This window comes from Barbatula barbatula (genome assembly GCF_947034865.1).
Source record: "Barbatula barbatula genome assembly, chromosome: 7".
Lineage (NCBI taxonomy): Eukaryota > Metazoa > Chordata > Actinopteri > Cypriniformes > Nemacheilidae > Barbatula > Barbatula barbatula.
In genome coordinates this window covers 7392148-7464236 of record NC_136770.1, presented here as the reverse complement: position 1 = coordinate 7464236, position 72089 = coordinate 7392148, and the positions used below count along the sequence as shown (strand labels likewise).

Below are 72089 nucleotides of genomic sequence, written 5' to 3'. Positions count from 1 at the left end.
TAACGTAAATAGTTGAGTTAAAATGGCTAGGTGCAAAATGTACTACAATAATAAAATGAATTACCTGAACATGTAAACTGTCTGATATAATTACCAGGAGGTGGCGTGCTCCTCAAGACTACGATATTGGAAGTCATTGAAGTTTCTGCTTTGTACAGGTCTTTCTGTAGCCTCTATAGTATAGAGTCTATACATATGTGCAGTTCTTCAAAGTATCTTGTAACACTATTAAAGATAATAATAATAAAAAAAAGATTATGCTGATAATCAGCATAATCTATTCTGATTTCATTTGTCTTCTATAGGGAAAAACTGATAGACTTCAACAGAGAACCAATGTAAATGTTTTTAAGGAATGAGGGGTTTCTTTATTGTACATTTGAGTGTACGGTTTAAATTGTTTGGCGCAGCACTGGTGGTGGCGCCAGGAAACAAGTCTGTGTGCGCTGACGACACGGCTGCGCAGCTTGGTCCATTGAATCGCGCAGATGTCAGCGAGCTCTGTAATACCCCGCTGTCTCGTCCCACTTTTGTATTGTTTGGCTTCCCATAGTTCTTTTTGTCTAAAAGAAAAAAATATGCTGAAAATCAAGTTTAATGAAGTTAAAAATGTATTTTAAAATAAGGAACAATTTTACTTTTACTTGGGAATATTTAGTCTTTTATTTAGGAACACACTCAAAACCGTAACAACAAAGAATATTGACATATACTGTATAAATTTTAAATATTGAATAAGAAGTGAAAAATAGCATTAAGTACTGCTGGTGCCACTTATTTTAGCAGTAATAATGCTCACAGGTTTAATCCAAACTGTAATAAATTGAAGTTTCACAATTGATCACTTTATAATGTTATACAAACCTGTGGCAACATTCAATTCATTGATAAATACAATTGCCTAATGGGTGCAGTATAATTAAAGGATGACTTACTAGATGCATAGGGCGTATGTCTCAATTTACACTTCGTCATTTTCCTGACGATGTCCTGTGCTTGTTCCTCCATGCCCTTTGCATTGTACTTTGAGCCTTGTTATTTGTGCTACCTTTCAGTCCACCATCAGTTTGATTGTGAGCCAGATCCAGCATTCATTACCTAGGAAAATTTAGAAAGACCGGCATACTGAGAGTAAAATATAGAGTGTTACGACCAGCTCATTTTAAATCGTAAAATGAAAGAGAGATCAACCAGAGTGTTCAATCAATATAATTTATTGATTTAACATTTGCCACAAATAATAATAATAATAACAACAACAAAAAAACGTAACAAACAGAAGTCTAGGGACATGGGAAAACAAAGAAACACAACAAGCAACTATAACAAAATTGACGCTACATGTGTAAGAAAAACATAGGTAAGAGACACACCAGAAGAGTACTTCTCCAAAGAGTGCCTCCTTTCAATAACGCACCACACTCTCATATACTCTAACCAATTTGTCAATTAGCATAAGGAAACCAATCAGGGACTCCCACAATCAGCACCAATTGAATCAGGAAGAGGAGACTCTGGGTCGTCACAAGAGCAATTTAAATATAGCACATTTAGTTAACAGAGCTTTTTAAAACTTTCAGATGAATATGATGCTGACCCGAATGTTTTAAGGGCTGAGCTGTCCTGAGGACACGTTACAGATCCAGAGACACTGACTAACTGTTGCAAAGCTCAACTGGACCGTGTGAGTTAATCTTAATTTAATTTGGTGATTTCTACATTAAAATCCATCTAATACCATAAGAGTGCAAGAGAATCTGGTTTCTAATTTCAGGGAAAGACTGAATTCAAATGTCCTCTGTGCAAGAAAAAATGGCCATATAATGAAGTGCGAAAATTGGCGAAACTTACAATTGATGAGCAATCCAGTTTTGAGGAAAAGCTTGGGACAAACACTGTTAAGAAGTTATTGGACTTTAGGGATGTAAGTACATTTCAGCATTTTGCTTTAATCCTGTTATTACAATACTTAAAAAATAATGATAGGAAGAGATATGGAAGAGATCATACAGATTTTTATTCAGAAAGAGATTCAGTATTAATATGGGAATATATCAGTGACTCAGTGAACATATTGATGTGGGTGGTGATGTGCAGTGTTGTAGAAGAACACAGAATTCTTCATAAGATAATTAATGTTTAAGATTGGTCAGGTATGAGAATCTGATTTTCTGACAGTGCATCTGTATTTTCAATGTGCGTATTCAGTGTCCTGGCTGCAGCACTTTAATCGAAAGGTCGGATGATTCCAATCTCTGCGTGATGTGCTCCATTTGCACAGCTACTAACAAAAAAACATATGAATTCTGTTGGAGGTGTATGAGAGAATGGAGAGGACCTCAAACAACTCAGGCTGAAGATTGTGGAAATGTAGGATGTTCCATAGACGAGAAACTGCTGAGAGAGTGTTCAATGATTACTTTACAATATTTTGAATCTTTTGATGTGCAGTGTCCAAAACTCCGCAAATGCCCATATTGTGAAACAATGATTGAACATACCACTGAAGGATGTAATAACATGCCATGCCCCGATTGTAACAAAGAGTTTTGCTTTGTTTGTTTAAAACCGGCACATGACTATAACTATAAATGTCCATGTACACTCGCACCAAGGCAAATTAACACTGTGTTGTAGCAGTGGCAACTATTTTAAGACTACATTGAAAGCCTGTCTTCTATTATTTTTAAGATTTTAAATGAAAAATACTTTATTTCTTTTATTTAAAATTATTTTATACTTCTGTGTATTAAAAAGATTTTGGAAAATTGAAATGTAAATATCATACAGCATTGTTAGACCGGTCCTATAAAGTTGATGATTTCTTACTTCATGATCATAATCACATTTTCGGGTGCTTGAACTGCATAACTGAACTACAAAATAAAGAAATTATGTTTCATTTTATTCGTTTTGAATCTGATTACATTTTGTTATGGACTTTTAGTGTATCTTTACCTATAACCCCCAGTGTTTTGCAATTGCAAGTGCAAACAAGGCACATGTGGATGCACATGACAGTAATAAGGGGCAAAAAGGTGACCACAGTGACCCCTATAGGGGGAACAAAAACAACAGCCCCAAATGCTGACAACATGATTCTCTATTCTTGCCATAAAAAATTATCTATTTGTTGAGACCTGTTAGAATTAAGAACAAGTGTCTGCAGGTTCCTGGGCCCTCAGGCTTAGAGTAAAATACACTTTCAACAACAGACTTAAAATAAATAATTTTTTATTCTTTGCATACTACTGACAATACATAGAATAATGGTTATCACCTTCAGCAGTGTATTCTGAAATTTTGAGGGGTTTCCTGGAATATGACACATTTTTATATACATTTCTGTTGTTGTGATACAGGTGGGGAAGAATCAAAGTGCAGGCAGCAAGGATGAAGGGGTTTTAAACATGAAGACTTTAATAATGATAAAACACAAAACAAACACCCACAATGGGGGAAAACACTAACAAAATTAAAATCCAAAACTAAAAACAAACACTTCCCACAAAGGGGGCAAAAATTACAAAACTACAGACACGACACAACGTCATACAAATGGGATTGGATTGGTAATGGGCAGGGCAAGACAAAGCAAGGAACCAAACGAGGTCACGGATGCCGTCAAGCTGAAGTACGCCTTCCCCCAGTGAGCCTCCCACACAGGTACTCCCGCAGTCGTGAGCACTGTGTAAAGGCCTCGTTGAGCCCTTCGGATGACCCCACCTTCCTCTTCACGATGAAGACGGTTCTCCTGATGGCGCACGACCCCAGGGAGGGTGGGGAATCTTAACGCACCGTCTGTGTTTATTGTTATCTAGTTTATTGTTATCCTGTCTCTTTTGTTTTATGCCCCCCTCGCCGGGAAGTCTTTGTTTTTACTGCCTTAGTTAAGTTTTCCCCACCGTGCGTGTTTTTGTTATGAATTAAAAGTCAATGTCTGCAAACGCTGCCTGCAAATGGGTTCTCTTGTATTTCCTGATAGGTTTGAACATGACAAAATGTTATAAAATAGTTTACATTCCCCTGCTGTTGGATACAATACAACTGGCACTGTTTCATCTTTCAACAAGCACTTCTTTGTGAACCCTGCATTAATTTTGCTTACTGCTCACAACTGCAGGATGGGCTATGGATGTAACAAGGTGAAGTAGATAATGTGGTGTTGACATGCAAATGTCAGTTCTTGAACGAAATGCAATGTAAACATTTTTATCTGAACAATTGGCATGAGATTCTTCGCTCTCTCGCTCAAAATGGTGTAAGGACACCTTTAATGTATATAGAACTTTGGGTGTGGTTCATAGATATCCATGATAAATGGACTGACTGGTCGGTGTAGATGCCAATGTCTCTGGCTCTCTTTTTTGTCGAGGAACAATGTAGTAGCTCAACTAACAATGACACTATACAAACATTCTTTATGTCTTATCAAGAAACTATTCATTGAAAAACACCAACGCTAAATCTTCAAAGAAGTTCACTGATACAATTAACAAAAGATGACAATGTTTTATTTGAAAAGTTTAATTGAGAAGTATATGCACCTCAAGTCTGCTCTGTGCTCAGTGTCATAAAGAGGCTTGCTATCACATGAATTTAAAGAGCAAATTGTATCCTGTATTCAGACAGGGGTTTTGTAGAGTCCACTATATACCAGCTGCTGTTTTACTGCGGTAATTGGTTTATGGGCACCATTTATTCATATCACACATTTAAGTTATATTTTATAAGCTCGCAATGTACACTTCTGTCTCTCAGCTCACGGAGACTCAGAAACCAATATTTTAAAAATTCTTTAAAAATTAAGATTGTGGCTTTTTGGTAGTTTACTATTTTCTGCATTTACTATTTATAATTATGCATCTAAGTTAAATTATGATTTAGATTTATTCTGTAAACTAGTGACAATATTTCTCTCAAATTAAAAATAAAATGTTTTTATTTGCAGAAAATTTACAAACTGGACAAAAAAAAATGCAATGTCTTGAATACTGCAAAGAAAACAACTGCATATTCATGTAAACAACACAATACCTATGTTTTATATGTATTGTAGAACCAGTTTAAATATTTTTTTCATAACTTTAATGTGACTTGGTCTTTGACAATGCAGTTGTCATATTTTCGGCTAAAGTTTCTCCACGCTCCCTCACCTGTTCCTTGTTTATTTTACTTGCACCTGTTTGTTATCATTATCATCACATGGACATTATTGATACCCTGCCTTTTTTCCTTTGTTCTTGGATCGTTTCTCACATGTTGGTTAAAACAGTTGTTTGTAACTGCTCTTTCGTTTGTTTGACTATTACCTGTTTTGTATATCTGTATAATTGATACCTCATCTCTTACATTGTCCACAACCTTAACAGCAGTTGGGTGACTTTACAAAATGTCGTTCCTAAGGTTTTTTTTTTTTGTTGAAATTCAAAAGACGTCCTGTTCAAGTTGTGCTTCACTGGTTCTACCTAAAGCTGCTCCAAGGGGGACAGTAAGTTGCCAGGACATACAAAATATACACTTGAATTACACTTTAATGACATTAACTTTACATTTAGAGGATGCAGCTTCATGCTGAAATATAATCATGTACACTGTTAATAACATTTCATGCTGAAATAAACATTTCCAATATCAATTTTTCATAATTTTTTGCAGTGTTTATTGACATTTTTATATAACTGTAGGTCATTATCTTTAAAGAAATTGTGATATAATCTCATAATCTTCAGTTAAAATCTCAAAATGCAATAGGTTGTTTGCACATGAGGGAAGTGCCGATGGAGGGCAGGAACTATTAAGGTTTGACCGAAATGTGGGCTTACCTGGTTGTTAAACATGTGTACTTTGAGTTTGCGATAGTGAATTCCTATGGGGGAAAATCACTTGTGCCCCCCCTCACGCATCATTTAAAAATCCATGTGACTGTGCACAACAAATTCCAGTAATCGCTGTCCATTTTATGCCTGTGGCATATGGCCCTCCTTTTGTGTCTTTCCTTTCCTGAACAAGCTAACAGACGTATCGACCTGCATGTAAACATGCGTGTCCTATCATAAAAGTCAATACTGGAAGTAATAAGTGTTTAAACCTTACTATATATTTCCAATCAATATTTTTGATTTCTGGAAAAAAATCTGTCATCCTTGATTTGGGAATATTTTCTAATCCCTGTTTAAATGTTACATAGCCTATCTGTGAAATGTTTAGGTTATACGCTATCCTGTGCATGAACATCTTTCTATGAATAGATGGTTCTGTGTGAAAACTGCCTTGTATAAAATACAATGCTCTTATGTGCATGATGATCTTCCTCCGATAACTTGCACATATCTCCCTCTGCTTCAGCCATCATCTTCCAACTAAATGCGCGGTTAACGTAAGCGGGCCAAGCGGGAGATGTGTAGGAGCCAAAATGTAGCGAGGTAAAAGTAAAGTCTTTTCACTAAAAATGTACTTGAGTAATTGTAAGAGTACACATATTTAAATATACTCTAAAAGTTCCCCCAAAAAATTACTCAAGTAAATGTAACCCACCTCTTGTAAGGGGTAGTTAAAAACACAGGCTGTCCGGTTTATTGTCCCAATAAGTTAACATAGTTTACACATACTGTAAATAAAATACAGCAATTTTTTTTTTGTGTAAATATCATCTATTGCTATCTTCAATGTAAATAGTTTTTTTATTAATTAACCCACCAATACTACACTATGATACTTAAAAATGAAATGGTAGATTACATGGACATTTTGATTACCCATTTTTTCCGTTCGGACATCCACAGTATGCCGTAAACTGTGCTTCAGTGAAACAAAGATGCCGTAAAAAGCAGTGTTCCCTTCAGTCGGTTGGGGTTGTCCACCAAGTGGAATGTCCAGTTGCAGGACACCTGTGCCCGCAGACAGCTGCCACTTGGAGGGGTCGACCTAGACTTCCGTCCAGGGCATGTAAGCTCTCTTCGACACTAGTGTCGGGGCATTCTCAACACCTCGGTACGAGTCCCCTGTGCTTCGGTAGGAGGCGGCCTCCCTTCTAGCGTAGGGTGCGGTCAAACCCGTCCCTATAACCGAGATGTCGTCCGGGTTTTACAGCCTGTACTTCATCGTGCCCAAAAAAGGGGGGGGGGCCTGTGCCCCATTTTGGATCTGCGTCTCCTGAACAAGCACCAGCACAAGGTGTGCGAGTACTCAACTATCTCGACGACTGGCTTATCTCGGCGATGTGTTGTGTACGCACAGGGACCTTGTGCTCCGGCACCTAGACCATTTGGGTCTTCGGGTCAATTGGGAAAAGAGCAAGCTCTCCCAAGCGCTCCTCTTATCTCGGTATGGAACTAGACTCTGTCCGTATGTCAGCACGTCTCACCAACGAGCATGAACAGTCAGTGCTGAACTGTCTGAGGTTGATCAGACGGAATGCCACTCCTGGGGCACATGGCGTCCTCGACAGGGGTAATCCCTCTCGAGTTGATGCACATGTGGCCGCTTCAGCACTGGCTGCAGATTCGGGTTCCCTGGACAGCAGGACTGCTGTGTACTTCAATCACCAGGGCAGAATACGCTCACGGCAGTTGTCGCAACTTGTCCAAGGCCTCCTCCTTTGGAGTCAACAGGTGACCAAATCCCTGCGAGCCACGTTTATCCCGGGAAACCTGAACCAGACAGCCTATGCGCTCTCTCGTCAGGGAAAACCCAGAGGAGAGTGGTGACTCCATCCCCGCGCAGTCCGGCCCATATGGGAGTGGTTCGGCCAGGCGAACCGGTGGACCTGTTTGCCTCCCCGGACACCACCCATTGCCCGCTCTGGTACTCCCTGACCGAGGGCCCCCTCGGCACAGATGCCCTAGCACACCGCTGGCCGCGGGAGAAGCGGAAGCACGCCTTCCCCACACAGGTCCTGTGCAAGGTCAGGGAAGAGGGGCATCAAGTACTGGTAGTGGCACCCTATTGGCCCAACCAGACTTGGCTCTCGGATCTGATAGATCTGACGATGGCTCCTCCCTTGCCAATTCCCCTGGTGAAGGACCTTCTGTCGCAGGGGAAGGGCAAAGTTTGGCACCCCAACCTGGGTCTCTGGAGACCTTTAGTGGCTTCCCGCTGGTTGTCTGTGAGACTGTCTACTAGGCGGTTATACGCTTATAAGTGGCACCTCTTCTCGTCCTAGTGTTCTCCCCGGGAGGAGAATCCACGGAGCTGCCCGATCGGGTCAGTGTTGACCTTTCTACAGCAGAGACTAGAGAGTAATCTCTCCCCATCCACGTTGAGAGTGTATGTAGCCACTATTGCCATGCATCACGATCTCGTGGTGGGTAAGTCTCTCGGTCAGCACGGCCTGGTCACCAGGTTCCTCAGGGCCGCGAGAAGGGTGAATCCACGTCGACCGCGCTCCGTACCCTCTTGGGACCATAATGTGGTATGGCCCCCTTTGAGCCCCTCAGAGATGCCAGTCTTTCTCATCTGTCGATGTAGACTGCTTTCTTGACGGCGCTCGTCTCTATCAAGAGGGTGGGGGACCTACAGGCATTCTCAGTGGGGGACCTACAGGCATTCATCCAAGGGTGCCTAGAGTTCAGACCCGGTGATTCTCACGTTGTCCTGAGACCCCATCCCGGTTACGTCCCCAAGGTTCCCTCCACTCCCTTCCGGAACCAGGTGGTGAATCTGCAGGCGCTCCCCTCTGGAGAGGAAGACGCAACCTCCAATGTATTGTGTCCAGTTCGCGCGCTGCGCCTCTATCTGGACCGCACATGGAGCCTTAGAAGCTCCAAGCAGCTCTTTGTCTGTTATGGGGGACAGCACATGGGGAGGGCTGTCTCCAAACAGAGATTGTCGCACTGGATTGTGCATGCCATTATGGTGGCATACCAGTCCCAAGATCGCCCGTGCCCGCTGGCAGTGAGAGTACACTCCACACGCAGTATTGCCTACTCGTGGGAGCCTCTCTAGAAGACATTTGTAACACTGCGGGTTGGGCTACACCCAGCCCCTTTGTGAGGTTTTACAACCTCCACGTGGAACCAGTGTTAGCCCATGTCCTGAGTGCCACCGGCGTATAAGATGGGCACCTGGTATGGACGTACGCCTGCGATAGCGTGCTATCTTCCTACTTTCCCCCTCTCAGGGCGAAGTACAGGCATTCCATCAATCACCAAGCATTGACATTTGGTAACGGACTCGGCGGAGCAGTCTGTTGGAACCAAGTCCAGTACTGGTAGAGTCATCCCTACTCAGGTGGACCCCTATACTAGGACTAGTGCCCCATACGTAGTGACTCCCCCCTGGGTCGTCCCGTATGTTGAATTCCTCACTACTGATTTCCCTATTGGTGAATCTATGACCTCTCCGGTGGGTGTCCCACCTGGATTGGTCCCCTACTCAGGCTGACACCTTTTCTCGCATGATTGTTCTCCCCACCGGTGAGACCGTGTAAGTGTCTCCACATGTAACCTCCCCTCTGGGTAGCATGTGGCCTCCGTAACACACTCTTTGACGAGGAGAGCAGTGTTTTCCTAGTATTCGGCTCCGGACAGCACCTCGCTACTAGAGGTGTACGCCACTATCCGTGAGGACCGTCAGTACAGGCTTCTCAGTATGACCACTACTATGTTACTGGAAGATTACATCTCACGGTAGCACTCTTGTGACTCGCTAGCCTAGTCAGTGTCGCTCTGCTGGAGGTCGAACCCCAGTCTCTCAACACAACGTTTCATATAATATTAAAATCAGCCCGCCTTTTCGATATAGTCCAGCCCCTCCAATGAACAGAAAGACCTGTGTAGTGGAATGTCGATCTTAATAACATTTCTGGTTTTTAACTTTATTGCGAATAATGCTTAGACTTTCATTATGTAATATTTTTCTATTGGGCACGTTTATCCTTCTTTTTGTGTATCATATGTGCACGTACGGAATATTCAGAGTGTGTTCATTTATGTTTTTAAAATGTATTGAATTTCATTACAGAAGTGTCAGCCTCTGTCGCATTTTATTTAAAACGCCGTTATTAGCGCAGTTTCTACAGTGAAAACGCAATAATTTACGCGAACGCGATACAAAACACCATCCTTTGCGGCGTCTGTATGACTTCATATGCAGAGGTACTTCCTGAAACTGCAGCGTGTATATGGCCGTCGGTTTGACCAGTATAAAAAACAAGTTATATCACATTCTGAATGGATTAGGCCTATATAAAGCACAGAAACCGCACAACGAGCACTCATTTTCAACAAGATCTCTGTAACACCCCAGAACCAGGCCTAATAATAATTTACAGAAGGAATACAAAAGCCCCGATATGGAGTTGATCAATATAGTGGAAAGATAGAGAGAGAGAGAAGTTTCCTATTCCCGATTGCGAGTGGAGGTTTATTATTCTACATTTTTTCGCGGAAGTTAGCTTCACCGGAGCGACGTCACTCAAGCAGTCATGTCAACGATGTCCTGCCCTTAGCGGTCTATAGACGCGGGGCGTTTCAAATTTAAAAACACATGACTAGCCCATAAAAAACAATATAGCCTATAAATTATTGTAAATAATAAATTTTCGAAAATACCATATCCATCGTATGAATTTAATAACATTTGTCATTATAATTTGTACTCAAATAAAGATATCTGAGGTTTTTTACTTCTTATGGGGGATCCCGGACCCCCACAATCCCCCTTCAATTCGATCACTTCTATACCTGCCATAATTCAAAATAAATGTAGATAAAACGTCTCTTTCATGCTGCTCAATCTCTTACCCTTCTGTCGATTGTCCCCGTCGGCTGTAATATCCAACATCTAGCTGTTTTGTTGAGAAGCGCCTGTTATTTAAAAAACTTTTAATGTATGGTTCACATGTTATTGTATGTCATTGCATGTTTCATTTAATTTTCATTCCAGTGGAGCACTACTGCACTTAATTTGAGGGTTGATGGATCTAAGCAGCCAGTGGGCGGGCATCATTAAAATGCGTGACAGAGCTCAGGCATTTCTGGAAAGGGATTTCTGATAAAGGGATAATAGGGAACTTTTTTTGACTTTGCAGATAGTTTTTAGGCCCAAACAGCAATGTTACACACTAAAATGAGTTAAAAAGGCAAAATAGCAAAACGTCTCTTACGTCAAAGACGCGCATAGACTGCGGTAGACGATGCGAATGACGCGCGTCAATCTTCTGCACAAACTGAAAATATTTGTCAGCTTGGGTAACTCACGCGAAAATACCGAATTTAGATCGAAGGCGATGTCATGGCTTGATATGAACCACTGTACATTACAATGCGAATACATATGCAATCCGAGTCAGTGTCTTTAAATAATGAAAATAACTTGAATGGCTGCTAAAATGCTGCCATCTCTTAAGTTTTCTCTGATTTTTTTCACCAAAGTGTGTGTGTGTTTAAATTCTACGCAGAACATCAGTTATGCTGTTTCTTTCTGTCGTTCTTGACCCACATAAATTGTTTATTTTGTTTTAGTCAAAGAGAGATTTATAATGTCCTTGTGTAGATTTTTCTCATCCTTGATCTTTAGATAAAAGCTTTTCATTTGTGTCTATAGTCATGAGATGGGTGTTGTTCAAAAGACAAACTTTATGTTCAGTTTAGCATGCATTAGCAGCACAAAGGTCATGGCTTTAATCCCCAGGGACCACACAAATGTATAGGCAGAATGCACTGTACATGTGTAAAACAATCTGCCAGATATAAAATGAATTGAGAAACCATAAATGTTTCCCGTGATGTGACAGCTAGAACTAACAATTAAGATAAACAACTCTCTCTTGTGCCATTTTATATTATATGTATTAATATAAAATAACGTATTATTATACTTTTTCTAAAAAGCTTGCCATCACACCATAGGACACACATAGCCTACAGTATATTTGTCAACTACCCAAATAAACCTGTAAATAGCCTAATTTATATGACATTGTCCTGAAGAAATGCGTCACCCTAAAACATTCAACATTATTTCATTTTCAGTTTTCCTGAAAAAGTTGTTTAACATTTTATAACATGACGTTGATGATTATAATATTTGTTTTCATTAGACAAACAGTAGCCTAAACAGGAAGAGTGGGAAAATGTGATCCAGCCTCGGGCGGGGCATGATCGAGCCCTGAAGACAAGTCCCTTGCGTGGTAAAACCGAGCGAAACAGAGTGCCTCAGACACAGGTCTATACTTGCCCCTCTGTCGTGGACTGTATTCGTATGTCTCGAATAGATTTCAAGTTTTTTTCCTGCAGAACAAAAATATGTTGAATGCGTTGACAAACTGCCAAAAAGAAAAGGTAGACTATATCGGAGAAAGACCCCGGTCTAGTTTAGCGACAAAACATCGAAATAGATTATTGTTTTAGTAATTATTCACACTAGGGCATTGTAAACACTTAAATAGAAGCGCGTGCTGAACAGAGTGGTGTGGTGTGGTGCGTGTGAATGCGGGTTCTTCACGCGAACCGTCTGCTGCGATCAGTTGCGGTAAGTGCACAGATTATCCACATTTCCGCCGACAGATAGATTTGTACATGATTATTCGTGCTATTTTGACATATGTAACTGTTTTATAAGATGTTTAGGGCACACTTTACAGTTCTAGTGCTTGGTTTAGCTACAGCAACCATAGGTTAACCATGATGTTAAAGTTTAGTTTTGGCAAATTTGTTTGCGTGTTAAAATGAACAAAGGATTTAATTGATGTACATTGCCGTAAATAACACGTGTCATGGATATACTGCAAGTTACATTACATGTAGCCTAGGCAATTGACTTCAAGGCGTATACTTATCAAGAATGAACCACAACATGAGTCCCACAAATTCATGTGTGAATAATGGCTACCTTAATAACATGTTAGTACATGTTTGTTAATTAATGTATATGCTAAGTTAAATGAGAAAGAAAATGAATTAAAAGGTGCCCTGTTTAAAAATAACAGACAGCTTTGGATGGCGCAAACTATTTTTTTTGTGCCTTTAACATCTTTAAATATGTAAATTCAACAACGCACAACCTTGTACCTTGTCTCTTGTTATTTTTCCCATTTTCTGTACATTATTCTAATTTTATACATGCAAGGGGTGTAAATCTTTTTAAACTGTAAATCTTTATTATAATTTGTCTTGTCATTTTCAATGTAGCTCTTTTTTGAAGATCAGTGCAGTTCACCAAGTGTTTGCAAAAAGGTTGTTAAGGAAAGTGCAAGCTGTTTTGTTTATTCTCATTTATCTGCCTAATCTGGGATCATCTAGGTGATTTGGTCTATTAGTGTTTAGTCTTGTCAGCGTCCCTGGTCAATCTTCCCCTTAGTATTTCATTTCCCTCACCTGCCCCATGCAATCCTCTTGTTAGCTTTCCCTTAGTGTTTCATCCCAGTCACCTTCTATCACTCTCCCTGTGTAATTAGTCCTCATTAGTGTCTCCAATTTATATAGCTCCAGTTGCCCTCTGTCCTTGGTTGGTGCATTGTCTTGTATTTGCTGTTATAAACTTACTGTTTGTATGTACTCACGTAATGGAATGCCATGGTTCCTGGTTTCAAGTTTGTGGATTATTTAATTGTTCTTGACCTTGTTTAGTTTTGTCTCCCTTGTGGGAAGTGTTTGTTTGCAAGTTTTGTTTATTTGTGTATTGTTTTGTCTGTGTTCTCTGTTGTGTATGTCAGTCGTGTCCCCTTAGTGGTACAAAAGGAGCACCATATGTATTGCAGATGTAAATGCAGATGTAAAATAGACGGAAGCCAGATGGATTGTGCTATATGTATATGCTATCAATATTTCAACTATAGCCATTTCAAGAGGGAATATCGAATTCATATGCAGAGGTACTTCCTGAAACTGCAGCGTGTATATGGCCTTCGGTTTGACCAGTATAAAAAACAAGTTATATCACATTCTGAATGGATTATATAAAGCACAGAAACCGCACAACGAGCACTCATTTTCAACAAGATCTCTGTAACACCCCAGAACCAGGCCTAATAATAATTTACAGAAGGAATACAAAAGCCCCGATATGGAGTTGATCAATATAGTGGAAAGATAGAGAGAGAGAGAAGTTTCCTATTCCCGATTGCGAGTGGAGGTTTATTATTCTACATTTTTTCGCGGAAGTTAGCTTCACCGGAGCGACGTCACTCAAGCAGTCATGTCAACGATGTCCTGCCCTTAGCGGTCTATAGACGCGGGGCGTTTCAAATTAAAAAAACACATGACTAGCCCATAAAAAACATAATAGCCTATAAATTATTGTAAAAAATAAATTTTCGAAAATACCATATCCATTGTATGAATTTAATAACATTTGTCATTATAATTTTTACTCAAATAAAGATATCTGAGGTTTTTTACTTCTTATGGGGGATCCCGGACCCCCACAATCCCCCTTCAATTCGATCACTTCTATACCGGCCATAATTCAAAATAAATGTAGATAAAACGTCTCTTTCATGCTGCTCAATCTCTTACCCTTCTGTCGATTGTCCCCGTCGGCTGTATCCAACATCTAGCTGTTTTGTTGAGAAACGCCTGTTATTTAAAAAACTTTTAATGTATGGTTCACATGTTATTGTATGTCATTGCATGTTTCATTTAATTGGATTCCAGTGGACCACTACTGCACTTAATTTGAGGGTTGATGGATCTAAGCAGCCAGTGGGCGGGCATCATTAAAATGCGTGACATTTTTTTTTAGATTAGATTAGATTCAACTTTATTGTCATTACACATATACAAGTACAGTGTAACGAAATGTAGTTTAGGTCTAACCAGAAGTGCAGTAAGCAAGTGCAGGATATACAGTTAGAATAAATACAGAATACAATATGAGAGAATATAATACAGGGGGCATGGATTATAAAAATATTTGCAGTAGGAATGTTCTTTGAAAATATGACAGAAGGTATATACTATGAACAATATATACAGATGGCTATAAACTATGAACATTAATGTACAGGTGGATATGAACAGATAATAATTTAGACTAAAATAGTGCAAGTGACTTAGGTATGCATAAATTATTGACATTGACTGTTAAAGAGCTCAGACATGCCTAGAGCTCAGGCATTTCTGGAAAGGGATTTCTGATAAAGGGATAATAGGGAAGTTTTTTTGACTTTGCAGATAGTTTTTAGGCCCAAACAGCAATGTTACACACTAAAATGAGTTAAAAAGGCAAAATAGCAAAACGTCTCTTACGTCAAAGACGCGCATAGACGATGCGAATGACGCGCGTCAAAAGTTTTTGATCACGTTTTCCCATCGTGGTTGTTTTCATTTAATTATTTTTTTATTGTACCCTTCGTTCTGCCTGTATCTGGGTACTGTCGTCACCATTTTGTGACACTTAGGTGGTAGTAGACAACGTTCCTATCCATATTCATAAGTAAGTGTAAATATTGCTTTTATAACACAGATGTTTGATTACAATATAGTAAGCACAAGTTTTCGCAATTAGAGTTTTAAAGAGCAATCACAAAACTGTTTAACACTACACGTTGTATTTCACCCTTGAGGTCAGTGGAGCAGTACCTTGGGACCCAGTCTAGCGGTGTTTATTATTAAAAAACGGCTAAAACAGGTGTTTATTATTGTCAGAAGCGCTTTATTGCCAGGTGCTTGCCAGGCGATTTTTCTTTGGTGTTGAAATCTTCTAGTACATGCATTCAACACAATGACTAGACAAATTATAATAAAGATTTACAGTTTAAAAAGAGTGAAAGCAATTGCATATATAAGAATAATGTACAGAAAATGGGAATAATAACAAGATAAACTGTACAGGGTTCTGTGTTGTTGAATTTACATATTTACAGATGGTAAAGGCATCAAATAGATGTTTGCGCCATCCGAAGGTGTTTATGTATTTTAAACAGGGCACTTTTAAATCATATTCTTTCTCATTTACTGAGCCCAGTGTTAATCAATACATGAATTAACAAACATGTAATTAAGGTAGCCATTATTCACACATGAATTTGTGGGACTCATGTTGTTGTTAAGGTTCAATCTTGATTAGTACATGCCTTAAATCATCATTAGTTCATAAGAAAGTAACACTTAGTTTGAACAATATACATAATTGATTTACTGTTATTGTAAAGTGTTACCGAAGTATGTGTTCCCTGGAAGCATATTGACAACATGCAAACTATACTTGCATTTATCAACCAGTTTGTGCTTTGACTTCCATTTCTGATGCGTTGCTAATAATAAAAATTACAAGGCTTTACATCTGGCTAGGCTTAACTATAAACTGTAGAGAAAGTAAAGATAAAATGTTTTAACTAGGAAAGGCCACACCCTGTTCATGAGCAGCTAACTGATGCAAAGAGACATGCATTTATTGACCAGTAGAAAATAGGATATTGACCATACTGGCATATGACTGCAGAAGGCTTTTAAAAAAATACAGGAAACACATTTTTTTATTTGGGTGCATAAAGAAGCAGACAGGGGGTTTGTTCCTCATTTGATACGCATTTGTTTAGTGTTTTTGTATTTTGCCCTGATCCGGCCCGCAGCACCACACGTTTCAGGACATACGGTGTGGTCAGGGCCGCTGCTAGCCATTTTGGTGCCCTAAGCATAATTCCATTATGATGCCCCCCCCCCTCTTAAAGGTGCAAACTCAGTAAACAGAATAGCAAAACAAAAAACTATCAATGTTTAACAGTAAAATCTCAATTCAGATTGCAAGCTGCACCGAAATTAAAGTTACTCGCCCCACTCGGCACGGGCTTCGAACCGACGTCGGTCCGCATGGGAGATGAGCGCTCTAACGAGGAGGCCAAAGCATCTCTGTTGGGTGGGTAGTCAGGTTTACACACTCCATAGCTCTTCACTAGCTGGCCTCCGTTACACAAGTTCGACGTGCATTACGATCAGTAGCAGCACATCATGCACATTTCCCGAATTTAATTTGATTAAACATGGACTTACCTGCAAGTGATGCACGGGCATCATCTCGCAGTTTCTTCTTCTTTTTTTTCTCTGATCCTGACTCCTGCTGTTCGGGGCCATTTCCAAATAAGTTAATATCTGTTCATTTGGAATATAACACTTAGGCACAAACACCTTCAATGTCAAATATAATTTTAAGTAATACATCATCTGCAAATTTAATCATTGTATAACATAATCGGTCTTTCACTGGAGCTTTAACATACCCCATAACTCATCCAGTTCTCTTCCATTTATTCTTCCACCACTGCATCATTTTGATCTGTATTTATACTACCCTGTTGTGGAATTTTCTTATTCCTTAAACCCATTTTTACACCTGCTGCTTTACTATCTGCTATTTGATTTCTTAGTACTTCCTCTGATATTGACTATGGAACCCCATATTTTTTCATAAATCAGGTTTTAGTCATGATTTCAACTTATTTTATTAACCAATCCTTCCCTTATCGACCACCTTTATGTCATGGTCATCATGACCTCTTTCCCCTTCTTCACCTCCTTCTCTCGTCATTAACTGTGGCCTTGCTCTATGTAGATTTTAGTCATAGTTACGGGCGAAATAAACCCAGATTTGGTCATACTGTAGGGTTGGGGCCAGAAAAAGTGCCCAGATTTCATTAACACTACCAGACATAAAAAAATTAAAAACACAGGTGTACAGGGTGCTTTTCTGAATCTCATTCAAACGTGAAAAACATAAAGACATGAAATTCCTCTATAAGGACATTTAAGGTTTATTGGGGATTAAACATTTGTGTGGGTTATCTCTAGCAACAAAGGATACACCTCATGTGTCCTCCGAATTCTTGTGAAAGTAGTTGTAGAAAGTGCTCAATAGACTCCTCTACTCCTCAATACTTACACAAACCAGTTGGATGCTTACAGCTTTAATGTTCAAGTCAACATGGGATGCCCCAAGCGTATTCTTGTTAAAATATTTTCCTCTTTGGTGCTTCATATAATTTTTCTCTGTATTTCCTGTATCCTATTTAAAACTGCCACTCCTGATTGATAAATGCTTTTATTATCGACTTTGCTTCACCTTTACTAAATGAAATATCCGTGCCTTCTATATCTTCCAAGGCTTGTTTTACTAATCTATACACTTCTTCATTACCTTTTATACTTTTTTGTGCAGGTATCCTCATCAATGTAACCATGATATTCAAATGATCGAGTCTATAAAGATTTGCAAATATCTCATTAACTATATCCTGCCAACTTGATGTGAACGATTTCAGTTAATTCAAAGCTGAACATGAATCTGTACAAATAACCACTTTTAACTTGTGTTTCCTCAATTCACTGTAATGGATGCAATTGCCAACAACTCTATTGTGTACTTTGACCTAGCTTCACCTGTGTTCAATCATCATCTCATTGTTTGCATGTGTATTTAAGACTTGTGTTCTCTGCTGTTCCGCATTTGGTTATGTGAGTGTGTTGCATACCGTATCAGTTTCATTCACATGTGCTTACTTGTCTGTTTACCCGTCTGTCTGTCCCATCAATAAATACTGTATCATCAATAAATATCATGTTTGATAGATTTCAGTGAGTTGTTTTAAAATAAAGTGTCAGAATTAGCATACATAGCATCAGAGAAAGACAGTATTTACTTCATGCCATCATTTCAGACACACAGAAATATATTATAAAATATAACACAACACGCCAAAATTAAACCTAAAACAACTTTTAAAATGACTTGTTTTATGAATTAAACGTACCTTACATACCTTTGACTTGTCTGGGCTCCTTTCCTCAAGATGCTTGCTACTTCTAAACACAACAAAACACAAAACATTCAATACAAAATTAGGACATCTCATTAAATTTATAAAATGTATAAAATAATGGTTATATTAAATTGTTGTTGTGGGAACCACTTCTCTTTCGCTTCTGTAATGCCGTCTTATCAAATATTGACATATGAGACAATATATAAGGTAGGCCCCGGGCCAGTTCTACCTTACATGGACAGTTCTAACTTTGTTGGCTGTCGATACATATATAGGCTTGTTTGTCTTAGTAATTTTGTGTTTAGCAAATGTAAATATACTCACTTTTTGTGTTTGCATTTTCAATGTTTCCCAATGCATTTACTTGGGCCGTCCACCCAGGTATATTTAGGGGCCCCCAAGTATATTTGGCGTAAAACATTTTTATCTATCCGTGCTAATGACAGTATCTGGGATCAAATAACTAGTGGTAGCCTTTCATGATCTTCTTTTGTTTCATATCTCCCGGGTGCACTAATGGTCCAAACGTCAGTGTGTCGCACTTTTCTGACTCAAAACGATGTTGTTTCGTATCCACGCTTTTTTAAGTGGGTATAAGGAAATTCTTGATCCTTTTTAGTGGGTATTGCCTAGGCATTAGCTAAAGCAATTTATTGGCGAGTTTTTGCATCACTTCAGGCCGCAGCTGTATCCCTTTCAGCCACAACCTATCCAGACAAATGGGCGATTTGGCCAGGATGCCAGGGTTACACCCCTACTCTTATTCGAAGGACATCTTGGATTTTTAATGACCACGGAGAGTCATGACCCTGGTTTAACGTCTCATCCCAAAGAAGGTGCTTTTTTACAGTATAGTGTCCCCATCACTATACTGGGGCATTAGGACCCAAATAGACCACAGGGTGAGCACCCCCTGCTAGCCTCACTAACACCTTTTTCAACAGCAACCTATTTTTTCCTGAGAGGTCTCCAATCCAGCTACTGACCAGGCTCAACCCTGCTTAGTTTTAGTGGGCATCCAGTCTTGGGGCTACAGGGTGGTATGGCTGCTGGCAATTTAAACTGAAGGACCTATAAAAACATAAAACTGACAGCAAGAATAATCAAGTATAAAATTTAATTCACATTTTGATTCAAATGTAGATAATCCTTTACATACAGTAACACGTGGCTCTGGAACCATCTAGCTGTATTTTTTTTTAAATGCAAATGAGTTGTGTTTTTACTAACCAAATGAGTGAATAACAAAAATAAGGCATGATCAATATAGTTCATTTTCTGTCGGTCGTGTTGAGACTGACAGAATGGGGTTTGAATTGAGAAGTTATCGTCTCCGATTCTACTTTGAAAAGGCCAATGAACACGCCAGTGCCCATTCATTCACCTTTTTGTTCTTCGGAACCTATCAGGGCGTCAAGGTCCCGTTTGGCATCTGCATCCCAGCAGCCCCGCCCCTCCGTACCTCTGCCCCAGGCTCCGGTGCCCCCTCTTCAGGTGGCCCCCTGCGGACATTTACATTTACGTTTAGTCATTTAGCAGACGCGGGGAGCAATAAGCGATATGTCTTACAAAGAGCAATAGTACAATAGGTGCTAATACAAAGTTACTAGTTTCAACAAAAGCTAGACCACTACCTGTTGAGAGAAGAGGGTTAGTGTTTGTTTTGTTTTTCTTTTTTCCCCTTTCATTTGTCTTTCAAGTATTAGCTGTAGAGGTGTGTTTTAAGTAGTTTTTTGACGGTTGTGAGAGATGTGGTTGACCGGACCATATTGGGAAGAATGTTCCACCAGGAACGAGTTGTGAAGGAGAATAAGCGGGAAAGGGATTTAGTGCCCTTATGAGAAAGCATTACAAGGCACTGCTCGTTTGCTGAACGCAGGGTTCTTGATGGGGTGTAGGAGTGGAGGAGGGTGTGAAAGTATGCCGGCACAGATCCAGTGATAGTCCTGTATGCAAATATCAGTGACTTGAATCTGATCCGGGCTTCAACCAGTAGCCAGTGGAGAGAGACGAAAAGGGGTGTCAAATGAGCCCTTTTAGGCTTTTGGAAGATGAGGTGTGCTGAAGCGTTTTGAACCAGCTGAAGTGGTTTGATAGCCTTTGCAGGAAGACCAGCAAGGAGAGCATTGCAGAAGTCCAAACTTGAGATGACCAGGGCCAGGACAAGGAGTTGTGTTGAAGGCACCCCTAGAATTGGCACATACCAACACAATACGACAATACAGGGGTGGCTCAGGTGAATATGCTATAAATGCTTAAACAGCCAAAACGTTACCTCTATAAACCTAGAAAATTACAAAATATTATTTCTATGGGTTTAGCTTACTTTGTCAAAGAGCATATAGTTAAATTAACCGCTGAAATTTTTTAACTCAAACTCCGAACCACTTCCTATTGACCCGGAAGTCATGGCGTCATAAAAGCCCCACAATTGAGGCAAAAAATCCTTTACTCCAACAAACAGGAGACGGCTGTAAGACACAAAGATGGTATGTCAGAGCTAAGTTAATTTCAAACTAAATAAAAAGATACATGATTAACGAAAAACCTGTGTTGCGTGGTTATTGTAACTGGTAAAGATTGTGAAGTAAATTACCTGATTTTAAACAGCTCACTATGTATTGATAATAGTAGCTATAGCATTTAAATCACCGTAGTATTAGATGTTAAAGTGTGCACACGAAAGCTACGGGACTACTGTAGAGTTTTGATAAAAGACTGGTTTAACCGCTAATTTACAAGAATATGAGGAATAGAAGAACACATTGACCCGCTAGACAAACAAATACCAGGAACATTTGCACTCAGTCTTTGTGAACTGGAATAGGTAGTGCATCGCTGCCGTGACGGTAGCTATGTGCCCCGTCACACGCATGCTCAGTGAGGTAGGGTCTTACCTTGCGAATGTTAAATAAGGCATATCGGCATGATCGCGTTGTCTTTGCAATGTGATAATTGAAGGACAGCTGTTCATCAAATATGACTCTGAGGTTCCTGGCTGATTTAGAGGGAGTGACAGTGGAATTGCCAAGCTGGATGGTGAGATTGTGTTGGACCGTGGGGTGTGCCGGAAACATAAGTAGTTCTGTCTTGGCCGGGTTTAGCTGCAGGTGATGCTCTTTCATCCAAGCTGAGATGTCATCTAGGCAGGCTGTTATGCGAGCTGCTACAGTGGTATCGTCTTGGTGAAAAGAGATGTAGATCTGGGTGTCATCAGCATAACAGTAATACGAGAAGCCATGTGCCCGTATGATGGGTCCTAAGGATGTCATGTAGATGGAAAAAGCAGCGGTCCAAGCACCGATCCCAGAGGGACCCCAGTGATCATATGGGGAGCAGTGGACAACCCCTCCATGACACCTTGAATGATCTGCCTGAGAGGTAGGATTGGAACCAGCAGAGAGGGGAGCCTGAGATTCCTAAGGATGACAGGGTTGCTAGCAGTATCTGGTGATTGATCGTGTCAAACACTGCAGATAGGTCCAGTGATTCTGTGACAGATAGAACTGCAGTCTCAGTGGAGTGGTTTGTTTTGAAGCCAGACTGCTTGTCATCCAGTAGATTGTTCTGGGATAAGTATGAGGAAACTTGGTTGAAAACTGTAGGTAATAGTAGGTGTCCAATGTGGGTTTCTTGAGTAGGGGCGTGACCTGGGCCTGTTTGAATGTGGATGGAAAAGTGCCGGTGAGCAGGGAGGTGTTTATGATGAAATTGAGTGCAGGTGTGAGTGTGGTGGATGTGAAGGAGGGGCAAAGAAGAGAGTTAAAGATCTTAAAAAGCTGCAGAGTGTTAGGTGCATTGCTCACCTTGGTGGTATAAAAAGATGTTTTCACCATGGTAACACTAGCAGAGAAAGAGGAGAGTAGTGATTGGTAGTCCCCTAGATCAGCAAGACTATCCCACGATCCTCCACACTCCTGTCATCAGCCTCATCATCTGGACACTATTTATACTCAGCCTGTTCCTTTGTTCTTTGTCTACTGCTGTGTTTGATGAATCTCTTGTATCTGTATCAAAAACACACCTTTGTTGGATTATGCTTATCGTATGTGATAATGGTCCCTGTGACACAAACGAAAACACATTCTCTAAATGTGATGAAACCAAAATTGTATATTATCATGGACAATCGATATGCAGTGAATTGCAGTGGTGGAAACTCACTTTAACAGTGTTCAGTTGGTGTTGGGACTAAGTCATTCCCTGTAAATGCTATTGTGCTTTAAATAATTATATATTTGTGTATGAACCAATATACAGTAGTGAAATAGCAATATTTATATATATTTTGACAGTTTATTTTAATAAATAAAAAAAATCTAAAGGTGTGCATTATAGCTGACACCGATACTATATGGCTGGTTTTGTGACTGTAAGTCTAACTTTGGAGACGGTCCCTTAATTTCACTATTATCGAACTTCCAATGTCAAAACAACTGGATACCAATGGATAAATGCTAAATTTGTAAATCTTTTTTTGCATAATTTGACAAAACTAAATAAGACTTTAAAATATTACAAAAACACATACCTTCATGTTCAGCTGCTTCTCGTTGTTGCCGTGTTTTCCACTCCAGATGGTAAGCTTTCCTTGAAAGACGCATTATCACATTACACGCATGTCATCACCTGCAGCGCACTGCATAGATAAAGTATTAAAAAGGAAATTTTCTAATGATTTTATGTTTTAAGTTGAAACCGTCTTGTTAACATTCGCTGATTTTTGATTCTGCACTCAAGGGGTTGCATAGTTTGCGTATAGGAAGGATCGGCCCTGCTTGGATGAATTACTTTTATAAAAATGACCAGATTACTCTAAAGAGATTTGAAGATGCCCTTTTTTACCCTTTTAAGTGAATTTTAACATCACCCTGATTTTTTAAAGTTTTGCATCAGAAACGAATAATTGAAACGCCACTTCCTGTCGCCAGCTGTCACTGTCACTCATGTTGCTGGATGTAGTCAGGCTTCGGTTGAAATAAAGAAGATATTTTGTAAAATGTTGGTAACCAATACTGTCCCCATTGAGACCATTGGTATCTTGTTACCAACATTTTACAAAATATCTTATTTCACCAGAAGAAAGATTTCAATTCAGATTTCAGTTCAGCAGAAGAAAGAAATCCATGCAGGTTTGAAATGACAAGAGGGCATATAAAAATGACAGAATCTTAATTTTGAAGGCAAGCAATTCTTTTATCTGTGACTTTCTTGATTCAAACATTATAGAAAACATTTGGGATATTGCAAGTACACACTTAACAAAATATATAATATTGTACTAGTAGTATTTTTATATTTTTATTTAAAAATCTTACATTTTGTGCCTTTAACTTACTTCTATATGTTCATTAAGCTATCCAGATGATCAGATCTGCTCGTTTTTTCTTAATCTTGAATTCTTTTTTTTGGAAAGTCAAAAATGGTTGCATTCTTTTATTGAAAAAAGAATCCAGTGATATTTGGAATAGCATCAAACATCCATAACCAATTTGTCTGAAAATAGATAAGCTGACTTCTTTAATAAACAGCATACTGTAAAGCAACTGATAAGCAAACTGAATGTTAACAGCTATATGTAATGAAACACTTTGAAATTGAAACGTTGTATGCAGGTGTCCCCTCCATGTTTTCTAGTTTCTGAAAAACAGTTCACAAAACTAATACTAACCAGCATGGGAGTTCTTGCTGGTGTGAGCTGGTCTTCTTAGCAGATGTACAGTACCATACCAAAATGACTTCTAAATCTTTCTTCAGGGTGAGTGATGTGGAACAGGGTGGTGATAGTCCTGGACTCTCTCCTACGGTGTGTCAAGAAGTCGTCGGCTCAAGTTCTACTGTTTTTCCTGGTGGTCTGGATGCTGCTCTTCGTCGTTGTCTTCGCCTACTGTTCTGACACTCAGGTGCACCTGATCCAAAAGGCAATTTCCATCTCATACCCTTATACTCAACATGTTGCCCGGGCCAGCAGAGAAGTTCCCTTGAGTCGGTTTGCAGAGAGGAGGGGTCCTTTCCAGAGCAGACGAGAGCTTAAACTTTCTGATTCAAGATATAAGCATCTTGCTTTAAGGAATATATCCAAAATAAGATTGGAGAGGATTAAGAACAAGATGAAGACTATCGACAACACTTGGTTGCTGATGGAAGGTCTTTGGAAGGGAAATGTGTCCTCCAACATGTTAAATCTACGACTGCAACGAGTCATAAAAGATTATGTCCGCGTCAATAAGCTTAAAGTTCTCTACAAAGGGAAGAGAAATGCAGGTAGGAGCAGGCAGGAGTTACTCTGTCAGATGAAACAGCAATCTTGGCTCAAGAGTCTGGATAGTTCAGAGCAGCCATTTGCTAGCCTAGGCTTTCAACGGTGGTTTCCATCCCAACCTCTGCAAAAGGTGTACAAGACATGTGCTGTGGTATCATCTGCAGGCTCCATCCTTAACTCATTAATGGGACGAGAAATTGGTGAGTTGGACGGAAACATTTATTATTTTGAAGACAGAAATATTAATGTGAAATGTGTATATAGATATGAACATATAGAGCCACAGAGAAAATTAAGAGACCATTCAAAATTTTCATGTAATCAGCATTTCTACATGTATTCCAATCCAGTGTCTGTTGAATTTCAACAGTGATAAATTAATCCAACAGCAATGTTGACTGACAGCATGACAAGACACATGAAAACGTCTCGGTCGCGTATGTAACCACAGTTCCCTGATGGAGGGAACGAGACATTGTGTTGACAGAATGGGGTTTGACTTGAGAACGCCTCGGTTACGTATGTAACCTCCATTCCCTTTCTGTCTGACTCTCGACGTTTGTCCAGACTGACAGAATGGGGTTTGACATGAGAACCTATCATCTCCGATAAAACTTTTGAAGTATGCCGGCGCAGATCCAGTGATAGTCCTGTATACAAACATAAGTGACTTGAATCTGATCCGGGCTTCAACCGGTAGCCAGTGGAGAGAGATGAAAAGGGGTGTCACATGAGCCCTTTTGAGCTGTTGGAAGATGTCGGGTATCTACGAATGCCGCTTCGGCGTGCCAGAGACCCAGACACTTGAGGCAGATGTTGTGTCCGTCCCCCCGCTGAAGAAATATGCTCTTTTAGACACCTTTGTGGCCTACTGCCGAGATGCCCAGGTGAAGTAACTGATGAGCAGGGAAAATCTGCTGCGCCACGTTGGAAAGATCCAACAATATACAAAGAAGTCAGCATCGGATGCGATGGATCAGAAGAAAAAAGGGGAATAAATGCAGCACTCCGGCTTCGTTTTATACCCGGATATCCGGGGCGGAGACCGGCATGCAAATTAAAGAAATTAGAGATGATTGGTTCTCAGTTCAAACCCCATTCTGTCGACACAACGTCGGGAACTGTGCAGTATTTAATTAAAAATTATTTAATTAAGATTATTTTGACCTGTTTATCCAGTTTTCATTGTCTGCAATTAAGTGCAAATAGAAACTTTAAATATTGTTAGTAGTTGACATAATGAAACAAAAATATTAACTTTACCCAAACATATACTTGTATCTAAAAAATTTTAATTTCAGAAAAAATGGAAATCATTTTGAAATAGTCTATTTTCCATGACTGTAGATATAGATAAACAGTATAATAATCCTTGAACCTATAAAGTACAAGAAAATGTGAGAATCTCATAGTCCTTATTTGGAAATCATTGCTACTGAAAAATTACTTTCAGTATCTCTCTCTCTCTCTCTTTCGTGCTTATTCTCTCATTCTCTTTTTCCCACTCAATTCATCGACCCTCTTGTAAGTCCTTGATTTCCTGCGCTTTTGTGTAAATACATTAATGTAAAAGGCCTAATTGTTTAATTTGTTGGAGTATGAATGCAGCTGACAGCTAATGACAGATGGGCATTAAAGCAGTCGACCCTGTCCTCTAGATGCTTTTGAATCGGTGACTTCCTCATTGTCAGACAGAAAGATCATTGATTGTTTTTCTGGCTCTCATTCTTGTAAATCTAATAGGAATCTTGTTTGAACATCAAAACATACTTTTATATTATTTCCATGTCTAAAAGAGTGAAGTCTGGCCTATTCAGTGAATAGTTACTTCAATCCCGGAAATTATAATTGTGTTGTATAATGATATTCTTAGAAAAAGAGCGATTGTATCTCAAGATATCAGTGAAGTACAGAATTAGTATTGTGTTTTTGCTCCCCTCCTGTGATCACTAAATGTAAAGTGAAGGGATTGATTGATGGAATAATCAAAATACACTTTTTATAAATTATAAATAATATTTTTTTTACTAAGAAGCAGACTAATGATTATATGGGTGAATAAATAATAAGTTACTCTAAATAACTGTACCAATACAAAATGCAAAGTCTAATGTATGTTAGGCTTTGAGTTAACATTTAGCCTAAACATTAGAGGGAGCAATACCAAACCACTTTGTGGGCTTTCTGTCAGTCAATGAAGTGAAGTTTTTGTTACCCACCTGTTATAACTATGGATAGTCCATTTAATTGTTATATTTACTTATATATTATTTTTCTTTCTTTTTCAATCTTTAACATTTTAGATTCCCATGAGGCTGTGTTGCGTTTTAATTCTGCCCCTTCTTCTGGTTATGAAAGAGATGTGGGCAGCAAGACCACCATCCGCATAATGAACTCTCAGGTGAAGGGCATTTGAATGACACGCCCGCACAAACATTTTATGTGATTTACTCTTTTTTAAGTATTAATTATTGATGGAAAGTTTGCTTACTATTTTTATCAGATTCTTGCAAACCCCAAGTACAAATTCAACAGCAGTTCTATTTATAAGAACATTACTATGCTAGCCTGGGATCCTGCTCCTTATAATTTTGACTTGGAAAAGGTAAGGTAAATTACAGTGTGTTCATGGCATTCAGCCCTAATAAAATTATCATCAGTATTTTAATGTTTTAATTAAACATATGTAAGGTGTGGCCTTTTCATGGTCGTCCATCTATTCTAAAAATTACTCTGTTACTTTAAATATGTTGGGAAATCACAACAGAAGTTTTAAACATTTAAATTTGTATGACTCTTCTTCATTCTGTGATATTTTATTAAGTCCCTTTCATTACACTTACATTGTCATCATGACTATTAATAGAACATAGACTGACTTTGGTTTATTTTCCCTACAGAAAATATATTTGATTTGTTTTTGCATGTTGTCTTTTAAAGATAAATTATGTTTTATTAACAAAGTTCGGGAGGAACTGGAGCATTAAATCAAGCCCAGCTGATCAGCATCCGCAATCACAGCTGAACAGCATCAGCGATCGCAGCCGATCCACATTAACTATCATGGCCTCTTCCCTATCAGACCCAGTGAACTATCCAATAAATAAGGTAGCCGTCTTACCTGCACTTTTCCTCGGCATCTTACGCTTCGGCCCCATCCACCGTACCACCCATAGGTAAGTGGACCATCGCAACCTTAAGTCAAGCTCTCTCCAACCGAGACATCCACGTCAACAGGAAGTTGAACAAAGTGGAGCTTCATGGCCTTCTCATCTCTCTGCAGTCAGAAGCTCCTCCAGCGAGGTTTTTGTCAGAGACCCAAGCCACTGACCAAGCAAGACCAGCACCCAGAACTCTTTCCACATGGACCAAGACATCCTTCACCAACTATTTTCATGTTTGCAGCCACTGTAGCGGTGCCCACACCCGCCTGGTATATCCTGTGAATGTTTTGCACTTGGCTTTTGAATTATCCAACCACCCTGACACTCACCTAAGAAACTACCTTCTAACCGGCCTTGCGAAAGGCAATAATCCCGGCATCGTGAGTCCTCTCTCCCACACCCTCATTTGCCTCCAAAATGCGCTCGCTGAGCCCAAGACGGTCAATCACCTCATCAAAAAAGAGATTGATGACATTTTCATGATCAGCCCGTCCACCCCCCCATTTACCGTCTTCAGCCCCATCGGTGTTGCCACATGGAAATTTCTCCAGGAAAAAGCGACTCATTTTTTATCTCTCGTTCCCCCACGGCTCTCCTTTCCCAAGCATAAACAGTCTAATTCCGCTTGAATTTTTCGACATGTTGTCTGAGACAATCTGCTGGATTCTCTCAAACAACTACACAATTCCTTACATGATCTATCTACTAGACGATTTTTTATACATCTTGCCTCCCAACTCCATCCCAGCCGCACATCTTTCGAAAGTCTTTAGAGTTTGCAAAACTCGGCGTTCCTCTCCCTCGAGAGAAAACTTTAGGACCCAGCACTTCCGTTGAGGTTTTAGGAATAATTTTGATTCACTACACTTACAAGCTTCCTTGCCCAAATGTACAATCGACAGGGCGATATTGATCGCATCCTCCCTGATAGACAACCTTGCTGTTCCAAACGTGAATTGTTGTCCTTTCTAGGCCACCTCATTTTCGCTATGCGCATCATTCCGCAAGGCTGCCCTTTCGTGTCGCACCTCCTCTCCCTAGCATCTTCAGTTCACACTCTAGAGGACAAAATACACCTAACTAGCTTGTGCTGCGACAAGCTGAGCCTATGGATCCAATTCCTAAAGCGATGGTACAGAATTTCCTTTTTCTATTACAAGACATGATTTACCGGCAGTGCCCCATCCGTTGGTTTCAGCGGCTTTTACAAAGACTGCTGCCTGCACAGCTCACATGCCAACCCCATGCAGGACCCCATGACAACGCTTGTATATATATATATATATATATATATATATATATATATATATATATATATATTTGGAGCTGAGCTTCAAGTAAATCACCCTCTAAAAACACTGCTAGAGGCCTCTCTCAATTTCATCACCCAAGCCGTCTCAACCAGGACCCTCAAATCCTACCTGACCGCATGGATGAGATTTAAATCACATCTACAACCTTCCCTTCCCGACTTTTCCCTCCACTTCCTTCATCTCCTTCTTCAAAATCACAAAAAACGGACGTTCTTCAGCTTACTCAGAACCTCAGAAAATCTCCACCACCTTCAACTTCGACCCCTCAGCTCACCCAACGATCTCCGACCTGTCAGTGATTGATTCAGAGACAATCACCTACTTCATCAAGCAAAGCAAAACAGATCAAGGCAGGAGAGGTCATTTCATCTATATTTTCAATCTCCAGTCCCCAATCCAATCCAACCGTACCAAACCCTTCTAGCCTGCCTTTGCATCAGAAGACCACAGGCCAAGCCCACGCCCCACCACTGTAGACACAAGGCCATGCTCTGCCGCTGCAGACGCAAGCCCACGCCCCGTCCCATGCCCACGCCCCGTCCCATGTCACACCCCGTTCCATGCCCACACTCCGTCCCAAGCCAACGCCGCATCCCAAGCCCACTCCCGTTCCCAAGCATGTGACACCTCAGCAGGCTGCTGTCATGCGCCTTTGGGGGGTACACAGGGTTTGACCGGTTCTGAGCACGGCGTACTCCCCCCATCGCTAATCCTGCTACCATCATTATTATCTGCATAGGCAAACTCGTGAAATGCAATTTTCAATCCCAAACACTAATACTGGAACCTAACTGTCAAGGCTTTTTTCTGTTTTCTTCGTAGTGGTACAAGCATCCCGATTATGACCTCTTCAAACCCTACATTGCTCATAGGGAGAGCTTTCCTGAGCAGCCTTTTTATATCCTGCATCCCTCATTTATCTGGAGTCTCTGGGATTTTGTGCAAAGTAACACAGAGGAGAACATTCAGCCCAACCCTACTTCCTCAGGATTTATAGGTAACTCTTTCTTTCTCCATACTCAATATTCTAACTTATATATTAAGTTATTGATGGATGACCTTAAAAACCTTTCACATGATATATGCTCCATTATATGTCAATAATAAATATGCCTGTTGTAAATATTTTGTACAGGTATTACATGTGACCACAAATGAATGTTTTGACTCTGTTTGGTTAGTTTTTTCGACGTTGTGAGAGACTGAGTGGGGTTTGATCTTGAGAACCTATCAACTCCGAGATAATTAAAAAACACGCTAATGGGCTTGGCGAATGGCACGCGCACGCCAGTCTCCGCCCCGTAAATACGGGTATAAAAGGAAGATGGCGGCGGTCATTTATCCTTTTTTCTGCGGAACCTGTCTAACACATGATGTTCGACTTCTATCGTCTTCGAGAGACCTTTTCCTGCTGGATCTACGATGCAGTGCAGCGGATTTCTCCTTCTGGTGCAGATTTCGGCAGAGGAGCTGCAGACCTAAAAGAGCGAATTTCTCACGGCTGTTTTCACAGCCTCCGCTGTTTCCTTGGTTGTGACAGACTCATCCCTGGGTCAGACGGTCATGAGACTTGCATCACATGCTTGGCAAGCATGCTGAGGCAGGTTTCGTTGATTCGGCATGTTCTGAGAACATGACAATGTAGGTGTTGCAGTCACGGCTGGCAACTTTCGGCTGAATGTTGCCGCCACCCCGTTGCTTGCCACGCGAGTTTGACTGCCGCTTCGGCGAAGTCGACCGCGTTGGCGAGCAGCGGGGATGATTTGGGGGTATCTATGGATGTTGCTCCGTCAGCTTCGGCTCGCGGTCCACCCATACCCCAGCACGCTCACCTGACTCGTCCCCGATGGGCGGCAGCAGACCGTCCCATAGCGGGCAGACTTTAAAGGGGTGGTCATAATGAATTTTCTGTCATTGCATCTGACAGCTACCTTCTGCCATCGGATGTGGAAGATCTCTCTGAGCTCCTGCCTCCGGGCAGTCGAACTCAAGATGAGACTGATGCTGAGATGTTGGCCATGCTTGCCCGGGCAGCCGCGGGCCTCTGGTTGCAAGGCGTTAAAACACGCCCTCCCTGAGAAGCTCGCGGCTGCACTTGTGGTTTCGAGGGCATAGCGTGCGCCATCTTTTTCTGGCGGTGCATGTGGAGCTTACTAGTCTTGGAGTGCACCCTTCTGGGCCGCATTCCAGGATAGTGGGCTCTGTAGCTGTGACTTCCCTGGAGGGCGGGGCGGCCCAGGATGGAGCATGCGGTCGCGGGGCACCTGTGCTCGCAGACAGCGGCCACATGAGGCTAAAAAAGGGGGGGCCTGCGCCCCATTTTCGATCTGCGCCTCCTGAACAAGCACCTGTACAAGCTGCCATTCAGGATGTTGACGCAGAGGCGCGTCCTGGATTCAGGTCGTCACCAGGGTTGGTTCGTGGCAATTGACCTGAAGGACACATACTTTCACGTCTCTAATCTCCCTCGACACTGGCCGTTCCTACGGTTCCTAAGGCTGCCTTAGCTCTCGTCAGGGAGCAAGGCGTGTGATTACTAAACTATCTCGGCGACTGGCTTATCTCAGCACACAGTGTTGTGTACGCACAGGGACCTTGTGCTTCGACACCTAGACTGTTGGGGCCTTCGGGTCAACTGGGAAAAAAGCAAGCTCTCCCCCGCGCAGAACTACTCTTTTCTCGGTATGGAACTAGACTCTGTCCGTATGACAGCACGTCTCACCAACGAGTGTGCGCAGATTGTCTGAGGTTGATCAAGTATCCCTTGACTGCGCTGAAGTATTTTCAGAGGCTCCTGGGGCACATGGTGTCCTCGACAGGGGTAATCCCTCTCGGGTTGATACACATGTTGCCGCTTTGGCACTGGCTACAGAGTCGGTTCCCTGGATGGCATGGCACGCCTGCACCAGGCGGATTACGGTGACGCCTCCGTGCCTTTGCACTCTCTCACACCCTGGTCAGAGTTGACCTTTCTCCAGGCGAGGGTTACTACAGGTAAGTATCTCTGTCAGCGCGACCTGGTCACCAGGTTCCTCAGGGGCGGGATGTATCTACCTTGACTGCGCTCCGTACCCTCTTGGGACCTTAATGTGGTCCTACAGGGCCTTGGTACGGCCCCGTTGAGCCCCTAAGCGTTTGCAAATCTTTCTCGTCTAACGATGAAGACTGCACTCTTGATGACGCTCGCCTCCATCAAGAGAGTGGGGGACCAACAACCATTCTCCGTGTCCCAAGGGTACCTAGAATTCGGGCAATTCTCACGTTGTCCTGAGACCCCATCCAGGCTACGTGCCCAAGGTTCCCACCACTCCCTTCCGGGACCAGGTGGTGAACCTGCAGTGTGCATAGTGTGCTCATGTGCGTCTAATAAGAGTGAGTACAGACGGACTTATGTGTGTTCATTGGAATGTGTTCGTTATTGTTAGTGCTATAGCCGTTCATAGCTGTGCTAAATCATTTATGTTACTGTGTTATCAGCATGCAGAGTGTTGTTTCGTTAAGGCAATGGAGTATACCCTGGTAACAGTAAAGAAATCATGTAATACATATTATCGTGATGATGTACGAGGGGAGAAGACATAGTTATCTGTTAAAGCATTAACTGCATGGATGTTATCCACAATAGCTTTGCATGCTTAGGGACTCTATTGTTATCTGTTGCAGGGAAACCACATCTGCACATCTGAGAAAATCTTTACATCTCAACCTGCATCTGACCTGGACTTGTTACAAATACAGCCAGTTAAACTACCGGGATAAATAAGTTTGTGCACGGCTCTGGATTCAGTAAAGGGATATTAACCGTATTCTCGTTAACGCGTTAATGCTTCCTCTCTCCTCTGATGATTGTTCTTATGTGAAAAAGAAACGGTTTAAGTTGATCCAATGCTCTCTGCTGTGTTCTGACCTGGTTCACTGCTATACTTATTTGAAACTAGCCCCTCCACTCTCAGAGTTGTTCTTCGCTACAAGATGGTTGAATGCATAGTATGTCATGTGGAACACAGCTATGTTGGCATTTGGAAGAAATGTTGGCCTTTAAATCCACTCACAAACAGACTCAAACAAGCAATATAACTTATGACTAACGAGAAGTACAGATTTTGGTTTGAAAATTGATTTATTTGTCACATATAATAGAAACTGGTGTAAGTGCTGTAAAAGTTGAAGGCGCAATCCAACATCACTGTGTTTAACGGAGTACAATATCAGTTTCCAACAATGTTGCAGTTTAGAAGCAACCATATTCCTTTAAGCCTTTTCAGTGGTTTTGAGTTTAGTTATTCGAGCAATTGTGGATTATACCATAAACGCACAATTGAAGCTAATTTAAATAGAGTAACCATGTTTGTCCTAAATTACTGGACCATTTTGACATCAGACTACCTGAAGCAAGACCATTCTTGAGGACAATCTGAGAAAAAGGCTTTCCTTGAAATGTACAGTTTAAAAAAACATCTTAATCAACAGAAATCTTAAATTACATCAAAAAACATACACACAACAAAGTCATGCACCTGCACATCAACCTGAAATACCCATATTCACAAGTTACCAGTGCCTGGTTGCATTTTGCACTTTCACTACCAGGGATAAATTTGGGTTCCCTAACAGTACACTCCCACACTTTTTTCACATTTTGGAACAATTGTAAAGATACAGTTCACCCAAAAATTATAATTATGAATGACTAAACCAAGGTGTTTCAAACCTGTTTACATTTCATTGTTTTGTTAAACACAAAGAAAGATATTTGGATGATAGTTGAACGTGCCCCAGAAATGTTTGTTTCCCTGAATTCTTCAAAATATCTTGCTTTTGTGTTCAACAGAACAAAAAAACTATATTTCTTTCTACTTCGCTAGTCAATGGTGCCTCAAAAATATTTATTTGTGTTCAATCAAACAAAGAAATGTATACAGGTTTGTAACAACTTGAGGGTGAGTAAATCATGACATTTTTATAAAGAACTATCCCTTTAACTCATAAACTAAAGTATCCGTCCTCTGCTTTGAATTTGTAAAAATTTACTCAACCAGCTTCTTGAGGTATTACTTTGGTTTGCTTTTTAAACCGTACTGATCTTTTGAAACATTTCAGTCAAGTGAGCTTCAACCCTTTTGACGTGTCGTCAACATCGACAAGGTTAAACCAGTCCACCAATCATTCCAGGATCAAGCACATACAAACACTGACTGAAAATGTGTGCATCACATTGCAGGCTACATCACGCGATGACACTGTACACAGATTAATTTGGTCTCGTCATCATTTGAGAAATGACCTCATTACGTTATTGGGTAGGGTGGACCTGGAACATCAAGTTGTGATTTCGGGTGGATTGGTTCCATCTGAGACAGGGGTGCTGCTTTCTTGTTGGTTGAGGTCAGCGGAAGGGGGGCCATCGCCAGCCACTTTGTTGCTGTAAACTCTACGGTTGAGCTGGATGGCTGTAGTCTTGGATGGCATAGAGGCCTGTCCGTTCTCTAGAGAGCTGTGTTTGCATTGGAAAAGGATGAGGAAACATCTGTAAAACTGAAAAACAACACAGATGTTAGCTTTATCCTTTTCAAATTTTGTCTTACTTGCACGATGTAATTGTGCAGATAAAACTCAAATGGTAAGAGCACAGTGTATTTTGTTTTGACAAAGTACTCTTTTCATTCTTTCGAGGAGTGTGTTGTAAGACATAACATAATGTAGGCAGTTGGTATGTCAAAATTGTAGCTGTTTATATTCAAACCATTCCATGTGCCTTACGATTACCTTTACATGGTTTTAATATATCTACAGATGCCAAATAAATTCACTCCAATCCACACAAAAGCCCCTGTGGCATCTTCTGAACTCTAGCGAGTAGGAACTTTCTGCTGGTTCTCAAATGATGGATGCATTGTTCAAAGAACACACTTGGGTCATTTTGTTGCCTTGGCAACCTGCAGAAGCAGTCACAGAGCAGGCACACTGTCTCAGGTGATAGGCGGTCCCAATTGACCCAATGTGTGATTGGCTGAGTGGTCTCGTCCTATCCAGGCAAATTATTTTCACACTTGTGTGTAACTACAGCACTATGAACTCTTTGATGCCCGTGTCCCCTGCATGTGTGCATGTCTGCAGCGAGGTGGCTTTCTGTTTGATCCTGCCAGGGTACTGTCAGGCACTGTATGTTGACAGCCTGCTGGCATAATCTTCAACAAAAATACAACACTGTAGATGACAGCACACACAGCTGGCCAAATGTGACTCTTTCTAGTGTCAAATAGGATTATAAAACGTCAAGTCAAACTAGTACTGAATGGATCTATTTTCATTGTGTTTTGTGTTTGTTTGACAGGTATAGCTGTGATGATGAACCTATGTGAGGAAGTCGACGTGTATGAGTACATCCCTTCTGTAAGGCAAAGCAGTCTGTGCCATTATCATGAGAATTACGAAGACATGGCTTGCACCTTCGGGGCGTACCACCCTCTGATTTATGAGAAGATGCTCGTCAAGCGCATGGGCACAGCTTTTGAACACGACCTCAGGAATAAGGGAAAGGTCACACTGCCAGGTTTCCCTAAGATTACCTGTCCAACGTAATGCTTAGACACTCACACTAGTGCATTATTTTCACAAGGCATTCTATTTAACACATTTCTGCACTATTTTATTTCATTTTGTTCAACATTTGCTCTACTGTAAGCACAGTTTTCAGATTGAAAAATGGAGAGGTGTAGAGTATCCGGATAACACCCTTCAAAATGAATTCAGACACTATCCACTCATCGGACATGACTTTCCATACGTTGCGGATGGGAAAGCGATAAAAACTGTAAAGCTTGTTCATCTGCATTAGATAATTAATTGGTAATGTGATGAAATAATTTGCACTTACACTGTCATTAAAAGGTTTTGGGTAACTTGCACGCTTATTAATATTTCCACAAACTAGAATAATCATAAAATCCCAAACAAATCCAAATGCTTTACTGATTTTATTATTATCTTTATTATTTACTTAGTCATACATTCAAAAAACATTATTATTATTTGTAATTAAAAGAAAATATTTTTCTCAAGAAAAATCTAATATAGCCATACAGTATGAGCATACGTCTTCAGATCCAATTTCTTTTTTAAATTCAAGATTTGTAGGGTCAAAAATAAAAATTTTACTCAAGTGACCCCTAAACCTACAAACAGTGGTGTATTTCTAAGATGACACTTTTATCTTAAAGTCATGGTAATGGTATTCTAAACAAATCTGTAATGTAAAAATAGCGTATTTGGAAATGTATTTGCGTTAAAATGTTTTTACCATAAACTAATCTAGATCTTTTCTGAATGGAAATGAAGACTGATAAACCTTTTTAAATGTTTGACATCCACAGGGAATTCTGGTGTTGAGTTGTTTACTATCCAATGGGCATACTGTATTACTTTTGTTACCTTTTCCTGACCTGATTTATCTGTTTACTGTTGTTCATGTAAAAATGTTGGCTCATATATTTTAAACTATACAATTTTGTAATATTTTGACATAAAGTGCTGTTGTAAGCTGTGCCAATACTTTTCTGCTTTTATGGTCTAATGAATTGGGTTAAGTATTATTGGTCTTTATATTAACATATCTTTTGTACCTGCTGTTTTTATTACCGTGAACGTAGCTTTACACAGTGTAAATAAAAGGCAATGAATCAGAGTAAACAATGTTACATATTATCTATTTCTCAGTGTCTCTCAGTGTATAAAAGCAGTAATTCCCAACTCTAAATATACCATAATTCAGAGCATAATTAAGAAAATTGTTGTCTGACCTGTTTGTTCATAAGGATGTAAATAAGAGGGTTGATGACTGTGCTGCTTTTGGCCAGAAGGGAAGGCACGACACTCGCAATGGGTGTGATGATGCCCGGACGTCCAAACGTAGCCATCATTGCAACTACCCCATAAGGCACCCAGCACAAGAGGTAGCACACCACTGTGGTGATGACCATAAATAAAATGTGGTACTCTCTCCGCCTCGCTGCCGTCTTCCTGATGCGTCCTACCTGCAGGGAACATAAACATTGAAATGGATTTCATACTAGTACCAGCAGGTGATTTGAAACTAGACATAAATCTCAAAGGACGCGGGCTTCACTTAAGTCTGCCATCTGGTTAAGAAGAACCTTGGACCACTCCTTTTCTCCATCTACTCGACATCCTTGGGACCCATCATTAGTGTCTTGTACTGAAATCCGGTGCCACTACGGTACCTATATATCTGATATGTAACTGAAACGAATCAAAACGCAGATTTAGGTGCCTCCTTTCGGTGCCACTTAAATGCTGACTAAGCTGTCGATTGGGACAAACGGATTGAGAATGATCTGTGATCCGCGCGGATCATCCTCGCCCCACCGATCGGTATGCGTATGACCCGTGGATTCGTCATACTGGAAGACAGTTTTAATGCATGCTCTCTCTCTATCCCTCCTCCATCAGCATTCATTACCTGACGCAGTCTTTAATTTCAACCGCCGCATAAGGCAAGTTATAAAGTGAAAGTAAAGTCATTCGAAACGCACATGACACGTCTGTAATGCAAGCGATCAAAATAAAACTGTTGCACGCGTTTAAAATCAATAAAGCGTGTGCTGTGTGCAGTGGAGCTCGTTCTTAACACAGTAATGCATTTGACAAGATAGACAAGTGGGACAAAGCAGTGAAAGTGCATAAACCTTACATCATCCGGATTTTTTACTCTGACTGCATCTATAGGTATATAATTATACTTATTCATTATAAATGCTATCTGATTTTAAATTAATGCACATATAATGTAGCGTAGAAGGCTCTCTGTACATGGACTCACCTGTGTTTTGTAGCTCTTTCTAAAAAAATATCAATACCTCATCAAGAGTCCTGCGCTCAGCAAACGAGTGGCGTCTTGTATTGCCTTCTCAAAATGGCAGTAAATCGCCACACATTCTCCTTCACAACTCCTTCCTGGTGGAACATTCTTCCTATCTTAGTCCGGTCAAACACATCTCTCACTTAAAACCCATCTCTTCTGTGAATACTCGAAAGACAAATGAGAAAAAAAACTCTCTCTTTCTCTCAAAAGGAATTGTTCTAGCTTTTGTTGATACTAGTAACTTGGTATGAGCACATATTGTATTGTTGCTCCTGTATGACATATCGCTTTATTGCTCCCTGAACTCTTTGTAAGTCGCTTTGGATAAAAGCCTCTGCTAAATGACTAAATGTAAATGTAGTATATTCGAAATTATGTTATTCAGCGAACACTAATTGAGGCAGTTTACACATTATCTTGAGCATGACCTAGTTTGAAAACTGAGGGTCTGAGTCTGAGAGACATTTAATTGTTTCATTCCAAAGAGGATTGGAATTGCACTGCAGGCATATGTAGAGGGATTTTAGGATTGGCTCACCAACTAATCCTGTTGTTTTGACAATCTAAACACAACATTGAAGCGTAATGGATCTCATTACTTCCAGTTGGGATTTTGTGGCGGAATTACCTGTTTGACAGCACAGATGAGCCGACTGTAACAGTACACCATTACCAGCACAGGGATTCCCAAGCAGAAAACAAACAGACAGATGATATAGGAACGTGATTGTGGGCTGGTGGCGGTCCATGTGACCGAACAGCTGGTGCCGGCACCTTCAAGTCCATAGCTACTCCATCCCAGCAGAGGAGGAACTGTCCAGAAGAGGGAGTAAAGCCAGGAGCATCCAACGGCCAACAGTGGTTTACTGTAGTCTGGGGCCCTCTTGTTGTAGACAGTTAAAGTACTATAACGATCATAAGAAAGGATCGCCAGAGAGATCAATGATACAATACCTGTTGAGAAATGGAGAGAGGGATAGTTAAAATCACAGAGAAATGGGAATTTATTTAGTTGTCCTGCAATTTGTTTATTTGCTATGTAATGTTTTTCTTAAAAAGGAAAATCACAGAGATTGTGACTAAGCAAACACATCCAATGGTAATTACATTGTTGGGTAAATGCTTGTTAATTATAAATTGTTAATCATGTAATAAAATACTTTGATTAAGGTCTATTTATCCTTTTCTAATTTATGGCTATATACATTAAATTATAAAAAAGTTAACGTTGCCATTGTGAGAAGGAAATTACCTTGAACCTGCTCTTTGTTTGCTTTGTAACCACAGAGAAGCAATAGTATGATTTATGAAATAAAACCTTAAAATTACTGTAATAAAGTTCCATAGAAGGGAAGGAAGGAAGCGGGAACCGGCGAACATTCAAACTTTAAAACTTTAATTAAATAAACAATAAACACGGAAGTTACCGGCAGCCACCTCACGGTAGACTGCCGGCCATAAAACATGCACAAACTAAACATATGTCCGGGCCCGGTCCTCTCCCGTCAACAGTCCTGCCGAACATCCTTTTAAGCTCCCAATCTCCTCCGTGATAAGATGCGGGACCGGTGCGCGCACAGCTGCTTCCACTTATCACTCACGCCACCGGCCCCACGTCATGGCTCTCGTCCCGCCTTCTTCACCACATACCCCCATCACCCCTTACAGGCCGGGGGGCACCACCGAGACTGTACCTACTCCCCCCCCGGGGAGCCAGTCTCGGAGTCGGCAGCGCCTGGGGCCATGCACCGGCGAGACGAAAGAACGGAGACGGGAGCCCCCGGAGCGACAGGGACGAGAGAGGGGAGAGAGGAAAAGAAAAAAAATTGTCCAGTTCCCTGACACGCCGTCGCTCGGTCCTCAGCCAGCCGAGAAACTCTTCCTCGCGGTGCCATGCAATGGTACTGGACGCTCGGTGGACGGCTCGATCCTCCTCCGCCCCCTGGCGGCCGGCGATGGCCCTCCTGCTGAGGGCAGCTGGTCTTCCGTTCCCTGCTCCTCCCCATCATGGCGGCTGGCAGCAGGCTCGGCCCACGGCGAACGGGTCTTGGCTCCCTCCTGGACGGCAGCCACCCCACCTCGACCCAGGAGCATGGCAGCGAGGTCCTCGTCCCATCCGACTTCTCGATCCAGCACCACCACCTCGGGCAGCCACTCGCAGACTTCCCTCGTCCGCGCTGCCCCGAACTCCTCAGCACCGCAATCACCCTCGGCAGCGAGGGCTCTTTGACAGCATGTCCCTCCTTCCTCCCGGGTTTCGGCACCAATGTAATAAAGTTCCATAGAAGGGAAGGAAGGAGGCGGGAACCGGCGAACATTCAAACTTTAAAACTTTAATTAAATAAACAATAAACAATAAACACGGAAGTAACCGGCAGCCACCTCACGGTAGACTGCCGGCCATAAAACATACACAAACTAAACATATGTCCGGGCCCGGTCCTCTCCCGTCAACAGTCCTGCCGAACATCCTTTTAAGCTCCCAATCTCCTCCGTGATAAGATGCGGGACCGGTGCGTGCACAGCTGCTTCCACTTATCACTCATGCCACCGTCCCCGCGTCACGGCTCTCGTCCCGCCTTCCTCACCACAATTACCTCTACACAAAACTTGGAAACATTACTTTACAGTTTTAAGAGCACTCGGTCTGTAACATATAGTTTTTATAACATATATTATACAATATCAATATTATAAGTGTATTCAAGAGAGTGTGTGTGAATTAGGTCATTCATATCATGTCGAAATAGATTCTTCTTCAACATTCAGAAATTAAAATGCAATGCAGACATCAGTTTGCATTTACCAAATATTCAACAAGAATTTAAAACCAGATTTACCATTTTTATTCCTTTTAAAACGTTAGAAAAGGAGGTTAGGACAATGTAATAGTTATACACAAATAATGGTAAACATTTGGCTAAATATACTGTATATTTTATCAACTGATCGAAATTACCATTCTTGTAAAACAATAATTTCAGCTAGTTACAACAATCCAAGTTACAGCTACAGCTGCAGAACAAGAAAACAAAATATTTGACAAACCTTCATACATGTTAAAAATTAGATTTCGGTTGTTAAGGATTATTATTGACTATCCTGTCTTTACATTGTTACCTCGTTTTAACAGGGTGGGACACATTTCTAAAACAGCCAATAGACATTATTAATAGTAACAATCACTATTCACAAGCTTTAAGGTGTGGACACTATGGGCTATACACTCACTACTCGTGTAGCTATTGGTTTACCTGTGCCATAAACTACTCAATAGTATTTATTTATTCCCATTCTCTATATTTATTAATTTTTAAATCACTACTGTATATACATGCTACATTTGCACTATTGCTATTCTGCACCTTTTCTATTTATAACTGTTACATTTGCACTGTCTACTGCACATCCGTTCCCATTTTCTCTGTGTAATTGTTTACGTTTACTAAATTTACATTTGTGTTTGTGTATATGTATATGTGCAATTTTAATGTGAGAGCCAAAATGTCATTGTGCAGCCGTATAATGACAATAAAAGCTATTCTATTATATGCTATACTTAATATGGGTTGGTTATGCACATACTGTATCCGCAGAAGGACAGAATGAGTTTCTGTAATTTAGTTTTGCAAAATGATCTCTATGAATTTTTAAGAATCTTTTGTGAATTCAAGTTATTTTAGTTTAATAGTACATGACATGTTAGAGATAGAAATTAGTAGTTGAGCATTTCTGTATTTTACTTGTCCCTTTCAAACAAGAGTTGTGATGCAGTAAGTACAGTACCTCTTGACCTGATGCAAATTTTTCTACTAAAAGTGGAAGGACAATCACTTTATTTAAATAGAAAATTGATGTGGGACATTACTGACTTAAAATCGCACAAAATATTGCATCATTAAGATGCACTCATTAAAGCAAACCTGATATATGCAAGATTTTAAATTAACTAATAAATTAAAGGATTTAACTGGGGTCTTCCCACAAAAAGCTACTGCATAACTTCAGAAATAGAATAGAATAAAACATGGGGTTGGAGAAATTTAATCATTGTGTAATATTCTTTATGGATGAACTATTGATTTTATTTCTGTTAGAAATAGCTGCTTTAAGAGCCTAACACTTTTCTGTAGAATGCATCTTCTGTAGCAAAGAGTAGAAAAAATTATAATTCAAAAATGTCACGAAAAGCAATCGAATTACACACGAATGACTCATGTGGCTTTCAAGCTGTCACACAGTAAATGTTTCTTTTAGAAAATTTTACTACAGCTATATGGCACTAAAACCCATTGGCGACAGAATCTTTAAGGGACAGTGGCCATTTGGATCCCTAATTTGTCTTCACACCTACAGTGGTTTGAAATCAGCACATGGATGTCTCCATGAGTGACTTCTATCTGTTGCCTGAATGTGCACTTAAGTCATGAATAGTCACCAGTCTACAAAGATGAGTGACCCATTTCAGTGTGACCAAGAACAGGAAAAAAAGTAATAGCTTTACATTCTGCTTTTTTGTCTCGGATCTGCCAGGCTCCCTCAAACATTAACATCCCGAGCAGCAATCACCTGCACTTCATCAAAGTCATCACTAGCCCAGCATATAAGCACACACCTCACCCTCAGTCAGCGTCTAGTCTCGCAAGTGATACAGAGTCTTAACTGTTCTGTTACTTACCTTGTGTCCTCAGTCCATGTGTTTGGATCCCAGTTATCTCCTACCTGATCTCTTCTCAAGTATATTAATCTGTCTCCAGCTCCATGACAAGTCTCCCTCCAGTTTCCACACTGATGTGTGTGCTTCCATGGATGTCCTAGCCTTGCGTTTGTGATCTCCATCACCTGTAAATACAAGGACAGTATTACCATTCAGTTGTTCATTGCCATTGATAAACTTGTAAACTCCACTTACCTGCTCTCCAGCACTGTTACCTGTGGAAATAAACATACAGTTTTACTTACTGTCTGTTTTTGAGTTCTTCTGATACAGAAGACCAGACCGAAGACAAGATGAGAGTGCTGGATGCCTTCCATCAGTTTGTGGATGCAGTTAAGAGGGCTTTGACACTACACCACATTCACACAGTCCCTAAACAGTCAAAGTACTTTGGACTTACTCCATTTCAGAGCATGCTTTTTCCCATGGGCTGGGAATCCCACAGAGGTACATTTTGTGAACAACTGGTTTTGGGATGGCGAGGGTGTCTGGGACGAAGCTCACCATCAGCTCCAGAGAGCCATACACGGCAAAAGATCTAGGCAAATGCCCGATGGGAGGAGATCCCGCAATACTATCGAGGGCAGAAGCTGATGCTTTCCACCAGAGATATCAGGATGAAGCTTCTCAGAGGAACGATCCTGGTTACCCAGAGATGACATCATTGACTCGACTCGCCTCATTACACCAGTCTCATTCCAGCAGGCCAGCACCACGGGCAAGAGGACAGCCACCATGGCAGAGATTATTTCAATGCGCTTATGGCTGGAGTTCCTGCTTGCACAGTCAAACCTCTCCAGATGATCCAGATTGCGGTGGCAAGAGTGGTCTTCAATGAACCAAAGAGAGCCATGTAACTCCGCTCTTCATCAGGTTATACTGGCTCCCTGTTGACGCCTGCATAAAGTTCAAAGCTATGCTCCTGGCTTACAAGACCACCACCGGGTCTGCACCATCGTATCTTCACTTGCTAATGCAGACCTATGTTCCTGCCAGATCCCTGCGGTCTGCAAAGGAACAACGACTGTACCATCCCAAAAAGGAAAAAATTCACTCTCGTGTACCTTCTCTGGATCTGTTCCACATTGGTGGAATGATCTACCTGCTGCTACAAGATCAGCAGACTCTGTTCCCATCTTAAAAAAATGCCTGAAAACGCATCTCTTCTGTCAACATGTCGCTGATTGATTTTAACCTCATTCTTTTCCCTTTCTTTCTTCTTATTCAAAAAAAATATATACTAACCTCACTATTCTTAGCTTTATATACTGTGCTAGGCTTTAATGGACTAGTTTTAATGCACTTATGTATTTTGTTGCCTATGTTGTTATAATTGCTTCCAATGTTTCCTCATCTTTAAGTCACTTTGGATAAAAGCGTATGCTAAATGACTAAGTGTAAATGACGGCGGGGTCCTCGGCCCTAAAGAGTGGGTTGTGGAGGGGGGTACCCTCACAGACCTAACCCTCATTCCTCGCATGGCCTTGCAAGTGATTCTGACTCTTACCCGTGCTGTTACTGACCTTGTATCCCTAGTCAGTGTGTTTAAATTCCAGTTATATTCTACCTGAACTCTCCTAGAGTATATTCATCAGTCTCCAAGATTCCTCTCCGGCTCCACTCCAAGTCTCTCTCCAGTTAACTTACCGAGTTGTGTTCTCCCATAGATATCCTAGCCCTGCTTCCACGATCTCCATCTCCTGTAAATACAAGGACAATTTTTACATTCAGCTGTTCATTGCCATTCATAAACCTGTAAACTCCACTTACCTGCTCTTCAGCATCGTCACCTGTGAAAAACATCCAGTTTTACTTACCATCGGTTTCCGAGTGGTTAATTTAAACCTTTGTGGAACATACATTAAAATTAAATTAATTGTCATTTCATAAAAAAACGGTGCTGAGAAATCTGCGGTAAGTTTTCATCGCGATTGTAATACTCCTACCACTTCTTCTCTGCATAGAGCCCAGGCTTCGAGAACACGATCAGCCCAAATTAACTTCACTCCTGCACCAGCACAGTCATGGCGAAAGGCGCAAGCCAGGACCGGAGCGATGACTCAACTACAGCTACCGGTCTTTCGAGGTCCCGACCAGGAACCACTTTGCTGGTCTCTGTGAGACAGAATGCAACACTGTGGTCATCTGAGACTCAAATCGTCCGGATCGTACGTACTTCCTCCACTTAAGGTAAGGTGCGCACTCATTGTTTTCCTGGCGCCCATTTACTTGATGTCTCGGCGCAGGTACCTGCGATCCTGAAGGACGACACTAACGTCCGAGCTGTTGTGCTTCACGCAGTGGTGGACTACGTCAGGATGCGGCAGTCAAAGATCCTGAAGAGGGACTTCAGGAGTCTGATCGAGACTGTAAGCAATGGTGTCTTGAACAGAACCTCCATTTTGTTAATACTTTTGATCTGTTCTGGGAGCGACCTAGGCTCTTCCTGTCAGGATTACACCCTCAACCACGCCTCAATCACCCTTAACTCCGCCCACTCCTTCATCATCACCCTAGTTCTAATCACCACCACCTGGATCCCATCACCAGCTCACCCTTTATAACCAGCATTTACCCTCCAGTCCTCGTCTGGTCTCGTCTTAACATAGACACACAGACTCACCTCTCCTTATCCGGATACTTACGTTACTTCCCGTTCGTCTTCTGCCTGATTTCATCTACTTCCGTGTTCCATCATCTTCACCTGCAAGAGAGACATTAATAATACCGAGCTAAGTTATCATCATCTGTTTCTAGACTGTTTACTCAACATCATCTCTGGATTCCATTCCATTTTGCACAATAAAACTATTAAACTTACCTCCCTGTTTGATTCCTGTCTGAAACCTGACACTTCCGCCCCAATGGCCTGCACCCCAGCAGCATTTTACTGCTTCCAAATGCATATCTGTCCCCCAAATAATATAACAAAATTATAATTTAGGCAAAAGTCATTGAAAAAATCTGATCGTGATCAAACCTGAAGACAATTGTAATAAACGGGCAAAACCAACTTCTAAAGTTCGGGCTACTTAATATTAGATCACTAAATTCAAAGGCAGTTATTGTGAAATTATCACAGACAACTGTTTTTATATACTTTGCCTTACCGAAACCTGGCTTAAACCAAATTATTATTTCGGTCTAAATGAGTCTACCCCACCAAGCTACTGTTATATGCATGAGCCACATCTGGTTGGTCGAGGTGGTGGTGTCACAACAATCTTTAGAGATTTTCTTACTATAACTCAGAGAACAGAGCATAAATTTAAATCATTTGAAGTGCTTACATTGGCTACTCTGTATAGACCCCCTGGGCCCTACACCGATTTTCTGAAAGAGTTTGCGGACTTCTTATCAGACCTATTGGTTAATGTTGATAAAGTACTGATTGTCTGACATTTTAATATCCACATAGGCGTTTACAAAGCTTCTACACAAGGAGTAACACAACACATCAATATACCCACTCATCGATTTAATCATACACTAGACTTGATTATATCTCACAGAGCTGACTCAAAATGTCACGGATCATCATCTTATAACATGTACACTGCACAATGCAGAAATCAGCAGTATAACTTGTTAACGACTACTAAAGATAGTTTTGCAAAGAGCTTGCCAGATCTGACTCCTTTAATAACCATACCAATAAATACAGAATCACTCAATGACACGACTGTCCCAGCTATGATGTCAAAAAGATTAATGACAAAAACATTTTCTTAAAAAAATGTATTAAGCTTCTTAGATTGCAACTATTGTCATACAGATGTTAAACTACTTGATTTGTAATTCATTTCAGAATTTTCATTTTTGACTGGAGTTCCCCTTTAAGTTTTCTGTCCTGAGTCTTTGATGTCGTCCTTGGTCTACTTGTATGTTCCAAGTTAACTTCCAAGTTATTCCATAATTTGTTACTCAACATCGAACAATTTCTTCATTTGGGCCTACTGTACGTGTTTAAGTAAAATTTCCATCTTTTCATTCAATAACTAGTGACGACATATCTACCAAATTCTACATTTCTTTTTTTGCATTTATTTGCAGAAAACTAAAATAGGACAAACGCTGCATTTGACTAGTCAACGATTCTTTTTCAAAATTTACAAATATGCCAAGTGTACCAAGGTCTAACAATGATCTTAAGGAACAGACGCAAAACTGATCATCATCTACAGTAAAACTTCATATGCTGGTACTTCGGGTGAAACACACATTTAAAATTACCACCAGATTAAGTGATAAATCAACTGTGATTGTAAAATACTATCGGCTCTTGTGTATCTTGTCCCCCAAATGCGTCTCTATGTCAGCTTTGAATTTGAAGAGTCATTGGCTCTCGGGACCCATTGCGTCATTACGTCTGAACGTTTTAAAGATCAGAAGGTTTGTCTGAAGCACTCTTTACACACCTTATCACTGTTGACAGTTCACTCTGCTAGTGGTCACTTTAAAAAAAAAAGGCTTTTTTCCAAATCCATTGAAATAAATGTTTCAAGTTAAATACACACAGCCTATTGAAGTTTTTTTCTGCAAAGAATAATTGACATTACACTGATGATTGACGTCACGTTAACACCACATGGACATGCCAAAACACGCTCACTTGAGTGGCAAAACACTCAGCAAAATGGCTGCTTATTACAATATCAGGAAAAGCCAACTTTTATTTTCAGAAAATGTGCGTGTTTTAGTCCCAGTTTCTTTGATTCTCCTATTGAAAGCAGCCATTCTGCGTGTTTTGCCACTCAAGGGAACGTGTCCAGGCATGTTCATGTGGGAAAGTAACGTCAATGCATACCCTCTATTATATTATCCTAAGGTGCATCAGCTGACAAACTAAAGGAGTGTATTTACAGAAAAATATGTTCTGAGATGTAGGAACTTTAGTCAAACTGCAGTGATGCAGCAAATTTTTGCGCTAAATAAAAGACAGTTCCATCCACGGAGCAATTTAGTGCATGTGCATTTTTCCAGTGAAAACCTGGCTACCAATATGCTGAGATTCTATGAAAATTCTGCGATAAGAAACTTCCGGTTCAACGTAAAATAACTAGTGTGGTTTAACGTGTCTGAATTATTTTATTTGTTTAACTTTGTTTCATCTCTTTTTGTAAATAAATTGTTCAATATTTGAATGTAAACATTAAATAAATTTATTTTGCGAAATACCTGTCAATGTTTTTTATGTTCAGATATATTGTACTTAACTTATCAGTATTTCTGTTGGTTTGGTGGCAGGATCATGACAGAACCTCATGTTTAATGTGGAGAGAGGCAATTATTGTTGTGGCCTTCTATATGCTCTCTCCGGTCTCGTCTCTGTTCCCATCCTCTCGTTACCTTGTTATTGATTAATGCCCTACACCTGTTCCCCTCTTGATTTGGTCCCTTATTTAATGCCCTTGTGTCTTCTGTCTTGTGCTGGTTCATTGTGGTTTGTGTGGTGAGTCCATGTGTCTTGTCAGTCTAGTCTAGTTTAGTGTAGTTGTAGTTCTTGTTTTGAGTTTATTTTAAGTCTTCGTATAGTATAGTATAGTATAGTATAGTATAGTATAGTATAGTATAGTATAGTATAGTATAGTATAGTATAGTATAGTATAGTATAGTATAGTATAGTATAGTATAGTATAGTATAGTGTAGTTAGTCTTAGTCCTGTCTTGTTATGTATATATGTTTTATGTTACCCCCACGTGGGTCTTTGTTTTATTATTTGTTAACCCCTTACCCGCTGTCTGCACCTGGGTCCTCTCTCCGTGTCTCACCACCCGAGATCATGACAATATCATCCTAAATTCCATATTACCCCTTTAAATGTACATATATTTACACTGCCTTGCCCACTTTTTAAATAAATAATTATAGTTGTCTGATCATTTGTCACATATACAGTAGATTTCTTGTCTTGTGATGAGCATGAATACCGTATGTTCTACTCAAATAGGTTAAATGTTACACTTGTGCTGTTTCATGTACCACGTGTTGGAGTGTGGTAGCCCAGCATGAGGATACATGTAGCTACTGACATTACTAATTTAAACAAATTATATGGTATTTATCATTTTAACTTTGTATTTCTGTGTACCTTTGATTTCATCTTTCCATAGAATTGTTTTGTAATCATCTTTTTGAAGAACTCATGTAATGCATTAATTTGATAGATATTTGATTTGACTTCAAAAAGTCTCCTCTAATCAGTAGACTATTTATAAAGTTCTGTTGCCAAGCTTTTGAATAAACAATGTATCATATTTTAGAACAATACATTCCATTCCATTCCGTCCTTTGACACATTTCTATCATCTTTTAATAGTCTAGACCATCTTTGTTGTTATAAAGTGCAAAACGGTTGCAAAGTGACGAATGTAATCCCATAATATCTTAATATTAACACACGTTTCTTAACAATATGCCCATAGACCGTGAATATTTAACAGCATTATGATAAATAGCTAATAAATTATCAGTAAACATTTCAGATGTACTAAGACTACTAAAATAAAGAATTTCATAAAAGATTTAGACACCGGCGTAATTGTAATCAAAATCACATTATAAAGTGTTGAAGAAAATCACACATTTCCTTACATCAAATAAGCTTAATTCTCTACTTCCATACTTTTCATTCATAATGCCTCTACTAATGTAACCTGTTCGACTCCATTTCAACTGAAATGAGTTCGAAATCCAATGACAATTCCTATAAACCATTGCAACCATGTTGTTTTCTTGCTCCCTTTACTCACCAAAGCAGGAGTTGACGAAGCCGTACCACATGCATCCGTGTCTCCCCACCAGCCACCGGCCGCGGATACTTGCAGCGAAGCTGAGCGTGGTGCCAAACAGACACACGAGCATGTCACTCACGCTGATATTGAGCAGGAGCATGTTCACGGGAGTCCGCAGAGTTTTGAATTTACAAAAGAGAACAAGAACGACAAAATTGTTCAGGAAACCGAAAATCATTATAGATCCCAAAATAACGGCGACCACATTGTGCCCCGTCCGTGACAGTCGCTCTGCGGGAGTGTCGCTCCACTCCTGATGCTGCGCAGACAGTAAATCCTCATCGGTCCCGTTAGAATAATTACTTACATTAGCCCCTTCATAAAACATGCTTGCTTTCATCTGAATTCAGTTCATATTATGCTGCACGATAAGGATGCTGCAAAGAGTTGGGAAATACTTACAGAGCTTTCCCACACCTGCGTCAGGGAATCACAAAAACGCAAGCAAACCTGTATGCTTCATCGACTGCTGTCAAGCGTCTTCTGTAATCCACAGTGCAGAAACGAAGTTGCAAAACTCTATAGACCAAATAAAAATTCGCAGGTGATCCAGTACATCGTATAAAGTAAACCAATGACGCTGCCAAATTTTAACCACACATTAACATTGGGGATCAGACAATTTTTTTTAGAAAATACGACTCCAAAACTTTTCCACGACGCAGATAACTCGACAGTAAATCGTATCCTGACAGTAAAGAGGATAACATATAGACACTATAAATAACGTTTACCAACAGCCATCCAATTCCAAATTCACGATTACTGACTTTTGCTCGCGCGTCTCGCCTTTGCCGCTTTTTTCAGTTCGCGTTGAGAGCACGAGCGCGTTTGTTTGCGTAAAGGAGCCTGGAGAGCGTGACGTCGAGTAGGGTATCATAATAATAACAATTTATTTATACTGCACGTGTTAAAAAAAGTATGTTTTTTGGTAACACATGCAACAAATAAAGTGCCTTTCGAGTTATCCTACTTTGGTTAGCCTATAACTGTATGTTTTGTCATATAAATAGTTGCACAAGCTTATGCACTAAATGGTCACAGCTGGAAATGCAATCTGTTACATATGTTGCTACATACATGCATATATACAAGTTTCTTATTTCAGTGGTTGTACTCTTATATATTAACTGTAGATGTAAGGTAAGATAAATTATCTTTTATCTTGTAAAACAAGGTTAATACCATGTTATCTGAACATGAATATGTACCCTGTTTGACCCACCCTTTATATCTAAAGTACGTGAATGCTATAGGGACAATTGTATTTCAATGACTCTTAAATCTGCAATAAATGATTTATTTGGGTAACATGATTCAAATACAGAGTGTAAATGATGAGTTTATTTGCAGAAAAAGATAACACGTTTTTTGAAATCTCAGAAATCATGTTTTTTATTATGTTTTGTTATTATGGGTTATCTGTCATTTCTTGAGTCATTATTACATAATCAAAACAACCCAACTGCCATTTATATTAATTGGAATGCACAATAAAAAAACATAGTTTTTGAACATTTGAAATTATTAAAATCTGTTTTTGCAAATTGACTCTTTAAATGTAATAGATGGTATGTTGGTTTTAAAATTGATCTCACACATTGTAACACAAACACTGAAGTTATATCCAGTTGTAATTTTAAGTATTACATAGTGTAATGTAATAGAAAACTTAAAGCGATCTTCACTTTGACTGATTCTGAAAACTTATATTACGCCTGATATTCGCGAATAGGAGAGGCAACTGGAGAAGCAAAAGTTGAATGAAAATTGTTGCAACTAAACCTATAATTTATTACTCTGCTCTTTACAACCTTTTTTTCTATACTATAAAAAATGTGGAGTTATTTTCAACGCTTTTGATCAAAAAGGACAAACCCAAGTATAAACATTAAAAAAATTTGGAGTGCAGGTACAAGACTGTCAGTTAGAACGTTTATATCTTCTAAATGCAAATTTTGTCAGCGCTTAGGAGCATTTCAGTTTATTGACGTCCTCAGGGCTAACTTGTTTTTTATAAAAGGAAAAAAACTTTCATTTTGATTCCAGTAGGGCTTTAATGTTTCTGTAAGACATATGCACCTTCATTCACATACATTTTGAAAGTAGTTTGTTGATATGCTAATTTTGTATAAACAAATCTGATAATGTGTGTGGCAGCTTAAGCTGAGAGCCACCAGGTCATATTAATATAACAAATCATTCACTGCAGTTGAAAAAGAAGATGACAGGAATCCAAGCCTTGCCCAAACAAAGTGGACAAACACAGAGCAGATGAGATAAGCTATAGTCCATCAGAATAAACATCACTGTCTTCTTTAACAATACAAATGCTGTCATTTCCACCATTAAACAACAGTGTTTTCACATCCGTCATTTCAAGGAATACATATCGGCCTCTGTATGGCAACTGCTGAATGTAAGTGACTTGATGTTGACCTTTCCAAACAAGAAAAACGCATTATGACAGTTTATACAACAAGGTGTTATAATCCTATGCTCTCTCTTTCTCACCGACAACATTCAATGCACTATATTCACTGCAGATATTTGCTTCTTTTCTGTATTTCACTTGGTTCTACAATAAATCCTGTGTTTGATTTAATCACGTCTTATTGAAAAGTGTTATAGTTATTTACGGAGAATCATTCAATATCATCCTTCCATTAGAAAATATAGTCTGTGACCAGTAAATGTAAAAGTTAAAGAATCCAACAGAAATAATGATCGGATATAATGCTGCTTAGTACAAACAGTAGCTCTGGGAAGAGGTCAAAGCTCTGCATTGTCATGAATAAACCACGACTATCGACCAGTCAGCCTCTCAACCGGAAATATGTTATAAATCTCTCACAGTAGATGCAGCATGTTTTGAAGCTAAGTGTTTTTGAGGTATCAATTAACAAGTTTCTTGACTACCTCAGTGACTTCGGCTTGGGTGACTCCTCGGTGGCAAGGCTCCGGGGGTGGATGAGATTCGCCCTGAGTACCTCAAGTCTCTGGATAATTGTGGGGCTCTTGGCTGACACGCCTCTGCAGCATCGCGTGGCGGTCGGGGACAGTGCCTCTGGGATGGCAGACCGGGGTGGTGGTCCCTCTTTTTAAGAAGGGGGACCGGACGGTGTGTTCCAACTATAGGGGGATCACACTTCTCAGCTTTCCCGGGAAAGTCTATGCCAGGGTACTGGAAAGGAGAATACGGCCGATAGTAGAACCTCGGATTCAGGAGGAACAGTGTGGTCTTCGTCCGGGCCGTGGAACGCTGGACCAGCTCTATACCCTCTACAGAGTGCTGGAGGGTTCATGGGAGTTTGCCCAACCAATCCACATGTGTTTTGTGGATTTGGAGAAGGCATTCGACTGTGTCCCTCGCAGCATCCTGTGGAGGGTGCTTCGGGAGTATGGGGTATGTGGTCCTTTGCTAAGGGTCCCTTCAGCATGCCCTTGGACGGTTTACAGCCGAGTGTGAAGCGGCTGGAATGAAAATCAGTACCTCCAAATCCGAGGCCATGGTCCTCAGTCGGAAAAGGGTGGCTTGCCCACTTCAGGTTGGTGGAGAGTTCTGCTTAATGCATGTGCAAACGTCAATCAAATACTGGGACATCGCTACTAAGGTTTACTGGTTACTGTAGTGAATGTTGTAGAATCACTGAGTTTACACATGCACACATGCACACATCCAAACACATCTCTAAATATCTTTTTCTTTCTGCTTTCTTGTAGCTCAGTGGTAAAAGCATGGCGTCAACAAAGCCAAGGTTGTGGGTTTGATCCCCGGGGATTGCACATACAAATGAAACAAATGTATAGGATATAGAAATAAAAGCGCCTGCCAAATGCATAAAGGTAAATGTCTTTCATGTTTATGTAATAATGAAATGTTTATGTTCTTCGACATTTGCTCCACCAGCTTCGTTCCATTTCCCCCTTCTCTTGGTCGCGCCTTGCGCATAACAGTTTACTATAAAACTGAATTTATTATATACTGTCAGTGAAGCATCATTGATTTTATTTATTAATCTAGAGTAGTATAAGTATAATAAGCCATTAATGTGCATAGATCTTATTTTAAGGAGACTTAAACAAACCATGTTTTGGGAAATCTTTTTATGTAACACAAATTATATAAATAATAGCTTCACATTAACTAATGCATAAAACAATGTAAATAAAAAACCAAAGAGAAATTATGCAAACGTCATCATATATGTATAGAGTTCAAATTTACTTATGCTAGTGTAAACTGTAGAATGCAGAATGAATGTAGGATAGTTTTAAGACTAAGATTAATCCGGGGAAAATATCCTTTTTAATAGGTAGTTTTGAAACATTTTCCTTCCAATTAACATTGTGAAGCATGTCAACATTTCATACTTATAATAAAAGGAAGCTGTTTGCAAATCCACATTACGATATGTGAAGATCTTTCAATATCTAAAAGCAATCTGTACCAGTCCAACATACAGTATTTTTCCAATTTAGTTTTTCAAATGATTGCCCTCACTCAAATTATTTTTAGTACAAAGTGAAAATCTACCCCAGAACTCAAATCGCTTGGCTCTTCAAAAAATTATCCATCTGGACAATAAAGCAATTACCTTGGTTTTATTTTTGGATACAATTTTTGATTGGGCTAAAAAAAAACATATGTTGCAAATATGTTGAAGAATACAGTAATAACAGCAAATGAATGGTGAAGTTAATTAAGGAAACAGTAGTTTTGGCTTCTTTAATCTAAATCCTTATTTTTTATAACCTCCCATCAAAATGAGATCAATCGATCACACCTGGTTCTAGTTTAGTTTTGTCCGTTTCCACAGGGACCGCAAACATTGCATGCCCATTTTCTCTGTTGATGCTGCATGTACACTGTATTTCCCATCAATATATGAAATTGTACTGTAAAATGTAATATTACTATAAAATATTATAAAATAGTATATTTGTATAGGTAATATAAATGTAATAAGTATAATAGCTTAAAATTACCAATACAAATATATATAAGCCTATATTCTTGTTCTTAACAATTGTGAACATTTTGATGAAAAAAAACTAACCAGGCCTTACCAGAAATTCCTATATGACCCATTTAATTAACATATCATTATTTTATTTACTGTACAAACAGCTTGTCGTGTTCTTAGTATTAGGAGGCATTCACACAGATCACACATGACAAGAGTAATAAATCACAGATCATGTTAGAATTTAATTAGACAACAGGAGGGTTTCCACTCCTTTCAGCGATACAGCTGAGGACACCATGAAACCTCTAAGAAAATAGTCAATGTGATGCTGGGCATAACAACGTAACAAGAATCTGTTTGCTATTAAGTTGTTTGTCAGTATATCAAATGTTTTTGCAGTTCTTGTGAGGAGTTAATTAGATCTTTCAAAATAAATACACCTCATTACAAACAAACTGTCAGACGACACAGTAAGAATAAATATCTCTTTGATTTCGACCATATGAAAGAATGAGAATACGTCAGTGCGGTTACAATACCATTTAACACATTTGTTGGATAACAGCAAAAAAACGGAAGGGGCAGAAAATTCTTATTATGAGATGCTCTTTAAATATTAATCTGATGTTTCAAGCACACATGCTATTTTAAAGTCTATTATTATCTTTTATGTGTTTTTGGAGCTTTTTAGATTTTTGTTTGTTTAATAAGCAAGTTGATGTCTGTGCTTTTGCTTTGCTATTGTAAAAAAGTTTGTCATCCCCTATATTTCTTTGTGCTCAGAATCAGATGCTCTTGGTTTGCGAGTCATTCCCTATTTGTTGATTTGGAGTCCATGATTAAACAGGACACGATTTGAGCCTTGTGAGGCATGACAGCAGATTCTCAAACGTCTTTGTTTGTGGCCAATAATTTTATGTGCATTCTGCTCACAAACACTATCAGCTGGCAATCTGTTGTCACAGAAACTATTCACCCTGGGCATGACAGTTATTGTTTATGCCATGATCTTCAATAGGAAGATTCACACAAAATACTTTATCTTTCATTCAAACACTTCTTATAAATGCCAGGAGGATTTTTCCATCATTAGTATAGTTTGATCAATTGACTGATTTTTTCTGGCATGACTGTCCATTACGCTGTGAGCAGGGCAGTCAGAGTCCAAACATATTCATTACATTATCAAACATATAAATAAACTTGAAAACCCCCAAACTATATTGCTCATTGTTTGTTCGTAATCTAATGCATTAACAAATGTTAACAAATACAAACTTTTGTAAAGTTATAAGATTTTTATAGTATCGCAATGAGGATGAAACCAAACTTCTTACAAGAGGTAATTGCACGCCACATAAAATAACATGGAAGATGTGATAGGAAGTCTGAAACAAGCCCAGGATATATATAATTTAGTTAATGTAAAAAAAATTAAGTAAATTTATGTACATTTTTTTGGACAATTCAAAACAATGTATAATGCCAAAAGATAAATATTTGAGTTATAATAAGATTTGTTGACCTTTAATTAAATTATAGAGGTTGCGATGGGTCGATTTTCAAAGAGACCTTAAACACAGCTTTGAGAAAAACTGCATAAACAGGCCTTTAAATATTATCATAGCATTATCAACTTTACTGTATATGCAAAAACATTACTTAAACCATAGGCTATTCACAGACATTGTGCTTTCCAAGTGAGTTGGTGGAAAGCTGGTGAAATTGTAGACAAAAGCCATAACGTTTTGGGTACAAATAAAAAATGGTGGTGTTTGAAATTTTGAGGCTTAACTTTCTCATGTTTGTTTTCATGCTGGGTAATTCTATTGCCTGGAGGATGCAGCTGGGTGCCGCCCGAGAATTCTACGCTCAGCTGGATGGCCTGAAGAGGCCCACGGTCGGTCTCTTCTGGTGCTTCAAATGAGCAGATAAGCCAAGTGCACTCTGCCCTCCACAACTTCTGGGAACAAGATTTCCCAACATAAATATTCTGAAACACATAGCTTTGTGATGTGTAAATGCGGATGATGAGTTGATAGTGTAAGACAGATGAAGAGGTACTGTACTGTCTTAGTGCCAGCACTGGATTGTATATACTCACTGGAAGTGAAAGCTTCTTTGCATACAACTAACAGTACATGAACTTTCACCTTATAACTAAACAAACTGTAGTTTGCTTCTTGGTTTTATTCCAAATGTTCTTGAAAAGGATAATTAACAAATAAAGTATTTTTCAATTCTTTGGATCCAGATAGACCCCAATATCTATACACAGTAAAAAACGATGGGTTATTTTTCTAACCTAACCGCAGGGTTGAGCTGAGTGGTTCATTTTATTGGGTTATTTTCCAAACTTTGGGTAGTTTTTGAGTAACCCAGTTCGCTGTGTTACAGGTTGGGTCATTTTATTGGGTTATATTTTCCTCAGTACGTTTGCTAACCCAGCTCGCTGGGTCACATGTTGGGTCATTTTGACTGTCATGATGCCGGAGTTTACAATCGTCTCGGGAAGGATTGTTTTACAGCGACGGCAAATTTGTTGGATTTATAAAAAGCTTTATATTTTTTACGTTTTATTACTCCAACCAATGGAGATTTCATTGCTGTGTTATCTTACAATTTTTGAGGGTCATTTTTATTTAATTAGGATATTCATAATTATAACCCAGCAGTTGGGTTAAATTCGTTTCCCGCTCACAACTGTTCAAATCTTAACGATCCCGTGGAAGACAACAGCAGCAGCCTGATAACGAAAGGTAAGCACTATCGTTTATAATGTCTATAACTGTTTTAAAATTCCTGTGTATGTCAAATATGTCCAACACTTTATTTGCCTTATTTGTAAAAATGAAGCTGTGATCTTTAGTCAGTTTTCTCTTCCTCCGACTTCCGACAAATACTAGTTAAGTTAACGTTACTCAAGTTTGCCCCAGTGGTGATGGCTAGCATTAATAAAACATTACCAGAAAGACTATGGTAACGGTTTAGATAAGTTTTGCTTAATGTTAATAAAAATGCCTGGTGAAATCTGTACCGATAAAGATTGTACGTCACAAAAATCTCTCAACTAGTAACGTTTACATCGGATGCTCGGACCAGTAAATTACATGCTGCAGTAGTCAGACACCATAATCAGTCCCCGAAGGATGTTGCGGAGATTTTAGTGACTTAGGGTTCTTCTTTAAAGCTATTACCTATATGAAAACATTATTTATGCATTTCCTATGATTAAAAGGCATGCTGCAGATCAATGCCAATTATAGTTTATTTTTCCTTTTAAGGTTGGAACTAATATGGTGCTGTACCTGAACAGTGTGACAAGCCAGGATACACATATCTTGGTGCTTGGAAACAAAGAGAACTACTCTCAAGTTTTCAACATTTTCAACAAAGAGGCAGTTGAACAGGAGACATTACTTAAAGCAGTGGATTTATGCTTCAAAATGTTCTACATCTATGACATAAACTATCTATAATATTCCTGGAGAAGTACCTTTAACACATTGCCGCCTCCTTAAAAACTTTGTATTCAGTGAGTAGTTCCACTAACCAGCAGACATAAAAGTTTTGGTGTCTGACATAGATTGTAAAATGTTTATTATTGTATGCTTTTTTAATTTACTGTATTTCTTTTAAGTTAAGTCCTCTGTGTAGACAGATTTTGCCTTCTGAGTTTGTGTAAGGTATGTGCACATTTTGTAATTTGCATTTGTGTTCAGTATATGCACATGTTCTGAATTGGTGCACAGTGTGTTTACAGAATTTGTAATTGAATGAATGTGTTTATGGAATGTGTTATAGTAAATGCTAGTTTGTGTTCTGAATTAGTTTACAGTATTGGTGTGTGCATTTGGGATTTTAATGCATTAATAGAATGTGATATGCATTTTGTATTCGTGTAATTTGTAAGTGCATATGTGTGTTCAGAATGTAATGTATGTTTTTTTTTGTGTAGGTTTTTCTTTTTCTTTGTGTAATTTCAACCTTTTAGACATGTGCACTTTTCAGTGCAACCTCGCCAAAAGTTGACTTGAAAACATACATAGACTGCCGGCGACACACACAAACCATAGCAAATGTCCGGGCCAGGTCCTCTCTCACTCACTGTAATTTTATTAGGAGTTCTTAGTCGATCAACTCTTGAGATTGTGATTCTCTCAGTCTTGGATAGCTGAGCCAAGGGGTGTCACTAGCTATTCGAGGTGCCCCGGCTAAATTGTAGTCTGTTCTCCACTGCTTCCTGGAGGGGTGACATTTATGGAACATGAATGTATTTCATAAATCCACGTAACAAATTACAAAATAAAAGCATGTTCATACCTGTCCAAAAGAACGAGAGCAACCATGGTATCGTCTTTTAGACCCTTTGCCTGCCGTAGCTATCTCCATTGTGTAAAAGCTGAACCGATGTTCGAGTTTTCCTCCTTCATGATCCAGAAATTTTTTCGTCACTGCTTTTGGAAAAACTGACTTCTTGGTTTGTTGATTTACTTGTTGTCGGTTCCGCAGGAGAGTTGGATTGTTGCTGATTGTCCGCCATTCTCTCTTCATTGACACAGCGAACGTCAGCACACTGATGACGTATGATGTGACGGACAGGGTGAATAGTGGTATGCAAAATACGTTGGCTGAAAATGTACACATGACCAATCACAGCGTTTTGCAAGAACCTTTTGATTGGACGACATTTTTTGGTCCTACGTCTTTCACAGTCGATATATAATTATAAAAAATTATAGGTTTGTCTACAGAAGAACCAAGAGTGAGAAGCGTCAGACGGGACTACCCCAGGAGGGGAGTCACTATGTGTGGAGCACTAGCCCAGATACAAGGGTTCACCTTGTGAGGGAAACTCAGTTCCCACGAGGAGGCTGCACCCCGGCAGAGTGAGCGTCACTACAATGGGCTTGGGTCTGAGATTGGTAAGCCAAGTGATGGCGTCCACGATCCAGTGCGCTGGTCTTTGTTTGGAGACTGCCTCCCTTCTGTCCCCTGACACAGACAAAGAGCTGCTCAGAGCGAGAGCTTGGTGCTCGGTCCGAGTAGAGGCGCATGGCGCGTACTGGACATGAGTAGAGGCGCCACTTATAGCGACAGTCGCCTAGTGGTTGGTGCTCTTGCCCGAGTGACCGTGCTCATGAGAGTGGGAGACAGGTCACTTCGGATCTCCTCGTCCCATCCAGGGTCCAGACATGGAGGTTCCAAAGGTCTGGTCTCGAGTGCCAGACCGTGTCCTTCTCAGGCGAATAGGCCAGGGGGGAGTGCCCGTCAGAGCGTGTGCTCCATGAGGTGCTCTTGGTTGGTCAGGGAGTACACCAGCGGGCAATGGAAGATGTGCAGGGGGGCGAACAGGACCACCTGTGCCTGCCCGCACTGCTTCCAATGAGCTGGACTTGTTGAGAGAGCACGTCGGCTTTCTGATCTAGATCGTCCGGGATATGAATGGCCCGCAGGGACACCACCCCACTGCTGACTCCAGAGGAGGAGACGTCGGGCGAGTTGCGACATCTGCCATGAACGAACACCACCTTACAGTTGACGTACGGTAGGGCAGCTATGCTATCTGAAGTACGTGCTTGCTCCGAACGAGAGGCAGGGGCCTCTAGATCGCAAGGCAAGCTGTCAGCAACTCCAGGCAATTGGATTGCCACTGCAGGTGGGGGCCGTCCATCACCCCGACACTGCTTGCCCGTTGCACACTTCACCCCAGCCGAGCAGGGAGTGCTACCTTCTGTAGGAACTATAGCAACTATATTAAATTACAATTATAATTTAATTTGACAAAATACGGTTTCAAAGAACTTAGAGGCAGATGTTTTGATAGAGAAAATGGCAGCGATAATTTTGCTTAGTCACCCACATGACATTGCAAATCAATGCGACAAAACATAAAAAAATACACACTTCCATGAAACACTATTAAAGGACTTTTTCTTATATAGTCTGTAAAATCTTGTTCCAATATAAAAAAACTCTAGTTCAGCAGGTTTTTGGTTGGTTATTTTTTACAGAGACATACAATCTAAATATATATTCTTAGGGCAACATTAAGCAGCTTTTTTAACAGCGTTTTTATGACGGTCGGCATTTATTTTTTTGTTTATTTTGGGAAAACTAAGTCTATATTTTACAAAAGAAGCAGTAGTCTTCTTTGAGTGCATGTGAAGTGTTTGTTCACACTTCCACTGACAGTATCAGCACTTGGGAGATGGATAGACTTTCAGGAGGAGTTGACTGCATGTTCACCTGTGACAAGCTCCCTGAGGGAAATGCTTGTGTGATTCTATCAGCTGCTTTCTTTTCATTTATCTCTACTATCTAAAGGCCAGTAATGATGCTGTGCTCATTTATTACAACAGTTTGTGTTTCCTTGTTAAAAAATATATAAATCCCAAAAATGATTACACAAAAACTGTTTAAGAAATAGTTTCCCAAATCTGAAAATTATTTACTATTCATGGATCACAGATGTATGACATCAGCTCGGCATTGTTAGTCTAGCATATACCCAATTTCACTTGGTAAGTGCCAATTACTTTATCTTGTGTGAATTACACTGCATTTCCAATGCAACAAAACATGTTGTCTCAGGTTTCACTCCCAGGTCCGCATTACAGCCATTCACTGTTTAAACTAAACTGCCAGTGTGATGAATCCATCCTGTGCTTTTTCTGTGCTCAGTTGTGCTCAGTGTCTCTCTAAACTACAAATGTAGGACCATGTAAAACCCTTTGCCAAACCATTTCAGCTGTGATCTATGTTGAATACGCTTTCACAGAGACTAAGCAAATGTTGTGTTACCAATTAGATTTAATATAATTAATACGGTCTGTTATTATTTGATTTTGAAATGTCTGAGTTTACACGGATGAGTTTACAGGGCTAGACATAAATCTTGCACTAAATGAGAGATTGTAAAAGCAATAACATTGGGATAAAAGCTAATCCACTAAGGTATTGCTGTTCCCCTTTGCAGCACACACTAGGTTTGTGTGAGAATCCAGAATACTCTGTGTCCCAGCTGTTTCAACATGTAAGGACAGATATATGTTTTGTCTAAGGGATCTCCATTATGACGGCGTGCTCAGTACACGTTGACCTTACAAATGTCAGATTTATGGTGTTATCTTGTTATTGTGTGAGACGTTCAGATATAAGTAATATGTTCGTCACTTCCTTCACTTATGCATATATATACTGAACCCATCTTTAGTAAACTTTGACTTTGAGTGAACTACACTTCTGTGTCTGTGTCATTCTTGGTCCCCGGATCCGGCTCTGATTGCTCCGTCGACTAGACCCTTCAACTCATGAAAGCTGTATACCTAGACAAAGTAATAATCTTACAGTTTGCAAGTTTTGTAAAGATTTTCCATGACTTTTTTAATGTATTGTATTATCTAACCCTTTCCCTGCCTCTAAGCCTAACACTCACAGAAACCAATTTTTAGGTATAATTTATGTATAAAATTTTTAACCTATCCTCTACCCATATGGCCATATGTATGTTCCTTCCTAAAAAATACTGCAATAAAATTACTTCCACCTTGAAGTTTTGTGGGGTTTAATATGAACGTTGATAACACGTTCCGGACCGGTCGCTCAGTTTACAGAGCTTTGAATTAACAGGGCGAGAACAATTGGTAGTCAAATCGCAATGTCGTATAGAGATTCCTTCATTTAGAAAATTGATCAAATCAATCATTACTCATAATACAAATGCAAACACATTTCATTTATCAGCATGTGATGCACTGTAATTATTAACAGATGAAAGATAACGTGACATAGCAATATTTGCCAAAATGTACATCTAAATGATCATATGCCAAATTAAAATGTGTAAATAAAGCAAGCTGTAATTTTGAATATATTTGTGGCATATCCCCAGGTAAATTTTCTTATTTTATGGTACAGATAAAAACCAAAGACTTTTGGAATGCACGGATGGCATTTATTTCTGTCTCTCTGCTCCAACAGATGCACAGCTTGGCCTTTGATTATTTCCCCATGAGTTACATACCAACCAGACCAAAAGCTAACGCAACAAATCTGAACAACAATAACATTAAAGACCCCATAAGCCTTTGGTTTGGAATGTGAAACAAAACATTAAATACTGAATATTGTTCTTGGATGTCCATCTTGTTTGTAAAACATTAGGGGTCTTTATACTACATTTCATATAAAATATGTTTTCCGTGTGCAACATCAAATGCTGACCAATGTGCTGCAGAGTGCTAATGTGCTTTCAGCCGACAAAAGGTCTTTGTATCATTAATACATCAGGCAAGTTCCATAGCTTACGACATCTTCCTTGTATTTAAAAAAGGATTCATTAAATCAAGCTCCATTAACAGTCCATATCAGAATTGGTATATTTGGGACATTACACGGGCAAATTCATTAGCAAAGACAGCAAAAACTTTAAGTCATCACATTGTTGGCTCTGCCCTTTGGTTTTCAGTTGGTGAGGAGCAATTGGATCTGAAGTACTAGTTTACAATCATGCTAAGATTGTAACAACATTAAGATGTAAGCCAACAATAAGATGTGATACATTAAAGGGAACTCAGTGTATAGAGAGATGTATGGCTTAATGCGTTGTAATAGCCTTACACTACTAGCATTTGTCGTAATAATGAAATCAAATATTTTCAATTCTTAAAAAAAAAAATTGAATACTCATTTTAACCTAAGGAAGTACATTTCACCAGTTACTTCACCAACAAATCACAATACAATATGGCTTCGCGAAAATTCATGCTGCGCCAACTGTTTTGGACCCAACAAGCTGTAAGCAACATTATTGTTTTATTAAAAATGTCATGTTAAAAACTGCTGTTTGTTTTTGTTGAGCAAGTTGAAAACTTTTTATTAACTATAACATTTTTATCTACATTTAGCAGTAGCATTATTAGTCAGCATGTAAACATTGTGAGCCTGTGGGAACCCATTATAACAAGCATCAAAACATTAATTTCAAGCATAGATTTCACAAAAATTTTGCTATTATTCCGTCAATATTGAAGATATTATTATATTTTCAAAGAATATTCTGTAGGATGATTTTATAAAGGATATTTGCTGGGTTTTCACAAGCAGGTTGTGAAATTAATATTAAAAGTATTAATTGAAACATTATTTAAAGATAGAAGTAGTTCTGGATTGAAAGTGAAAAGGTGACAATGGCATGGAAAGGCAAATTTAGTTAGTAACTGTTTTCTGTTTATGATTTATATTGCTATATAGAATTTAAATTGTTACATAACATTTGCTGTTTGCATGTTGTCAGTAGTTTTTTTATTTACAAATATTTATTGTCAGACTTCTATTAAGAGGTCATTCCCCCAAAATCACAGAGCCTATAAATAGGCTACATATATCAAAATCTAAAGTAAATGATCATATATTTTATACAGTCTATACAACTGGGTTAAATTGATTAAGTATTTATTTATTTTCCAAAAACATATTGTCCGGACCTCCGTTTGAAGAAAACATAAAGACCGGACCTCTTGGAACTTTAATTGAATACCCCTGCACTAGAGTAACGAATGAATCCATCAATGGTTCACTACTCTCACAGGCAATGTAAAGCTTGGAAGATGACATGTTTAATAATGGGTTTAATAATAATCATAGTTGACATTGGCTCCATGTCTGTAAGAACTGGGGTCCTGCTGGCTCATGGGTGCATTCTCATCATGATGATGCTGCCGGCCATGGTCATGTGATCTAGCACGGTCCATCCAATAGGAAAGATCAGTCTCAAGTCTCTGTAAATACATAATGGTGGAACAGTTGTGTTTAACGAATAGATGCAGTGAACAAGAATAGATGTTTTTGTGGTTGAATTGGTACAAATCACAGCCACACAATAAACTACAAGAAGCACAACAAACCAAATGAGTGCCACACGTAGTTTTCAAAATAAATTAATATTTGTTTTTAAAAGAGGAGGTAAGATATAAAAGCATTTTCAATTATATTACAGTACTGTTCAAACAAAAATCTAAATTATAGATCCAGGACAAAAAGACAGGGGCTTACACCAGTGTGCACACACGTACATACAGTGTACACAATAGAGCAGCTGTGTTAAGCAGGACACAGGTGTCACTTAAGTCAATGTTAGACACATCCAATGTCAGTTGTCAGTTCATAGAAATTACTCTAGTGCAGAGTATTTACTTTCTTCATGAGCCAAGAAAATGTATTTACATTTTTTTTCTTACTGGAGGCTAGAAAACAATCATGTATAAAACACCCCTGACAAACAAGATTAAAATATTTTTTACAATACATTTACATACATAAAAGGCCATTTTTACTACAGTCAGATCATAAGACACTCTAACACTGTTTTATTTGAAAGATTTTATCTTCTTTGTTTTACAGCTTTTTATATAAACATAAAACTAAAAAAATGGATAAAAACAAATTATTGAGCAGGTACATGAGAAAACTGCTTAAAATTGTGACTTTACCCTTGGTGGATTAAACACGGAAAGCTTGTAATTAAGGTTTGTAATTTTCCTTGTCAGGCTGTAATTCTCCGGAAATCCTTATTTAGTGACTTTCGTCTATGTGTCATTTTGTCACATTCGTGAACAGAATGAAGAGGATCTGGCTGCTAGTCCACATATGTAAGCTGCGGGTAAAAGGTGGCATTGTCCACCACATTTTTTTCTTGGAAACGTGTAGTATAATTTATGGTGGCATTTATTTATTTTACTTTTAAACGCCAAGCAGCGCTACCCTGACATTTGGGGATTTGTCAGGTGTTAAAACCAATAAAGTATGAACTGGTGAGAGTTTACAAAAAAAGGGAATGTGATAGGACTCGTGATCTGAAAAGGATTGAAAACGGATGCAGACATGGCTTTATTTCTTCTGAACAGAACAGGTAAGACATTTCAACACTTCAATAGATAACATAAAGTCCATAGCGCACTTGTTGTGTTAATACAGACGGGTACACCATTTCATTGGTTGTTCTTTCTCTCTTTGTTATGTTCATTATGATAAATGTAACTTAAGCCCTATTTGGGCAACAGGATTAGTATTATTTGGGCAATTGATTTAGAAATGATCTCCCCACATCTGTGTTTCATGTGAGTAAGGCTTTGCGTACAGTTTATGTTTATAAAGTAGAGTAGTATGGTGATAATTAGGGATGCACCGATACCGGTATGTACTCGTAAGCTGTACTCGTAAAAATTCCCTGATACCAAAGACCGATACCTCACGTGACGTAATTGACAGAACGTTCCAGTGCACACAGAGACACCAGCCGCAGCAGACACAATGTCATAGAGTGTTCACACCAAACGCGGTAAATCGTGCTATTTGCATGTATTTGGATGCTTGAACATTTTGAGTTTACTCTCATCATTCGCGTGTGAAATTCGCGCCATTCGCGAGTGAAATTCACGTCATGGGAGAGGCTTCGCATCATGGGAGAGGCTTCTGGCAGGCGGCTCCCGTCTAATTGCAAAATGGCATACATGGATTTTCTTGAGAGGGTAGCTGCGCATTATGTGCTATGGAAGGCTGAAGATAGACATAGGCCTAGACTCGTTCGGTGCCGTGTCTGGGTCCATCAGATCCTTCAGAGGCACAGTCCTTCGTTGTTGTTTCAGATTTCTCAGAATTTTCGCCGAAGTTCAGAATTTTCAACTCGCACGGACAACGCGAACGCTCAATTTGCACGATTCACGACATTCGCGTAATTCGCGCCGCAAGTAGGTCTATCGTGTCTTTGCATTGACTTAACATGTAAATCACTCTCTCTTAACGCTTCATTCGCGCTTAGCAGTGTGGAAATATTTCTAAATCAATGATGACGACCCACGCATGGCAATCTGCATGCTTATGTCCTTGGTATTGCCCTTTGGAGGTTATTGGACACTGTGAAATTTGGGCTTTAAAAATTTGTGATAAGCACATAAGAATTGTTTATTTTTTCGTAATATGAGTTGAAGTTGTTAAAAATAATATGATATGTTCATTAGTGCGGATATGTTCATTAGTCTCATTGTGTTGTTCTTAGAAAATTGCCACATAAAAAAAATACAAAACAACTGTACAACAGGCGTCGGTATCGCCGAGTACCAGGGAAAAAATTATCGGTACTCGTACGCAATCCTTAAATAGTGGTATCGGTGCATCCCTAGTGATAATGATATATTACCGTACCTGTCAGCATTTGAGAACTGCGGTCATGTTCAGAGATTTTCTGTCCGGTTTGCATTACGAGAGTTTCCATGAGAAATAACAAAACGGGACTCCCGGCCAAAACGGCAGTTGATGGCAGGTTTGGATATGACCCGAAATATTAAAATATAATTTGCACTATTTTATTCTGTTTATGTTCTTATTTGTTTCTAGTTATATCATCATTTACCTGCTTGTCGCTGACCGGTGCAATGTCCGGCGGAGGATGCAACCGGCAGCTCGCTCCGTTCCAGACACCGTCACAACGAGGGTGCTGCGGAGGAAAACCCAGGGAAAGACTCTCTCTTTGTGAGAATGTGGGCGCGAGGCCCTGAAAAGGCCGCAGGTAGGGTCCCTCTCCGACGCTGGAATGGCCGGGGTCGGGCCCGATGTTGTCTTCCTCGGGTTCTTCCAGTCAGGGCCGCTTAGAGGTCCTCTTTGCGGCTTGCTGGCGGGGGACAGATGCCTTCTTCTGTGGTGGTCTGTGTCTCGAGTGGGCTGTCCTCTGGGAGGGTCCTGGAACCGGAGGAGCCACCACGGGAGGGCGGGGCTGCTGGGAAGCACACTGCGCTCCAAACCATGACGACACAGAAGTGGCCACGTCGCAGTGCGGGATGATCTGTTTGATCGCCTCAGTCTGCTTCTGCACCGCCCTCCACGGTGTCACCGAACAGCCCGGCTTGCGAGATGGCTGCGTCCAGAAGTCGGGCCTTCTGGGTGTCGCCCATCTGCACAAGGTTTAGCCACAGATGCCTCTCCTGGACCACCATAGTGGACTTTGACTGACCCAAAGCATGTGCTGTGGTCTTTGTCGCCCGGAGCGCGAGGTCCGTGGCAGGGCGTAATTCGCTCATGTGAGTTGGGTCGGACTTTCCGCCGTCCAGATTCTTCAGGACTTTAGCCTGAAAGACCTGGAGGATTGCCATGGCATGTAGAGGGGAGAACAGCCTGTCCAGCTGCACTGTAAGCTTTCGACACGAGTGTCGAAGAGAGCTTACATGCCTTAGACGGGAGTCTAGGCGGACCCCTCCAGGTGGGAGCTGTCTGCGGGCACAGGTGCCCTGCGACTGTACGCTCCACCTGGGGGACGTCCACATAGCCCCGGGCCGCCCCACCATCCAGGGTGAGACATGCTCGTAGCTGCGAGAAATTATGCTCTTTTAGTCCAGCAGGAAGAGTCTCGAAGACGATGAAGCTTGACAATGAGATGCCATGCAGGTTCCGAAGAACAAAGGATAATGAATGACCGCCGCCATCTTCCTTTATACCTGTATATACGGGGAGGAAACTGGCGAGCGTGTGCCATTCGCCAAGCCCATTGGCATTTTAAATTTACTTTCGGAGATGATAGGTTCTCAAGAGAAAACCCCAGTCAGTCTCTCAACACAACGTCGAGAGACCAACTGAAGGGGAACAACTTACACTGACATATCTTAAAAAAGATAATTGCCATTGTTTTGTTTCGAGATCCACATCAGTAATGTTTTTGGTATGTTTTTAAAACAACTTAAATATCCCAATTTAACTAAGGCTTAGTCCTGACTTAAACTAATACCTGTCCGGGAAACCGCCCCTATGTGTATGCTGGGTTTGCCATCCCCCATTAAGACATTTCATCAGGTGCATAACGTCTGTGTTTGGTTGTAACATAACAATTAATTTAATTGAATTAATATTAATATTTATTCAAAATATCCTTTTATTGTATATTAATGGTATTACATTAATTTAAAACTACTCAACAGTTATCGATTATTTTGGTCGACCTACCATAAGTTTTGAGCACATAATGTTTGTTTATGTTGTTGCAGCTGAAACAGCCCATAATACTATAATATTTTCAACTGTGCTGGACTAAACGAATCAGAATAAAGTAGTCTTTAGGGACCTGTGCAATAAGATATAGATTTGTGCCAAACGCCCCCTCTACACTGTGTAGTAGCATTGGAGACCGTTTTACTTACAGCCTCATCATAGCCCATATACATGAACTGTTGGATCCACTGCTGGACATCAGGACGGCTTCTGTCCCATACGTTTCTCTTAGACCTGTGAATAATTGACAGAAACTCTTTGGCCTTGGACTGAGACACTGCAATCTGTTCTGTAGTTCTCGCATTTAGCTCCTTTACTGCAGAAAGACAATAAAAAACACAAGTAAAGATTTCCACATTGGATTAAGATTCGTTTTATTACTGACTTTTTAAATAGCTAAGGAAGTGTTTCAAAGTGATTCAAGCAAAGGGGGGCAGCGCCCCTGCCCAATTATCTATCTCTGATGATGACACGTAGAGACGCTGACCTGTTCTCATGCCCCGAGCATTGGCACCTCTGTGTTATAAATACCAATGATGCCTTTGGTTTATAAACATTTTTGCAATCTTCGCTCAGAACATATTAGCCATCAATCTCTGTTAGTGCTGGAGGTCAGAGGCTGATGGGTAATTCTGGACAAGTGTGAAGAAATGATGGAGGGCATCAGGCTATAATTAGACTATAACTTGGCATGAACACTATGGCATGATGGGTGCAGGGTTCCTTTGTTTCTGGGGTAAATAAAACACACATCATTAACTAGACTGATCTTTATGAAAATCACATTGATGTTGATGTTATCTCACCATCTTGTTTCCTGATGATCCTGTAAAGTCTATGCTCAGACGAACCACCTAAACAACCAAAGAAACATGCTGGTTTACAAGCAATGCCTCGTCTAAAAGTCAGATCACTTTAATGAATTATAGATTTCGAAATACTGGACTAGTGTTGGTTAAAATATGCATGCCTACAACAGTGGAGCTACTTTAATTCTTGTTTTTTGGGGGCGTGGTTTATGCTGTAGTTTTGATATAATGTTACCGTTGATTTTGAAAAGTGTGTATGGTAAAATACAAATAAATTGTATAAATAATTAAGATGTTTAATGTAGCCTATATAAAATGCAATATAAAATTGATGGTCACCATTAGATATTGTTCAATTTACTAATCTTCTAATGTTAATTGATACACAGTTAACTAAAAAAACTATTGTATTGAAATTAAATTACTTTAGCAATTTAAATGTTAGTTCATGTTAATGAATGCATTAACCAGTGTTAACAAATGGAACCTTAAACCATGGAACCAAAATAAAAGCAATGCACTGCAATAGATTCACATTATCTACTATAATGTAAACAATTATCATATTAATAAAGTACACTCAAACAATCAAGGACAATAAAATGATCATTAAAATAAAATTTAGATTATCTATTATTTCATATAACTTATTATTTTGTTAGAGTTAGATTAATTTGGACATATTTACTTCAAGTTTTATGTAGGAGTGAATCAATAGTTTACAAGACTTATATATTCCCCACCCTCATTGAATAATCAAGCAAATTTTTGAGATGATGAAATGGCTAACAACCTAAATATGGCAGAACAGCTTAAATGACATACCTGATGCCGGTGCGCAGAAACACGGGATGCTTATGAGAAGGACAGCTTGCACACAGAGGCTAGGGAGTGACATGCTTCTGTTCTCTACACTGTGTGGTTGAGAATGATTTGATTTGGACTGAGATGAATGACAAGGGCGCTATCCCGGACTAACAAGCAAACATTCCTGCTAGAGACCAGTTGCCGCTTGTGGAGGAATGTCCTTACCCTCAAAATACCACAGAGTGTGTGACGTTTGACTGGTGTTTTGGTTACTTTTATTGGTTCATTATGTGATCAAAGGTATTGCTTTTATCTACTTTTTTTCATTTGTAATAATCTCAGCATCACCATCTTAGACTCACTAGCCTGTCGAGTCTTGTAAACAACATTATTTTTTAATATCTGTCTAAGAGGAACATCCATCAAAAACAGAATGACTATTTTCATACATTCATGACTTTTGGCAGTCACTTTTATCCAAAGCGAATCTGCATTTTGTTTATGAGTATATGCTTTCTCTTAAATGCATGACATTGGCATGGTTAAAGCCGTGCTCAGCCAAATGAGCTACAGGAACGGTGAATTATCCATACTGTCATTGCTCAGTCACAGCAAACAGGCTGTTCAAAATGTCTGAGTTTGGCAATCCTGTTTGTGCTCATTTTTATCTTTCCTGTTTTTCTAGAGGGCAAATTTCAAAGCAGAAGCAATGCATCTTGGGAAGGAGACAGATGTTTCTCCAAATGCAAAAACATATTTTTCTTTTTAATTCAATTTCCTGACAGCTTTGAAGTGTCAGCACGCTGTGGAACATCAGATTTGTGGCTATTTCATAGGGACCCAAGATATGGGTGTGCAGTAGTATCTTCTAGATTATGTATATGCTTGTGGGTTTGTAACAAACATTAATATCAATATCAGAATTTCTTATGTTGCACAATGCACCATAATATATAAAATCATTGGAACACATGGTAGACCGTATTTAAAAAGTTATTGCACTTTTCCAAAATTTGCACAAAAAGAATTACTACAAGGTTATATTAACTAAACAGTGCAAAGTTCTCATACAGGTATTTTTCATAAATCTACATGCACCATCATATTGTTATATACAGTACTGTTGAGATTTCAGCCTGCAGTCAAACATAGAACCCTCTGTGTTCCAGCATGCATTGGTCCTGAGGGGGGTGACCGTGTCTTTAACGTCGCCTCTCTGCACCTGGACTGCATTCCCACCTTATAACACAGCCTTTATGCTAATGGTATAATTTCTTCTGCTTCTGTACAATGCCTGTTCTTTCATATAATTGTGTGTAGCACACAAATGCAGCACATTTTATTTTGTTTATTTCATTAAACCCAGAAGTACTCAAGCAATAACAAAGGTTTTTTGTGGACAGAAGCTTTTTATTTGATTCTGTTGCGTAATAATTTATGTTACACAACCAAAAACATAAAAAGATAATGATTTCACCTCTTAGCTCAAAGAAGATCTAGTTGAATAATAAAGACTTATTTTGTGGATAAAGCCATGAGGTATAATAAAATGGTCTTAATAATACAGAGATTCATTTCAGACAGCAGCCAGGCAACATTATTCTTCTGGAGCAGGAGGATCATAACCCAGGCGG

General features: G+C 39.8%; 4 protein-coding genes and 1 long non-coding RNA gene across 5 annotated transcripts in view; 2 read left to right on the top strand and 3 right to left on the bottom strand.

Annotated features, from left to right (window-relative positions):
- Positions 1-1552: 1552 nt before the first annotated feature.
- LOC306896747 lies at positions 1553-2906 on the top strand. Its single transcript, XR_013786956.1, has 3 exons — positions 1553-1684; positions 1775-1924; positions 2209-2906. It is a non-coding gene; the product is annotated as an uncharacterized lncRNA (long non-coding RNA).
- A 9194-nt stretch (positions 2907-12100) lies between these two features.
- On the top strand, positions 12101-37218 carry st6gal2b (ST6 beta-galactosamide alpha-2,6-sialyltranferase 2b). The gene is made up of 6 exons (XM_079460988.1): positions 12101-12474; positions 24458-25162; positions 27266-27363; positions 27466-27567; positions 30262-30436; positions 35774-37218. The coding sequence occupies exons 2-6, from the start codon at positions 24466-24468 to the stop codon at positions 36019-36021; spliced, it is 1320 nt and encodes a 439-aa protein (XP_079317114.1). The 5' UTR covers positions 12101-12474; positions 24458-24465; the 3' UTR covers positions 36022-37218.
- On the bottom strand, positions 33551-50160 carry tmtops2a (teleost multiple tissue opsin 2a; the record flags this gene model as incomplete). The annotated part of the gene is made up of 4 exons (XM_079460989.1): positions 33551-34974; positions 37239-37472; positions 38949-39274; positions 49791-50160. The coding sequence occupies 4 exons, from the start codon at positions 50158-50160 to the stop codon at positions 34759-34761; spliced, it is 1146 nt and encodes a 381-aa protein (XP_079317115.1). The 3' UTR covers positions 33551-34758.
- Positions 50161-63661: 13501 nt separating this feature from the next.
- On the bottom strand, positions 63662-70703 carry ecrg4b (ECRG4 augurin precursor b). Its single transcript, XM_079460693.1, has 4 exons — positions 70474-70703; positions 69646-69693; positions 68989-69155; positions 63662-64584 (listed from the first exon to the last, which is right to left on the bottom strand). The coding sequence occupies exons 1-4, from the start codon at positions 70544-70546 to the stop codon at positions 64435-64437; spliced, it is 438 nt and encodes a 145-aa protein (XP_079316819.1). The 5' UTR covers positions 70547-70703; the 3' UTR covers positions 63662-64434.
- Positions 70704-72052: 1349 nt separating this feature from the next.
- The window catches only part of otos2 (otospiralin 2), a gene marked incomplete at both ends in the record, with an annotated part of 3058 nt that continues 3021 nt past the window's right edge, over positions 72053-72089 (bottom strand). The window contains one exon of the mRNA XM_079460066.1: positions 72053-72089. This exon is cut by the window's right edge and continues 148 nt beyond it. Coding sequence (XP_079316192.1) covers positions 72053-72089 — 37 coding nt within the window.

Coding starts and splice junctions, on each gene's coding strand:
- st6gal2b (XM_079460988.1), top strand. CDS start 24,466: ATGTGGAACAGGGTGGTGATAGTCCTGGACTCTCTCCTACGGTGTGTC. Junction 25,163..27,265: donor ATTAATGGGACGAGAAATTG/GTGAGTTGGACG, acceptor TTAACATTTTAG/ATTCCCATGAGGCTGTGTTG. Junction 27,568..30,261: donor ATAATTTTGACTTGGAAAAG/GTAAGGTAAATT, acceptor TTTTCTTCGTAG/TGGTACAAGCATCCCGATTA.
- ecrg4b (XM_079460693.1), bottom strand. CDS start 70,546: ATGTCACTCCCTAGCCTCTGTGTGCAAGCTGTCCTTCTCATAAGCATC. Junction 69,694..70,473: donor TTTCTGCGCACCGGCATCAG/GTATGTCATTTA, acceptor TTGGTTGTTTAG/GTGGTTCGTCTGAGCATAGA. Junction 69,156..69,645: donor GATCATCAGGAAACAAGATG/GTGAGATAACAT, acceptor GTCTTTCTGCAG/TAAAGGAGCTAAATGCGAGA.